Here is a 72,089-nt window from a genome sequence, read left to right on the forward strand (position 1 = left end):
TACATGGGTACCTAACACAGCCTAGTAGTTGGGACCCATATTGCATCTTGCATTTAGCTTTGTGAGCTTAAGTACATTCCCCTAAGTAGCACTTAGGGAGGGTGCTAGTGTAAATAATTAACTATTATTACACTTTACTTAAGTTTAGTTAGGATAATGCATTTTTATATTAGTTGTCATGTAGACATGTAGGAATATGCATAGACATATGAGTTGTCTTTTTGACAACATAGGAATTATCAACTTATTTGAGAACATGGTGTCTACAACATCTCCTTATGAGATACACCTATTTGAACTTATCCTCTCATCATTGCACAAACTCATATGCTCAATGGAGGATAATCCACCTTTGGTGGACATGTGTTGAGTTGTAATCTTTACCTCTTTGCTGACTCCTAGTCATATTAATTGCCTTTATATACAAGGCACTTCTATGTTGTATTCATCCAATTATCTAGTTAATCCAATCATCAGATATCCATTATCATTTGATCATCATTAGTCTCTCTTGTGCTATCTATTGAGTTTCTTGATCTTGGTCTTGAATTCTTGCCTTAGGAAAATTCTTATAGTGTATCAAAGCTATACCAAATTCTTACACATATCATGAAAATGTGATAATTCTGGACTCTAAGGATGAAGTGTACAATACCAAGGAGGATTTTTCTCCAAGAAAACTAAAAGTTAAAAATTATGGCAAAGGAACATTAATGACAAATCAAGTGGGAAGGGTGGACAAAGGAAAAGGCCCAACAATAGATTAAAATGGGGTTAGGTTCTTTTTCAAAAAAATTGTGATGGATACGGGTAGGCTATGTTTTATCAAATTTTGATAATGGGATAGTATTTCATTTGAGAAATACATAGGGATAATACTCTCAAAGCCAAGATATGTATTTGGCTCTTTTTTTAGATTTAGAATCAGTCAAAGACTTTGTAGCTATAGGATATAAGTGTCTTTGTTTAATAGCTTTAGTAATGTGGTAATGCTTCTTCTTAGTATGAACATGTACTCCTTCCATGGTTGAATTGAGACTAATGATTCATTTGTTATTATCATTTTACACTCTTATATCAATTGTGATTAGCCTTCAATTGTTATTCAGTTAGTGTTATAGGGTTCATTTGTAGTTTACTTTTTTCCTTTAGCTAAATTATCTACTTTATGTCCTTTTAAGAGCTCTATATATAATTTGATATATTTTTTATTATCTTTTCATTATGATGACTAGTGATCTTTATTTTTTAAAGCATAGCTAGAAGGAAAGGATGTATAGCTTGCCTCACCTATCCTTAACCCAAGTTGGCATGATCAATATGTTGACATTGCATGACTTATTCTTTCCTATAAAACCCTAGAGTAGCACATAGGTCTTAACTAAGGTTTTTTTCCTAGAGATCAATACCCAACCCCATGGGCTTTCCCCTTCCTCAACATACTAGGGATATCAAGAACCTTAAGAAAGAGGTATTGTCTATTAGAATATGAAGTGTCAGACATGGCCTTAAAAAGCATATTTTTGGTAGAATGTTAGGTAGACTTATAATATGGATACTTGTTGTCACAAAAAGTTTGTACCCTTGACTAAAGTTTGACCTAAAGGCAACCTTGTGAAACATGGAGACAATCTCCAAGTTGTGGGACATGAACAATTAGATTGAGTCTCTAGAGAAGGTCAGCTTCCTCACTATCAAGATGCACCTAACTCTTTCTTTGAAGGAAAAGGGAGAAAGAAAGGCATGAAATCAAACTACCTAGTCTAGTCTAGAGGGGTGAAATACCAAATAGTATGTTCAATCTTATCTCCACCTAGAACTACACAGTTCATCAATATAATTCCAAAGTACATAGATTCAATCTTTTCTTTAATTCAATAACCACATGTAGATCAAAAACCAATAGAATGTTATAACAAAGTAGCTACACTCTATATCATTCAAAGGAAAAATAGATACAACATACAAGTTGAAGAATGGGAGCAACACTTTAACAAAAGGCAAGAATATATTACACAATATATGAATGGAAGAAAGAGGCACAATAGAAAAGTATATTTACTCAGAGGAAATAGAAACTGTAGTAGCAAAGCATGCAATATAGCTAATATAGAATTAGAGAAGAGAATTACTCTTTGAAAGAGTTACAAAATTTTCCTTTATAGCTTTAGAACAATTGAGAACACTTCAATTAAAACCCTAAAACTCAAATTTTGTCTTCAAGTTGTAGAAAATAATAACTATTGATCTGAAGAAGATTTTATTAGATGCACGTCCCTATGCATAAAACTTGATTTTTACATACAAACTCAAGCCCTGAAGAGACAAAAATGACAACCATAATTTCTCTGACTAGTAAATAGATAACCATAGTGGTGGTAGAATGAAATTTTCATTTATCAAGCATCAAGAACACCAAAAAGGTGGTTGTCGACAATCAAAGGATTTTTTCACCATCAATGATCCTCTTTTGATAGTGTTTATGATAGCATCAGGTCCACTGTGTCATTGAGTCAATTGAATTCAATAGTCAACCTCACCACATGGCCTCATTTCATGCATTTGAAACTTTTAGAAAAAGATTCCTTCAATTCATTGAGATCTCCCAGGATGTTTACACCTAGCCAGTGTTGGAACGTTTCAACATCTTATTGACTCTTGATGCTTCCTTTGTGTCTCCCTATGAAGCCCACACATCATTGGATCGAGAGAGATCCAACTCTAAAGATCCAATTTTGGGGCCCTTTTGTAATTTTTTCTTTTAATTCTTCATAAACTCCCATAATTCCAACACATGTCCACCACTATGTCACCACCACCAGGTCCAACTAAAAATGGACTTAGGGAAAACATGTGACACATGCATGATTTAATTTAAAAATAAAGGGGCATGGAGAAGCACTTAAAGTGAATAAACCTAGTAAGGGGAAACCCAACTTAAGTTGTGCATGGGTAACTCAAGCCTCCAAAAAAGTAACACACATAACATGAAGGGGAGAATTAGGGTTCTACTAGGTTTTGGCCATTTGAGTGCACTGTGCAAACCCTAGAGCCATAAACATGTATCTCTAATTAGATTTAGTGATGGTGACATGGGAACAAAAGGGGGAGGGGCTAAAATGACTAAAATTTTTGGCAACTCAAAGTGGGTTCTTTTCTACTAAGAATGAACTAGTGTCTTAGTAATCCAATGGACACAAATTCATAATAAATGAGCCCTATTTTGCAAAAAAAATTGTAACCTCTACAACTGCAAAAACCTCAAAACCTTGCAATTTTATTGAGAAATAGCCTATGCTCATACACTAATTGAAAATTGAGAAAATACTCTACTATGTAGAATTATTTACAATGCAAAATGATCAAACAACATCATTGACTAGCTTGCTTAAGTAGTTGCCCTTCCTCACAAGATGATTTCTTCTCCCATGCACATGGGCAACAAAAAATGGTAGCAAGCATAAAAAAAATGTTGCTACATGAAAAACCTTCCCAGTGCTGAAAAAGAAGAAGCTACTCTCCAGTACTAGGATGCCTTGATCCTGAGAAAAACATGCTTGCTCTTCCTTGTGGTTTTCTCCCTCATTCTCTACAATGAGCATGACTGGGGCCAACATGCATTATTATAGTGCTAGATTCCTTATGGGTCATCGTCTTGATGGTGTTGGGTCTAGGAAATCAACCTTGACCATGTCCAGAAGGTCATCCTCATCATTGATCTCCTCCATCATAGCTGCAATAATATGCATAGGCTTATGGGAAATCTCATGCATATGAGCATGTTCCTCCTCAAGGATAGAGCTATCCTTGGGATCCTCTTTTGCATCCTCCATAACATGAAGAATAATCTACTATAAAAAATTTCTTCATATGGAAAAGATGACTTCTTGGATAGACACAAGGCCTTAAATTTAGAAATCAATCTCCCCCATCCATTGTGATGTCCCCATGTCACAATAATCCCTACGATGGCTTGAAGAAGAAAGAGAATCTTCTTCCTAGATCTTCCTTTCTATTGTGACATTGCATATGGGATAAGGAGAAACTTCATGCATGTTTATGTGTTCCTCCTTGAGGACAAGGATTTCATTCTAATGTTATTTTTCCTCAACCTCTTGCTATAACACGTGTTCTTTAATTGGTGGCTTCTCATTTGTTGTCTCTAATGTGGGAAAATATATCCACTTCTTCACGAACAATAGATAAGGGACAATAGTCATCTTGGGGCTCACCATCATTGACATATGGAGGTGTTTGAAGAGTAGCAACTTGGAATAGAAATCTGAGGAGGGTTTCCTTGTCTAAAGTTAGCAAACTTCCTCCTTGGTGGCTTTTGCACTCCAGCTCTCTACAATTGGGCAACTTGAGTCTTTCCTTCTCATATTTATTTTATTTTAGTTCCTCCTCCTATTGCAAATCGAGGAGAGCCTCTTGAGCCTCTTTGAAAGAACTTCTATATCAAATACCACTAGACACACATAAGGATTAGATATCCACATCTCCATGTCACTATGCATCACATCAATCCAAGAACTCATGAGGAACATTATGAAAGAAAAGTTCTCATTGTTTGAAAAATCATAAGGATTATGAATTTCTTCAAAAGTCCTTCCCAAGTTAGAAAATACAAGGCGCAAACCATCTATATGATCGCATAGCTTTTCTTGCTTGGTCTTGGGATCGTTATAAGGTTATGTGGGAAGCTAAGTAGGATGATCATTTGATATTGTAGGCAAGATCCAACCTAAGGAGGAAGCAACATATGGGCTTGAGTTTTCATTCCTCTCTTGTTGTTCTTGGAACTCTTGGACTAAAATATACTTGGAGGGTAAGATCTCAACACATTCATGGCCAAAAATAATATGAAGATTTTGGGTAAAAATGTCCTCTTCATCATATGGGAGAAAATGGGAGGAATCTCTATGAAGTGGGTCCATGATAAGGAATTTAAGAAAACCACTTCATAGAAATTCTGAGGAAACATGAAAATTGAAAATCATACTAGCACTTGGTCTATTGAAACTGGTAGATGCATAGAGTCACCATGGTATTGAATGAGTGCCTCCAAAGGTTGATGGCACTAAGAAAACCACCCAACTTCTTAGTGAATGGATCTTCAAATTGGATAACTAGTAGACTTATGAATATCAATATGTTAGTCCCACCAAGCATGCCAAAGAATGTTGTCACAAAAGTTTGCACCCTTGCCTAAAGTTTGACCTAAAGGAAACCTTGTGAAACATGGAAATAATCTCCAAGTTTTGGGACTTGAATAATGAGATTGAGTCCCCAAAGAAGTTTGAATTCATCACTATCAGGATGTACCTAACTACTTCTATCAAGGAAAAGGGAGAAGGAAATGCATGAAATCAAACTACCTAGTCTAATCTAGAGGAGTGATACACCAAATTGTACATTCAATCTTATCTCTTCCTAGAACTACACAGTTCATCAATATAATTCCAAAGTACATAGATTCAATCTTGTTTTACCTCAACAATCACATGTAAATCAGAAACCAATATAATTTTATAAGGAAGGAGCTTCACTCTATATCATTCAAAGGCAAAATAGATACAACATACAAGTTGAAGAATGTAAGAAACACATTAACAGAAGACAAGAAGACATTGTACAATATATCAATCGAAGAAAGAGGTATAGTAGAGAAGTATATTCACTCAGAGAGAAAGCAAATTATAGTAGTAGAGTATGCAATATAGCTGATACAAAATCAAAGAAGAGACTGGCCCTTTAAAAGAGATACAAAGGTTTCCTTTATAGCTTAGGCATAACTAAGAAGAATTCAAACTAAACCCTAAAAATCAACCACTATCTTCAAGTTGTAGAGAACAATAACTACTAATCTGAGGAAGATTTGAATGAAAGTACATCCCTATGTAGAAAACTTGAATTTTATGTGCAAACTTGGGCCCTAAAGAGACCAAAATGGTTGACATAATTGCTCTTACTAGTAGATGGATAACCATAGTGGTGGTAGAGTGAAATTTTCATTTATCAAGCATTGAGAACACCAAAAATGTAGTTGCTGGAAATTAAAGGATCTGTTCACCATCAATGATCCTCTTTTGATAGCATTTATGATAGCACTAGGTCGGCTATGTCATTGAGTCAATTGAATTCAATAGTCAACCTTGCCACATGGCCTCATTTTGGGAATTTGAAATTTTTGGGGAAAGATTCCTTCGATCCATTAAGATCTCTCAGGATGTTAACACCTAGCAGGCACTGCAACATGTCAACATCCTATTGACTCATGATGTTTCCTTTGTGTCTCCTCGTAAAGCACAAGCATCTTCGGATCAAGAGAGGTCTAATGGTGAAGATCCAATTTCAGGGCCCTTTTGTAGTTTTTTCTTTCTATGCTCTGTAAACTCCCACAATGTTGACACCTATCCAACACTACGTCACCACCATAGGTCCCACTGAAAATGGACTTAGGGAAAACATGAAACAAATGCATGATTTAATTTTAAAAGAAAGGGGTGTGGGGAAACACTTAAAGTGAATAAACCTAGTAAGGGAGACCCATCATAAGCTATGCATGGGTAACTTGACCCTCCAAAAAGGCAACACACAATTATAACATGAAGGGGAGAATTAGGGTTCTACTAGGTTTTGGCCATTTTAGTGCACAATGTAAACCTTGGCACCATGAACACATATCTTTGATTGGATTTAGTGATGGCGAAATGAGAACAAAAATAGGGGGGCACTAAAACAACTAAAAATACCATCATCAAACTTAGATGGCTCCCACATCAAATTTCCTTTGATGTACCAATTACAAGTAACCATCTCAAAGAAGTCCTCCTTAACACACATTTTCTAGCTATAAGGGTTGTGTTCAAAATGTTGGGCAAATAATTCATTATGATTTCTAATTGGTATGATGTTCTAAGTGATATCCTAGCTATGTTCAACCATGGCTAGCCTGGTGGATTTGGACAAGAGGACCGTGAACACTTTAATGAGGCATCTCTTCAAGCCTCAATACTTGGGTAATCTAGAAAAAGTGATAGCTAAATTGAGAGAAGATCTTTTGATGTGTTGACCATGCCATAATGATATATCCTTACATGGAAGATACTTGGTCTTGCTCTTCTCCATTATTACTTCTTGCAATCCTGCAAGGCTAATTGAGTAGTTTCCCATTTTGCAGAGGAATGTATGTTTTCTTCTCTATTTTCTATATATTAAGAGAACTAGAGTTAAAAATTGGCTAGAACAATATGTTGTTGAAGATCTAATTGGAGCTTGGGAGAATGATAATGAAATCATTATGGAATTCTTAACAATCTTGCTACCTAATGAAGATTTTTTTTCTAAAACTGAGAATCCCCCCTCTTCTCCTCACCTCTGGAAAAATAATTATCTAGGTTCCTCTCCTATCCTCTCTATTTCATATTCCTATGGAGTATTCCATGGTCTTATTTTAAAATGTCAAATTTTAGTCACAACTAATATTGAATGACATCTTGGGATGTGTGTATGGAACTCTTCGGTAAATAATTCAAAATAAATAATGGCTTCCTCTACAAGAGGTTTAGTTTTGTCTCAATTTTTTACTTTAAGGGTTGTTTATCATTTTATAGTTTGATGAGGATATTTTGATAAGTAACATCTATTAGATTTAATTAATGAACAATGGTGATCTATTATTCATGTTTCTAACCACTAACAAACATTTGAGATGGCTTGTCTATAGTTTTCTCAATGTTTTTCCAATATTAAAAATCTCTTATGTGGTTAGCATGGCAAATTAATATTAAGAATTGTTTACAAAAGGCTAATACTAGAGTACTATCACCCAACTTCATCCTTTCAACACATCTAGAGTTGGGTTGTATATATTTTTTGGATCTATATATATAGCCTTGACCTCTTTCTTATCAAAAAAAAAAAGTTTATGGCTGATTCATTCTTGTTAGTAAATTTATTATAACCTAGATTAAGCCATATTATTCTATATAATTATCCTAAGTACCTTGCTAAGGTAACATACACAAATATGTTAACCATAACTTTCTTTGGGAATGAATTCATATTTTAGTAACATGCAAATCTCCTCTTGATAAAATCGTTCATTCATTGGATGCAAATTAATTGACTATTATTTCCTCTATAGATAATATTAAAGCATGATTTCTATTTCTCTTCATAAAGTTTGAATATTTTTCACTAAAATCAACCATTCAAACCCTAAAATGCTATGTTATTTAATAATTATATACACATTGATCCAGTTCATTTCACATTATTTAAAAATTTCACTCCATCCAAGCTTTCAAACCTTAGAAAATGTCTTACCCAAAAAGTAAAAAGCATTAGAATGGTTTGTACCTTTATCTCTTTAAAAATAGTTGTTATTCCACTAGATGACACTTTCACAAGTTAATCATGTATTTGGTAGATTTCATCATCTCATGGCTCAATGAATACATAGTTTATCTCATTTTGACATTTTCCTCAGCTCTTAAGCAACACCCCATTTAAAAAAATGTATAATTATACATAAGAGACTTCATGCAAATTAATTCTTCACAAGGTCATGCGGTCAGAATTTATTTAGAACTGATAGAGAAGATGGGATGAGAGATGGTGATCGAATTGCAAGTCTATGTTAGGGCCTGCGTGCCCTAGCCAACCTATGTCTAGTTACTACACATTTGAGGGAGAGTCATGCTGCTCTGGGGATTGGGAATCTATAGCCGAGGGTGGATGCTGGTGTAGGACTAGCCTGGCCAACATTGAGCCCATGGGGGGTCATTTCTTTAAGTCTACAATGCCAAGGCTATGTTTTTGGAGATTTGCGACACTCGATGAGTGTGGGGTTTTTTCCTTGTCTTCCTTCCCATATTACTACATCTCAATTCTTTGGTGAATGGGGGACTGAGGGATGGTCTCTTCATAGATTCCTATTGGAGATATGGAGATGGGTGAGCCATCTTCTTTGCTCAATGTCAATAATAAGACTCTAAATAGTAAACCCCAAGTGAGGGAAGGTGATCCCTCTCTAAAAGGGATGTTACAAATTAAGAAAGTTAACAGATGCTTGCAGAGATTTAAGGACCAGCTTAGTTTGGTTATTCAACCAAAACAAGTCTTAGAGGATTTAAAATACGGTAGTAATCATGCCCTTATTTGTAAATTTTTAGGCCTTCGCCTTTCTTTTCCTGTGCTAGAATCATGGGCTCATTGGGTGTGGAACTCGAAAGGAGATATGGAGATTTTGCTAGTAGCCAATAACTATTTTATGGTTATCTTTTCAAGCATGATGGATTGGAATAAGACTTTTGAAGGAGGGCCCTATTTCTTTAACCAGGTGGGGCTCTTCATCAAACCTTGGCACATTAGATTCAACTTTGCTGAGGATATCCCCTCATGAGTTCTAGTGTGGGTCCACTTGCCAAGGCTTCCTTTGGAATTCTGGAGGGAAGACATTCTTCTCTCGATCTCTTTGCTACTTGGAAACCCTGTGGGTTTGGTTACTTAGATGCAAGATCATAAGGTAATTTCTTTTTCCTACATTTGTGTTGAAGTTCATTTAAATAATCCATTGCCAGATTCTATGGAGATTTACATGGGGTCATCTTCCTAGATCCAATAGCTGGACTACAAGACTCTTCCATTTAGATGCAAAATTTGCCATGAATATGGTCATTTACATCACAAATGTCTTAGGAATAAGTCCCCCTCCTTTGCTACCCCTGGTCCCCCTAAGGAGGATGTGGGGAAGGCCCCTTCATCTACTAGACCTGTTGATAGTGAGGAATTTATGCAGGTCAAGTCTCATAACAAACACAAGGGAAAGAAGAGAACATGGATGGACACATAGACTGATGACACCTTTAACAAATTTGATGCCCTTGGGGATATGGTCTAGGAGGAAGGAAATCTAGTTGAGCTCTCTACTAGGGTTATAGGTTAACATGAAATTCCAATTGAAGATATGTAGAAAGAGGACACAATTCTATCTATAGGGGACCAATAGGCTGGATAGTTGGATATTGATTTTTTGCCTCTTATTTAGGACATTAGAAACCTCAGAGGGTGACAGGTTTTGATGGGCTCAATCTTGGTGACTCCTAATCCCATTGCACCTAAGGGGACCATAGATTCTACAAAGTGCAATAAGGCTCCTCCTATCTTATGCATACAATATAAATTCTTCAAAAAGGGGCCTTTAGAAAAACCATCGAAACATGGTAGAAAGACTGATCAAGAGAAGGTGAAGATAATGGGTGAAAATTTGGTTGAGTTTGGGTCTGTAAAACCCATTGATTCTCATTTCTCCCAACCCCATAAAGGATTTTTTTGTCATGGAATGTAAGGGGCTTGAACAACATCCCCAAACAAAAGGTTGTTCACAATTTAATTGAGTCTCGGTCTTTGGACATGGTCTTTATTCAGGAAACAAAGCTTACAATGGATGGTTTGGCTATTTGTGCCCTTTGGATCAGGCCCTAGGGCTTTTGCTAGGGGGTGGGTTCTTTGAATAGTTCAGGGGGTGACTTGCTTTTGGAACTCGAGGAAAGTTTCCCCCTTATGGTGGATTTCTAGTCGGCCCTCCATTTCTTTGGTTGCCTCTAGTTTTGAGACTGGAGAAAGGTTTCTTTTATCCAATATTTATGCTCCTACTAACTTCTTAGGTAAGTCCCATTTATGGGCTCATATCAGATTCATCTAGTCCCTGGACCTGTTTCTTCCATGGATTGTGGCTAGAGATTTTAATGTTGTTATTAGTCTAGATGAAAAATGAGGTTGATTAGCTAGGTTGGATATGTCTTCAAATTTTCTCAAGGATATGATTGGTTTCTTGAATCTCATTAATGTGAAGCCAACTAATGGTGTCTTTACATGGAATAATAGGAGATGCAGTGATGAGGCTATCTTAGAAAGGCTTCACAGATTTTTAGTTTCCTATTATTGGATGAACAATAGGTGGGCCACTGGTTCTAAAATTCTTCACTAGAGGGGCTCTAACCACTGGCCTATTAAACTCTCTATCACCTCTTATAGTGCCACAAAAAATCTATCTTTCAAATTTTAGTTGATGTGGTTAAGAGACTTGTCCCTTCCAGACATGTTTCATTGGTGGTATGATGGGAAGCCTTCCCATGGGATGACTATGTTTTCTTTTAGTAAGAGGCTCCAACATGTGAAGTTTAGGCTTAAGAGATGGAATAAACAACATTTTGGGAATTTACATGCTCAGAAGCTTGTTGCTCAGACCAAGCTGAATAATATTACCCATCAAATTCATGACCAAGGGTAGACATCTGAGCTAAGTAAAGCTAAGTCCTCAGCCCTTATGGGATTGGAAGAATGGGAGCTTTGGGAGGAGATTTTATGGAAGCAAAAATCTCATATTGACTAGCTTCAGGAGGGGGATAGGAACACTGCTTTCTTCCATAACTTAGTCAGGACCCAAAGGTAGGGGAACCCTTTCTCCTCTCTTGTCACATCTAATGGAACTTAGATCTTTTCTTGTGAATAAATTTCAAGGAAAGTTGTCAATTACTTTTCTAATATGTTCACTAGTGAGGACCTTTTTGCTAGGGCTGAAGAGTGGGCCATCCTAGATTATATTCCCCACCTTGTCTTTGCTAAGATGAATGAGGCCTTCTTAAGACCTATCTTGCTACTTGAATTGGAGAAAGTTGTGTTTAATATGAAGAAAGGTAAGGCCCCTAGCCCAGATGGATTTTTTATTGAGATTTTTCAAGAATTTTTTGAGATAGTGAAGTATGATCTCCTAGATGTGGTCCAAGAATCACATAGGAACAAACAGATGCTAAAGTCTTTGAATTCTACCTTCTTGGCTCTCATACCCAAGAAAGAAGGGGCTAATTGGTTGGACCAATTTAGGCCTATAGCAATATGCAATGTTGTCTACAAGATCATCACCAAATTCATTGCTAAAAGATTCAAGCCATTAGTTAGTTCATTAATATCTACTGAACAGGGTGGCTTTGTTGAAGATAGACAAATTTTGGATGGGTTTGTGATAGCAGTGGAGGTGGTCCACTCTATGGCTACTTCTAAAGAGAAAGCTATGTTTATTAAACTGGACATGTCTGAAGCTTACAATCAGGTGAGGTGGGAGTTCTTACAAAAAATTCTTTTGGCTTTTAGGTTTGATGAGGAGTGGGTGGATTGACTTCTTAGTTGTGTGACTTCGTCCTCCTTCTTTGTTCTTATTAATGGGGAATCTTCAGATATGTTTGGTGCTTATCGAGATCTTCAACAAGGGGATCCTCTATCCCCCTACTTATTCATCATCATGGCAGAGGGTCTTGGAAAATTTCTAAGATCTCAAGTGCAGCAGGGTCTTATCCAAGGTTGGAGCTAGAATAATGATAGTCCTTCCTACTCTCATCTTCAGTTTGTGGATGACACCGGGTTGATGGGCATGGCTAGAATCAGTGAGGCAGTGAATATTAGAAACACTTTGGATATCTATTTGAAAGCCTTGGGTTAGAGTATTAATGATGATAAATCTTCTATTTATTTCTTTAATACCCCACAACTTATACAGAGCAAGATTGCTAGAATTCCTAGATTCCAAATTGGATCCCTCCCTTTGATGTACCTTGGGGTCCCTTTTTCCTTGGCTAATTAGCGAAGGGCTACTAGAAGGGGATTTTGGATAAATTTTAGAGCAAGGTTACCCATTGGACTTACATGTGGTTATCTTCTACTGGGAGAGTGGTTACGTTAAAGACTATGGTGCAGTCTCTCTCCATTTACAAGGGTTGTGTTCAAGCTCCCACCTCTAACTTTGCGAGGGACTTCGATGCTTTATCTAAGAAATTCCTTTGGTCTAGTCACCTTCTATCCTCAAAGTGGTCTCTGGTCAAGTGGAAGACTATATGTAGGCCAAAGCATGCGAGTGGCCTTGGTCTTAGACCGATGGCTCTTGTTGTCCCAGCTTTGGCTGCCAAGCTATACTAGAGATGGTGCAACAATCAGGATCAAGACTAGTCCAAGATTCTTACCCATAAGTACTTCCTTGGAGCTGATTTCTTTGATGTTCCATGGCTTCATTTCGTGGGTAAAGGCTCTTGTATTTGGGACACTCTTAAAAAGGGAGCCCAACTGATTAAGGCAGGTCTTTTTTTGATTTGTAACAAAGGCTTGGAGACTCTATTTTGGCAAGACTCTTGGGACAACCATCCTCCCATTCTCTCTAGCTATCCCCAAATTCAGCCTCTTTGTCATACTTTTACTAATGTTGGATGGTTTAAGGTGGAACATTTTAAGACTGTCAAGCAATTGGGTCAGGTGGAGGTGGCTTGCTAGAACGATCCTCGCGAGTGGCCTGGTGGTGGCTCTAATGAGGATTAGACCCTCCTTTCTAAAGCTTTGGAGAATAGGTTTTGTAGCTCTCTCAATGAGAGAGACATTCTGGCTTGGAGTCCTAACCTAAAAGGTAAATTTACTATGGGTCAAGGATATGCTACACTTGAAAGGAACGTTCAAGGTCTAGATGAAGTGCAATGGTGGAAGAAGGTTTGGAGCAACTTTTCTTTGCCCAAATGTAATTTTTTCTTATGGTTTTTGGATCAAAAGAAATACCTCATGTGGGAGAACCTTCGCAAATAAGGTTTTCAGGGTCCCTCTATTTTCTTTCTTTATTTACACAATGAGGAATGTGCCTCACACTTATTTTTTCTCTACTCCTTTTTGAGGGAGATATGGCATAGATGGTGGAAACCTTGGTGTTAGGGTTGTATTCATTGTACTTCTCTAATTAATTTTTGGGATAGTTTGGGTAGACCTCCAGTGAAGACTCCTTTCTTGCAAGTTGCCTAGATGGTTGGGCCAATTTGCATTCTATAGAACCTTTGGTCAGAACAGAAATGCAAATTTTTTTGTGATTCCAAATTAGGAAGCTTTCAACTATGGAAGGTGATTGTTAATAGGCTTTAGGAGACTATTTATGCAAAGTTTGATATGTTTGTAACCATAGATCCTGGTGATCAAGTTGTTGTGAGAAATCTAAATTTGGGGGATAATAGTCGAGGATGCAATCTTGGAAAAAGATCTCGCCTTATTAAGCAATGGGTTTGTTGGGTTGGGAGATGGACACCCCCTCTAGCTGGGATCTTGAATATTAATACAGATGGCTCTTCTTGGGGGAACCCCAGTCATGTTGGTATTGGGGCTATAGGTAGAGGTTATGATGGTGATGTTGTTTTTCTCTTTTCTATTTACAAGGGTCAACATTATAATAATCTGATGGAGGCCCTTGATATTAAGATGGTTGTTCAGCGTAGATGCTCTTTAGAGTGGAAGAAGGTCATCTATGAGTCTAACTCCCAGATTGTTGTGGATATGTTGAATAACTAGAGCTTGGAGGATGTTAGTTGGCAACTTGCCTCTTTGGCCGGATAAATTCTTAATCTTTGCAGCTCCTTGGACTTTGTCTCCTTCCATCACATCCCTTGCGAATGGAACAAAGTGGCAAATTGTTTGGCAAAGTGGGCTTCAAAGAAAGTGGGTAGATGAGATATTAGAGGTAGGGATGAGTTACCTTCTGAGTATTTTGAGATCTTTGAGCAATTGTTAGTGGAAGACAGGAGCATGTATTATTGTCTAGGGCCTTGGGCTTATGCTTTATAGCTTGATTTTGATTGAATAAATTTTTACCCCTCTTTTTTTTTTTTTTTAAGAATTTATTTAGAGATACTTCCCCTCAAATGGAATGCCACATATATAGGAGCATGATAAATGTTGAGACAGAACAAAATCACTTGGATTGCTTAACAAATCCACCATGTGCCTTGGTGATAACATATTTCAAAATTTCTTTTAAAAATAAATAAAGGTTACCTATATTTTCTCTATTATTTTGATGGAAAAAAGGACTATGTGTTAGTAGCCAGTAATAAAAGAGATTCTTTAAATTTTGATGTCAATTCAAATTTTAAGATTTTTATAAACCAATGGCCAAGTTTTTGCAAGATGCATAATTTTCAATGAGTAAACTAATGTTGAAAATGTGATAAAAAATATTAGTCTCATGCTTTAACAACATAGATTAAAAATCAAATTAAATTGAAGTTGACTTATTATTCAAGAATTTTTAAAATTTTTTAATAACTATTTTAAATTTAGTTATTAAAAGCCTAGATTAATTAATATTTGTTGATTTCTTTTATGATTATACATTAAGCTCAAGTAGACTCAAACCCAAGACCTCTCACATAAGAGGCTCTCATATAGGTTATTTTACTTTTATTTATTTTAATAATTATTAAACATCAAGATAAAATTACTAGTTTTAATTCATCTATGTACATTACTTGTAGTAAATTTTTAATTTTAACTTATTAATTATTCATTAGTAATTTTTTCCTTTTTTATTCTTATTGTACCTAATTACATTTCATAGTATTATTTAATTAAATTTATTCTCTTATTATTATTATATTTTACCTTTTATTTTTTATTTTTAAGTTATTGTTTTTAAATTTTAAATTTTTATCAAAAATATTCCTACTACTCTTAATAATATTTAATATTATAATTCTATTAAATTTGTTGTCTTATAATTATTAAATTGGTAATCTTAATTATAATTAACTACAAATACTCACTATATATTAGTTGATTTCTTAGCCACTACCCATACCCTAGGGCAATTGGGATGCGGCTATCCTATCTATAAAATGTACAGTTGACCAAATTTTAAAAAACTGAAAACATAGTGATCTTTCCAAATTTTAAAAAAGTGAAAATATAGTGATTTAAAAATTTAAAAAAATCAGCATTTTATCTTCATGATCTACATATTTTGTAATAAAAAACAATAAATTTTTATTTATTTTTAAATGTTCAACTTTTTTTTTGTCTTTAGTGCATTTTATCTAGAGATTAACAATTGTGAGTAAATGGAAAGCACAAGTTTCTCTATAATAGTAGAACTCTTCTTAAAAATGGTACTATTTGTGATAGAAACCCTTCACAAACTTTGACTATTTAACACTTTTAGTATAGGAATCAAATCTTAGTGTGGGGTGTTTGATATTTAAGTCATCCTTGTATGCCTAACCTCATTGTTTTTCTTAAAAGGAAAACTAGATCTCTAATTTTTTATTGGCAGTTGGTAGCATTTACAACCATTTTTCTTGACTTCAAACTTTAGACTGGTATGCATGCATTATAGATGTCTAATCAATTCATGCATGTCAGCAGTCTATAAGTTGCTCTATATCTAATCAATTCATTGTCAAATCTTATTACATGGATTGATTGACACAAAATTGACCTAAATTCATTGTACATAAAATTTTTTACATGAAAATTATAGGTGACCTCAATGACGTTGAATATTGTTTCCTTTTGGGTCTATTTTGTATTTTCTTTCAAGATGTATTCCCACTTCTAATTAGTTATCATTCTGGCTAGTATAAGTGGAATGAACATGCATTTGATGAAGAATGGGCTCTTCATTTTAGAACTACTTTCAAGTCTTTTATGTACAGCTGCACCATTTTTGTTAAGCAAAGGAAAATCTAATGAGGAGGTTGCTAAAGAGGTTGTGTGTAGGGAGTTTATTAGAAGCCTATTATTGTATTTTTTATGTTGTCATTGAGTGTGAATATGTGTTGAGATTCAATGTAGCACCACATGCTATGAATTTGATTAGAATCTTCTGATAACTTGTTTATGTTGTGAGTCTCTTGAATCTACTCCAAGAACTTTTATGATGCCAAAAGAGTGGAAACTATTTTATATCATTAGATGTTTCGATGAAATAGATATCATAATAATCACATTAAAATAAAAATATTATCATTGTCATTATTATTATTATAAATTATCAATTCTTCTTAAACATCATACATTAAAGAAAATGTGAAGTTTAGAAAAAGTAAGTTAGTTTGCATATTTAATACTTTTGGTCTAAGAATCAAGCCTCAAAGTGTGGTGTTTAAAGCATAAGTATATTCCCATATTATGATTGAATTTAAGTTTTCTCACTAATTGTCTAATTATTCAATTTATTAATAAATGATAATAGAGGAGGTACCATTTTTGTTGGAAGTATAACAAATCTCAAAACAAGAAGATAGATAAATACTTTCTAAACACATAAAATAACATTATTAAATTAAAAAAATTATAATCATAGAATTTTGGTCGTTCTTTGACATTTTACATAATAATTATATGATCGACTACTTGGTGCTCATTGTGATTATTTCTAAAGTGTATATTGCAACTGCTTTCAAATAAATACTATTGTCATTTTGATTTACATAAAACTAGGTCATTACTTAATGACTTCTTATAAACCATAAGTAATCCCAATGATTAATTGAAGAAGTAATCATGATTTCTCCATCCCTTACTAATTTAGCTAAAATTGAACAAAAGATGGTCATGAGAATTTGGTCAACACTCATTAGAGAATTAATCCTAAGATTCCATCTTTCATAAGTCTCCAGATTTATAGCATTTCTAAGGTGCTTAGGTGAAGTCCCACTATTCAAATAGTCAATGCTATTCTTTAAAATTAAACTCACTTGGCCACTATTGTCTTCTTTCTATCATTATTGAAACTAAACGCTATGGTATCATTTGTTAAATGCATTAGATAACGCAATGTTAGCATGAATGTTGATGGTATTCCTATGGGGTAGTATCCTTTAAGTGTTCAAAATATGTTTCAGTGGTTGTGTGGTGCATTCATGACAAAGTTTGTCATTGATGTCAACATGTTGGTTATTCTTTGAAGATTGGTTCAGCATTAGATAGAGTTTAGATTCACATGGTTCAAGAATTCAAGATCAGCTTATGTGCACATTGGATTATGTTCTAGATTATGCCTAGATGCTACAGTTAAGAGCGCATACAAAAATACAAAGACATGACACAATTATGAAGAATTTGATGAAAGTAGCTTTTAGACAACATTTTGAAAAAGCGGCTACTGATGTTAGGATTTTATCTCCTAACAAAAATGGAATCTGGTTGAGAAAACTTAGAAAAAGGTTGAAGACATGTTGAAGATGCTTTTTTTAATCAAATACATTCATATTATTAGCTTGTGGGAAGTTATGAAGACTGCCAACCAAAAAAATTCTTGTAATTGTGAAAATATATAATATTATAATGTAATGTGTATTTTAATATCTTAAGTTGGTCCAGTATTACTATTGCAAATTGGGAAAGGCTCAAAGCCAACTCGGTAATTTACTTTAGGACTTGACATAAGAGAAAAATGTTTTCCTTGGATGTAATTTGTAATATGTGGTCACATCTATTTGATGCATTGTGTGAACTTACATACAACTATATTTTGGTTAGAGAAAATATTGGTGCAGTTGAGGTATGGTGAGCTTCAAAGAAGTATATTTGGTAAGAGAAGTTTTTGTTGGATAGTTATTGATGTACACTTGTATTATTGAGTGAGGATAGTACTGAAGCCATTTGGAGAGTGGGTCAATCTATCTTCCTCTCAACTCCAAAGAGGTTTGGCACAACTCCTAACAAGGTTGGAATCTCCTAACAAGGATTCAATGCTGCCTAACAAGGTCCATGCTTTCATAAGGAATTTATATTAGTACATCATCTTGTAGGTACCATCCCCACTAGGGTTTTCCCTCCTATCAAGGGTTCCCCTAGTTAAGATATCTCATCTTATCATGTACGATCATCTTTCTATGGTTGTTCCATCTACTATTTATATATTTCAAAATTAAAGAATATATTGAGAGATGTTTTAATTGCATAACTGATTTACCACCACCCCCTTCTTAGTTATCTTGGTTTTATAACAATTTCTATGCGAGCATTAGGTCCTCGAAGGTAAAACTTAACAACTTAAGGAGATACATGGCACACTTCAAGAAAGAAAGTCCAAAGTTTTATTTAGTTAACTATAATAGTTGGAAAGAATAGATGAAGACACATCTTCTCTACATAGTTCTAGGTTATTGGTTGATTATTGCAAGTAAAAAGGATGCAATTGAAGAAGACAAGTTGTGGGTTTTGATGAAACTCTAAAAGATGCATTCATGTACAACATGCTTGAGAGAGAAGATCTATTATTAGCTCCTCCTAAAACTGAATTTGGTCAGGGAAAATCTTAAAGACTTTCTCATAAAGTTTGGAAATATTTGCAAAGTACATTTGAAGGTGATAAATATGCTCAGAAGGATAGATTACATAATTAGGTATGTTTATTTCAAGATGCTAACATGATGGAAGATGAATCTATAAGAAGTTACTTTGGTAGAATAGAAGAGATTTTTATAGGAATTAAGAATTGTGGTTGGGAGAAATTAGAAGATGGATTTGTATGGAAAATATCAAAAACTTTGACACTTACATATAGACAGACAAAAAAAATGATCAAACAATTTATTCTCTATGCATTGACTTTACAAGAGAGACTCTTCTTGGAAAATTATAGTCAGGTGAGATGTGGATGAGACAAAGTGGAGAATTTCATAGAGTTGAAACTACTTTCAACACACTAAGTGTCAAACCTATGTTGACAAGGAGTGCAAGTACAAGAGGAGATTGTGCCAGTAAATAGTTGAACAAAAGTGGATGAAGACAAGAATATTGAGGAAGGGTATTCCCTTCTTATGAAGAGAGAAGTTAAATGTACAAAGATCTTTATGTTTTGCAATTATAATGAATATGGTCATTATTCATATAAATGTCTTAAGAGAGTAAGGAAGTTTAGAAATCCCTATAATTTAAAAATGGCTAAGGATTTCCTTTTTGCTGATGAGAAAGAAGTTAATGCTAAACCAGAAGAAATCTTGAGAAAAAGTGATGATGAAATAGGATTTTATCTATTAAGGAGGAAAGTCCTAAAAATAAGAAGTTACAGAAGAAAAATATTTAGTAACACAAGTTGAAAAGAAGAAATTTGATTAGATCATATATAGTGGTTTTTCCCATCACATGACTCGAGACAAGAATAAGTTTTTTGAATTAAATAGCAATGATAGAGGAGTAGTTAGAGATGGAAATAATGCAGTCTTACATATAAAAGGAAAAGGGTCTATTACAATTGATAGAAAGACTAACACAAATGATGTTTATTTTGTGGATTGCTTGTAACATAATATTTTGAGTGTTGGATAGCTAGTAGACAAGGGATATCATTTGCATTTTACAGAAAAGACCTACATTGTCAAAGGAAAAAGGCACATTGATTGGTATTGGTACAAGTACAAGAGGTAATGTACTTTAGTTGAATCCTACAGAGACGACATATTTAATTGGTAAGGTGGATGAAGGTTGGCTATGGCTTAAGAGATTTTTTATATCAACTTTGATAACATTGTGAAGGCTAGTACTACATTTATAGTTAAAATTTTTCCTAAGATTGTGAAACTTACTAACATGGTGTGTAAGAAATGTGTAATGGAAAAATAGAAGAAAAGTTTCTTTCTAAGTAAGAAATCAACCACTTCAAAAAAGTTGAAGATTGTGAACAAAGATTTGAGGTGTCCTACAAAGACAATAGTATTCTATGGTGAAAGGTATTTTATGATTCTTGTTGATGATTTCACTAAAATGATGTGTTTATCATTTTTTAGAGAAAATCTGAAGCTTTTGAGAAATTTGATATTTTCAAGAGTAGAGTAAAGAATGAATCTGGTTTCAAGATTAGATGTTTGAGGTTAGATAAAGTAGGAGAATTTACTTCAAATGAGTTTAATATTTTTTGTGAAGATAATGGTATAAGGAGACAACTTTTAGCCCCTAAGGCAGTTGAGAAGAATGAGATAGCAGAAAGGATAAACAAAATAGTAAGAGGCAAAAAGAGCAATTATGCTAGAAATTAATATATCAAAAATCTTTTGGAGAGAAGTAGTAAATAATAAAATATACACTATGAATAGAATAAAAATTAGAAAAGGTACGAGTAAGCTATCTTATGAAGTTTTATTTGGACATACACCTTTTGTGAAGTATTTTAGAATCTTTGGAAGTAAATGTTAAATTAAAAGAGATGATGATGTTGGAAATCTATATTCCAGAAGTGATGAAGGTTTGGTCCTTCGATATTCATTGAAAAGAAAGGAGTATAGATATTTTAATCGAAGTACTAAGACTATCATCTAGAGCACTAACATGAGAGTTGATGAAAATTTTTGAGTTTAGGAAAGGATACTCTATTATAATTCTAATAAAGGTACTAATCCAAGGCCTAACATAGAGAATATTAAGCACAAATTATTTATGAGCTTGACAATGACTTGTAGACTAAAATTCAAAAAGAAGTACAAATAGAAGAACCTAGATCTAAACCTAAAACATAAATCAAAGTTCAGGCAGTGGCACCAAAAAGAAATTTGATAAAGAACCACATTGCTAAATAGATCATTGGAAGAAAAGATATAGGAGTAATGACAAGAAATAAGGGACAAGAAGAACTATGTTTAATTTCTCAAGTTGAACCTACTTATGTTGTTGAAGCTTGTAAAGATGATTATTGGATTAAGGGTAAAAGAGAAAACCTATGTCACGCTTTTATAATGGAAAAGGCTAACAAAAGTATAAATATTCAACTTCAATGACATAAACTAGTATTATTATTTAGAATTTGAAAATAAAATAAACTAATGAAATGTGTAGAAATGGATGAAGGTTAGGATTATTATTTTTAATTAATATTTGGAATAATAAGTGATATATTTTCCTAATTTTTAAGGATGATATTTTAGTTGCTAAAAAATGTTAAAAGTGAGTGGTCTAGTTCCCACCACAAAACTATATGCAAATAAACATTTTTCCTATTGATCTCAAATTTTGTTATAGATGACATACATAGATAGATTAGTCAAAAATAAATATTAGATTTTGACCTATAATTTCTCTTTTATAACAATTCAAATTCCAACTCACGTGAAATTGATAGTTTTCATCTCCCACCACATTTTTCAAAACAAATTTATCCTAACCAAAAGAAAAATTATACCTTTTGCAAGAAGACTCTCTCCTCTAGAGCATCATATCCTTTTTTAATTTTATTTGATAAGATTTACTATTTTTTTCTTTCTCAAAAGCAATGTCTTCTAGACTATTAAAATGCATACTTTTAGTATTTTTTAATTACAATATACTATATCTAAGTAAAACACTATAAACTCTATATGAGAGTATTCTTAACTTTGAACTCTAAAAAATGGTATTTGTATGTTATTAAAAATATATCATTAAAAAGAGTAAGAGTTATTTAAATGTCAATTTTGTGAAAGAATTTTATTTCTTTAGTAATTGGCCAAAAACTAGTATAAAACATGCATTTAATGGGCATTTCCAATTAGAAAAGTGTGAGAACATATATAACTTAACTAGGATAAATTTATATAGATCATATGTTTGAACAAAATTAATTTCTAGATAGAAATACTCAAATTCTATCATTCTGACAAGTCATCCTAAAAGGTGACACAACTTTGTACTTTTACCCTTAAAGCTATGAAAGAAGAACTAAAGCAGATTAAGAAGAAAAAAACATAAGAATTGGTTCCTAGACTAAAGGATAAAAATATTATTGGAACTAAATGGGTGTTCAGGATTAAGATGAATGAACAAGGTGATTTTTTAAGAAACAAGACAAGATTGGTATTTAAAGGTTTTTCATAGCAAGAAGGAATAAACTTTGAAGTAATTTTTGCACTTGTTGCTATATTAGAAGCAATCATAATGTTCTTGGTATATGGAGCTAAAAATAACTTTAAAGTTTATCAAATGGATGCCAAATCAGGTTTTCTAAATCAAGAACTTGAAGAAAATGTATAGATGGAGAAACTTGATGGTTTTCCTTTCACATATAAAGATGATGTGGTTTGTAGATTGAAGAAGGCATTGTATGGACTAAAACAAGAACCTAGAGACTAGTATGCAAGATTGGACAAATAATTGATAAATTTGGGATTTTTGAAAGGTGATTGATAGTAACATATACTAGGAAAAGATGATAAATGATTATTGATTGTTGTAGCATTTGTGGATGACATTATTTTTGGAGGTTAGAATGGAGCAAGTAAAGTATTTTCAAAAGAAATGAAGAAAAAATTTGAATTGAGTGTGATTGGTGAAATTAGTACTTTTGGGAAATCTACATATAGTACAGAAAAGATCATATTTTTATATCAAATGATAAGTATCTTAAAGAGTTATTGAAGATATTTGGATTGGAAATTTGTAAACTTGTTGGAGCACCTATGATAACTAGATATAAATTGTCTAGCAAACATTAATCCCCTACTTTTCAACAGAAAAAGTATAGATCTATGATTGTTGGATTACAATATCTGACACACACTAGACTTGGTATAGATAATGCAGTTGTGGTTGTGGCAAGATTCAAGGTATATCCTAAAGAGAAACATTATGCAACAGTTAAAACATTTTTTTAGATATTTGAAGGGTACATGTAATTACCAATTATGGTATGATAGATCAAATGAGTTTACTCTATGTGCACACACTGATGAAAATTGGGAAGGAAGTATAGATGAGTGAAAAAGAACCAATGATGGAGAGTTTTACTTGCAAGGAAGGTTGGTTTCATGGCTAAGAAAGAAACATGACTATATTTCACAAATAATGATAGAAGAAGAGTATGTAGCAATAGCAAATAGTTGTAATCAGATTATTTGGATGAAGAAAATGTTGAAAGACATTAGGATTGATTTTAAGAATCATGTTATCATACATTGTGATAGCAAAGGTATAGTAAGTGTATCAAAGTATCCAATATTTCATTCAAGGACAAAGCATATATCTATTGAGTATCACTTTTTTAGAGAGAAAGTTGTAGAGAAAGAGATCAGATTGGAGTATGTTAGCACAAAGGATAATATGAAAGACATATTTACAAAACCTTTGGCAAAGGGCACATGTGAGTATTTGAGAGGTATTCTTCGGTTTATGCTCCAAACAACTTTTGAGTAGTAGAAGTAGAGATTGCATCAGTCTAGTGGTTGAAGATTGCTATCTCTTTTATCAGAATTGGATTCTTTATGCTTCCTCTATGGGGGAATATCTATGTTTGAGCTAAGTTATGAAGGAATATTGGTAGTTGGTATATTATATTGTCATTAAACACTTGAGCTTATTGTAAATCATACTTAGAGAATCAACATAATGATACATTTTTCATTGATGGTAATGGGGGAGACCTAGTAAATGAAAAACATTCTATGAAAGTTTATCCTTTGAGGAAGAGATGAGTATAGTGCAACTGATAGATCCTATGAGAATTATTTGAGAGATATGCTTAAGGGAGATTTTCATGTTCATTAATGAAGAGGGTTTGAAAAGATGTTAATGTATGGAGGAGATTAATACCTTCCTTATGCATGATGGTTATAGTACGGAGGACATTCATCGACAACATGAATGACGGAGCAGATGTGATAAAGACACATTTGGCATTCATGGAACTTAGATTTTTTTCATCTATGTCACCATCAATAAAAATAAGGGATATTTTTACCATGAAGCTAATGGTATTCTTATGGGAGACTATCCTATAAGTTTTGATGACATGTTTTAGTGGTTGTGTGTTGCATTCATGATAGAGTTTTTCATTGATATCAATATATTGATTATTCATTGAAGGCTAGTAGAGAAACAAATAGAGTTCTCATGGCTTGATTGTAAAAGATCACCTTATGTGCACATGGGATTATGCTTTTAGAGTATGTCTACATGCTATAGTTAAGAGTGTGTATAGAAATCTAAAGACTAGATATAGTTATGAAGGATTTGGTGAAGGAAGGTATTGGACAACATTTTTGAAAAGTAGGTACTTATGTTTGGATCTTATCTCCTAACAAAAATGGTATCTAGTTGAGCGAGATTTGACTAAGGTTGATGACATGCTAATGATTCTTTGGTTAATCTAACACATTCATATGATAATTTTGTGGGAAGTTATGAAGACTGTGAGCCAATAGATTACATATAGTTGCAAAAATATATAATACTGTATATAATGTGTATTCTCATATATTAAGTTGGTGCTATATTATAATTGTAAATTATGAAAGCCTTAAGGACAACTCAATAAGTTATTATATAACTTGGTATAAATGAAAAATATTTTCCTTGGATGTAATGTTTGGTATGCAGTCACATCTATTTGATTATTGTGTGAGCTTACAAAGAACTTTATTTGGAAATAAAAAATGCTATTGGATAGTTTTTGATGTACACTTTTATTATTTAGTGAAGATAGTATTGAAGTTGTTGGGACAGTAGGTCCATTTGTCTTCCTTTGAACTTCTAACAGGTTTGGAATCTCATAATAGGTATTCAAAGTTTCCTAACAAGGACTCATATGTATTGAATGTATTTCATTAACTCCTAACAAGGTCCATCCTTGACAAGGAACATTTATATTAGTACATTATTTTGTGGCTACTTTTTTCCACCATAGTTTTCTCTCTGATCAAGGGTTTCCCTAGTTAAAATATCTAGTGTTATTGTGTAGGGTTGTCTTTCTATGGTTTTTGCACCTACTATTAATATATTTTAAAATTAAAGAATATATTGAGAGTTTTTTTAATTGCATAACTGATTCAACACAACACAACACCCCCATAGTTATATTGGTGGGCATTACTTTCTAACACATAGATGTAGTGAGGTATGAATCAATTATGAAAAAAATTATAAATATTCTTGTCTATAAAATACAAAAAACCTTATATTAATCCTTAAGCCAAAGAAAAAAACATGAAAAAGGATATCAAAAAAAGTAACCACCATACACAATGAAACACCACATTTCTATGGAGAGTATTGTTAAGGGCTCAAAAATATAAAGAAGATTAATTTTGTTTAGTAATTAACATATATTAGGATGACATTGATTGAGGTGATTTTTACAAAAAAAAAAAAAAAGAAATCATTACAAAGGGATCACTAATAAAGGGATCACCACCTAGAACAAAGGCTCATTCATAGAGGGCTCACTAGCTATATCAAGAAGAATTAAAGCAAAAATATCCACCATAAATTCACCTCTAAAACTTTACTAAAATATCTATAGATACCATATTCTCACTACTAGTAGCTAGTATACTAATACATTTGAGTTCAATTTTTTACCTTGAATTTTCACCAAGGCCTTTTTTGGCTTGCTAGATTCTTTTTTTTGTTTATGAGTTTGATTTGGTCAAAAGTTTGTCCAAATTTGGATTTTGATATTTATGAGACTGATTTGGTCAAAATTTTGACCTATGCAGGCTCATAAACAAAAGAAGAAAAAAAAAAAAAAAAAAGTTTCAAGATCATTGTTCAATATTTGGGTATTGTGGATGCGTAGGAGGTTTGGAGGTCTATGCATGTAGGAGCATTTTGAGGTGAGTTTTTATTTATCTTTTTTTTATTATCACATAACATTAGATCTGTGGGTAGAAGTTGCATGCTTACAATCATATTAACCCGTTCCTGATGATGGACCTCCTGCTCCAACAATCTAAGTGGAAACATAAACTCTTTTCTTGTAAATGAAATCTGATTAATGATTTTTGAAAAGAAAACTATATGGTCTCAAGCTATCTATAGACACAACTAGGAACAAGCGATATATTGCATTGGTGGGTCTTGAGAAAATATGTCATCATATTTTGGAGGTGTTCTCATTAACAATGAAAATGCTTGGGGCCATCTTCAGTATCATATTCATGGATGCACTTCTAAATTACTTTGTCAACAAAGACAACCCTAAGGTTACTTTTTCAATAGAAACAACCCTAACATTCCTTCCTATTGAGGACTTTCTCTAGCTATAGTTATGTGATGCGAACAAAATTTTCTACTCATTCAATGGATACCATCTACTTCAATTACTTCTAACCAAAAAATTGAAAATGGAAAACAGTTTATAAAATGAATCTACTCCTAAGATGCAAGAGATAATGAACATCTGTGTGACTCTATCACACTTAGTTTAGCCATTGACCTCAACCAAGCTGAGTACAACTCCTAAGGTAAATGTAAGATGTTCAAGATACTACCATTACATTAACATCATCAAATGTTGCATATCAATGTGCAAGCAATAATTGAAGTAGAGCTCATTAAACTTCTAGTTGACCATGCAAAGAAAAATTACAATTGATGCATCCAAAATATCTTACATTCAACTAATCACTATTTCTAATCAACATGCAATAAAATCCTAATCTAAAAGTGGGAAAATGTAGAAACCAAACAATGGTTTAAAATGATATAAATAATCTTCCAAGAAGACTAATAATGAATTATGAAAAATTATAGCATTATTATCAAAACAGCTTCTCCAAGTCTCCCTCTTTACAAATGACTTCAAATAGCCTTTTATAGATAGTCCAAGTACAATGAATGGAAATAATAAATTCAAGATCATGGGCTAGGATTATTCCAATAAAGACCTAATCCAACCAAAAACTACAAGCATTAAATGTTGACCAACTACATAAAGGCATCAACTCATGGGCCAATAAGAAAATTGCAATGATTTTATCAAACAACTATAAAATTGATTACCAATCAATGGGTCATTAGTAAAATGTCATGTGGGCTTACAAAAAATTTTCCTTTAGAATATAATTTCTTTTGACTTTTCACTTTTGGAAAATTCAACAAATCTAGACATAATATTGTTGAGCTCTTCTATAGGGATATGATCTGACTAGTTGGGGATGAATGGGCACCACCTCAACATACTGAGCTCATAAAATTTATTAACTCCTAGCCTTCCTAGGTGATGAGAAAATATTTTTTTCTAAATATTATCAAGCCTTCAATTTCGATGGCTTATATTTACAAATTGCTTTATCTTGTAAAAAATTGTGTCCTTTGAAATTCTTCACCTTGAGACCTTTTCATTATCATGACTTTGAACTCATACCTATACGTAAAATCTTGATGTTGCAATTTTGATTTGACACTTGTAGTGTAAGTGTGGTGTATAGGTGGATCTTCCAATTAAACTTGGATTTATAAAGGAAATTCAAGTCTCTAATGTCTTCTTATATGTTTTACTTGTAGAACCCATCATGATTTTGTACTTTGAACATGATCTTGGATTTGTAGGCATCTTGCTTGCACCATTCCACTCAACTTGATCTTCAACTCAAGCCTTGCCTTTCTCCTCATAGATCCTTTTATCTTACAAAACAAGATTATATTCTAAAATCAAGAATGAGGATATCAAATTTAGAGAATTGAAGCATAATCTCAACATTCATTCAATCTCATGTTTAAAAATCCATACAAATCCCTTCACCACTTTGGATTTATCATGAGAAAACCAATTCACCCTGATGTCAATAATAAAATCTTCAGTCTAAAACTCAGATCTGCAAGTAATTCAAATGTTAGTGGGTTTGATTTTCTTTGTTAGATCAAATCTTTATACCTTCAACTTGTCTAGATTACGAATTATTTTGAACTAGCTTACAAATATCATTATTTTTACCTCAAGGTTTAAATAACAAATCAACTTATTTTTTGTTGCTCTATGTTCAAGCTACCTACAGAGAAATTTGATTTTCTCTTGATATTGCTTTGAATAGGGTACTAAATTTGATTCAAAACTTTATTAATATATACCACTATGTCCAATGGCCATGTCTCTTACTTAAGGCTGATCTAGTTTCTTAGCAACAAAATTTAATAAAAACATATATTTTCAGTCCATAAGTAGGCTGACCTAATGTTCTTCATTTAAAACATGAATTTTTAATTAAATGGAAATTAATAAAATTAATCACCATTGAATTCTTTCTATTAATTAATATTTACACGTCAATATTTAATGACTTCAACTCCTCTAAGACTAGCCTCTTGGGCCATTCTGATTGAATTTTGAAATTAAATTAAGCAAATTTAGAACTTAAAGGGTGATTGGGAAAATTATGATTAGGTTTGGGCAAACATTGTTAAATTTGGATTTCAAGGCTAGATTGGGCAAGGTCATTATGCAACTATGAAATATGAGGCAAGTTAGGTCAAATGTATAAATTTTCATAAATTCATTAAGCATTGGGCAATAATGAAGTTACTAATGCAAGTGTAGATTCAAATGGAGGTACAAGAATCTGGTACGTAGATCCATGAATTTTTGTGGGCTCTTGGATTTATTTGTGTGTTTATAGATATATATACACACTAGAAAAATTAAATAAATATATAGAATTAAATCATTTGATAGTATTATACTTCATCATTGATCAAGATAAATGTTAAAGGCCAATTAATAGTTCACAAATATTCAAATAAGCAATATCATGTCTTTCTCTATGATTCCAATGAAAATATAAAAATCATTACAATTAGAAAATCAAATGTAGTTCCTGATTCAATGTTCATAACCACAAAAAGTGCCATAGTACACCTCATCATATGTTTCAAAACATGGTTCAGAAGAAAACAACCATTTATATACCATTTAACCTAAGTTCCATCACATTTGGTTCCATAAATTTTCACGTGATTGTATTTTGTGTCTGTGTGCACGCATGTGTGTGTGTGTGTGTGTGTGAGTGTGTGTGTGTGTGTGTGTGTGTGTGTGTGTGTGTGTGTGTGTGTGTGTGTGTGTGTGTGTGTGTGTGTGTGTGTGTGTGTGTGTGTGTGTGTGTGTGTGTGTGTGTGTGTGTGTGTGTGTGTCTATGTGTTCTTCTTACATGATCTTTTGACACTTGTGAAATGTGATCAACATGGTGAGGGTTACATGATCTTTTGACACTAGTGAAATGTGGTCAACATGGTGAGGGTTGTAATGCACAACCTTCATGTAAATAATCTTTAAACCTTTAACCATTCATTTAACATTTGCATGCATTATGGTTCTAGCCCCATCATACTTTCAACAAAATCACTAACCAATATAGCTTCATGGGTTTGGCATCCTAGTCAGAAAGGGCAAACATTTCAACCAATGTTCGTCAAAATCTTGACAAAACCATTAGCCAATGGTAAAGGCCACTTTCAATCAAGACTTGCATAGAAATTGTGATCTCAGCAAGGACTTTTTGAATTTTCAACGGGAAAAATATCGACAAGACCATTTGTGGATCATTCGACCAATTTTTGTCAAGAAAAGAGGTCAATTATCTTATTTCCATGCATATGGAGAGGTATATTATTTTTTATGCATCTTCAAAGAGATCAAAATGTTTTTACCATCACTATACTTGCAAAATCTCACAAGGCAGGATAAACATCTCAAGCAAGAACATTATTCAATTTAGGTTGGCACTTAAACATACTTGTGGAAAAATGGAATGAAAATTGAACCATGTTACATCATCATTAGCACAAAAATATACAACATACACATTATTCCTCAGTTTACATTCACTTCAAAACATACTTAGGGCCCATTAAAACATAAAAAAGTAGTTTAGTTGGAATAGTTATAACATATTAAGTTGCCTTGACAACTTATTTTTGTTAGGATTTAAAAAGTGGTTGGCACTTAGTTATACATTTGTGTGTTGTATTGATGATAGGTTTGTCATTGATATTTGTGGGATTTAGCAAGTTAAGTTGTGTAATCTTAGAATCATTTTTATGAATGTGTAGATACTACATCTATGGTTGTGCATATTTATATGAATAATTGGATAAGTTAAAGACCAGTCTAAGAAGATTAGTACGAGGCTTCTGTGTAGTAATATAGGTTGTGGATTATTGGAATATCTACTAAGAAATATGAAATTAAGGTAAGAGAGTTTGGATCATGGTTGAAGGCATGTTGGTCAATCTATGTTCATGTTATCACATCTTGTAGAACATTTTGGAAAGGTCACTAAAGTGTAATGTCTAATATGCTCACTATCAAGCTAACTTTTTATTGGGAATTATTTTTGAAGTTGTAAATTATAATGTAACTAGTGGAACATTAATGCAAAATATTAATGAGGTCCTAAGTAATAATTTTAAATTGGGAAAGCCTTAAAAGATCATCTAATTTAGTTTTTAGGACTAGGTATAAAGGAAAGTTGTTTTCATAGTTTGTAAGTTTTCAGGAGTGATATTATGCAATCATACAGTCCTAGGATGTGTATTTGATTAGAGTAGAGTAGAAGGTTGTGTTGAAATTGGTTTGGGAACTTCAAAGGACCTATTGGAAATTGAGTTATAGATTTGAATAGTTTTCACTATGTGGATTTTTTATCCTGGAGATCTGTTTATATAAATAGTCACTGAAGCAATTTGAACATTGGGTCAAGTTGTCTTCCCTCATACTCCTTACATAGCTAGAACCTTATGACAAAGGCTCAAAGTATCCTAATAGGGACTAATGTATCTATTATATTATAATTGGCTCCTAAAAGGTTCACATCCTTTCACAGTGAATATTTATATTAGTACATCATCTTATGGATGATATCCCCACTATGGATTTCCCTAGTTTACAAGTCATTGTGCATGGTTTATGTCTTGGAATTACTCATTATTTTTGTATTATTTATAGGATTTGATAAGTTGATGGATAATATTTTTTAGCATATTCTCATGTTTGGATTTTGATTTGTGCTCTAATTATATAGTACACCTCTTCACATAAATATCTGGACAAGCATATTTAATGTTCACTTAAGAATATCAAAAATATATTTGATTGAACATACGAGTATGAATAGAATATTTAATTAATATCATATATTTAAAAAAATATCAAGGATTAAAATACAAGTGAACTCATTTTTAAATGTTTACAACAACATTGGATTCAAATACTAAAAATGGATGAATACATTTTCTTTCAAATGGGGTCCTACAACATAACAATGAATGTTGAAATGTTAGTGAAGGCATAATTTTATAACTCAAGCTCAATTGGTATAATACAAAAATTCATATTTTTATTCTTTGAAATATGTTTAATGTACTCACCATGTGTAATTGTACAAGATGTTGATGTCATCAATGTGTTAGAAAAAAATTACCAAAATTTTATAACACTTGTGTATATAATAGTAATAGAGTGACATTATGTATATATGTGTATTTTATAACACTTATGTATATAAGGTATGTACTTGAATTAAATTTATGGAGTACATAAACAAATGATATAATTTGAAGGACATCCATAAAAAATTGAAATAAATTACGTACCAATTTTTATGAGTTCTAAAACATGATTATATTCCTTTGATGTAAATGTAAGATTTGGGTCTTCATTTTTTATATCTTCTTAAATGAGTGTGTTAGTAGGTTCTAATGATTTCTATTTCCATTTTTCAACCCATTCTATATTCTTGCATTATTCCAATTCACCTATAGCACAAAATTGACAAAAACATGCAATCTATCTAGTCTATATAGTCCAAGCATTACAATTAGAAATCCTAAATGAATTTCATTTAACTAGCCTACTAATTTTATTAAAATCATATCTTAAAATGTTATTCTTCTCTTCAACTAGCTAGAAGAAATATTTGATAGTCGAGTTTTGGCTTGATGCTATGTATAAAGTGTTGGAAGTCTTATTGGGAAGTAAGATACTAAGAGGTGGGATGGGGAGGGACATGAATCAAGATATACAAAACTTTTAACTCCTCGAAACAAATAACAGATCAATTACATCTACCACTAGTCTATCTCGTATCTAATCATATACCATATAACCACAAATTGTAAAACTGAAATTTAGATCTAAGTATTCATCACATCCATCAACATGAAAAATGTAAACACATAACACAGAAGATTTTGGTTACCCAAAAACCCTACAAGGTGAAGGTAAAACTGGGGGGGCTGTGGTGGTGTCACACACAAATCTTCACTACTATAGCAATAAAGTGTGCATGTTAAGGCTACAATGTTTGATCACTTCTGATGATCTATCATATGAGAGGTCTTCCCTATTAGAAGCTTACAAAACTTATTCATTCTACCTTGATTAAAGGATTTAAACTTAGAACTAAGAAAATATTGTGTTAAGAGATTTAAATAGATCTATTAGAACCACTCTATTCCATAATACACTTCTTAGAATGACTCAATACATGATCCTTTGGTTAGCACTCTATTGCTAGATAACAAAATCCTCTCTTTCCTTGATTTATTTTATCTCCTAATCTAATATAATGTGTCCTACTCATCACTGCTAGGTTGCTCTATTTGATCTTTTTTTTTTATCATCAAAATTAGCCTTGCTTGTTCTTTCCTTGACCTTCTCATGCATACACAATCATCTTTGATGATTAATGGCTTGAACCATTCTTTGAAAGAAAACTGTAGAAGGTTCTAGATCATGATCAATGATCCAAAATTCTCACTTTTACCCCTTAGTCCTTCTAATTTTCTAATTGGCTTATTTTCCTTCCTAGGGATTGACATCCTTTGATAAAATATGCAATTATCTGCTTAGTTGTAACCACAATCAAAAAATCTTGCATAAAAGTCGACCAAAATGATTTAAATAAGTGCTTGTGCCATCACAAACACATATGTCAAAACAAGTTTACTCAACACTTGAGTATTCTAACACTTGATCACAACTAATAGTGATGTTGTCCCTCATCTTCTATATGCTCGGTGGTAAATGACTCCCTCAGCATATATTATCTCTACTTTGCTCAGCTTCACTATCCTTTACTTGGCATATTCTTTGATTAGATCTATATTGAGATGCTCAACAACCTTAGACTTTCTTGACTTGTACTAAAATATAATGAAGTCCATGAATACTCAACCTTCATTGGGTGGCTCAATCGCAATGATGACTGACCAACTCTACCTAGAAAATGACTAAGTGTTAAACACTAATAGGAAACATGGCATAGATATCAACAATATCAAACTAGAAAATGACTAAGTGTTAAACACTAATAGGAAACATGGCATAGATATCAACAATCTCCCCATTTGATATTAGTGGCAAAAACACTTTGTCATGACTTAGTATTCCATTCAAAATACAAAATAGTATGCCCCCTTGGATTGTGATTTGGTCTCCAAAAAAATTCAATATATATATTTTTATTTATTTATTTATTTATATATATACATATATATATATATATATGTATATATATATATGTGTGTGTATATATATGTATATATGTGTATATATATGTATATATGTGTATATGTATATATATATATATGTATATATATGTATGTATATGTATATATGTATATATGTATATATATATATATATATGTGTGTGTGTGTGTACATATATATATATATATATAGATATGTACATATATATATATATATATGTACACACACAGATATATATATATGTACACATATATATATATATGTACATATATATATATATATATATATATATATATATATATATATATATATGTACATATATGTACATATATATATCTATATGTATGTGTGTGTGTAGATATATATATGTATGTATGTATATATATGTATACATATAGATATGCATATATATATACATACATACATATATATATATATACATACACACACACACACACATATATATATATGTACATATATATATATATATATATAAAAATATATATACACCTATATATACATATATATACATATATGTACATGTCTCACCAAAAATGAATATTCATATCTATGATATCTAATATTCCTTTGCATATCTCATATTCCCCCTTGCAGTATGTGTCATGATTACTATTTTCCCCCTTTTTTTGACACTTACGACATGGGTTTTGTAGGGGTCAAATTGTACTTTTCCAAAAATGATTTTTGGTTCTATAGAATCAACTATGAGCCATGATTTCAACTGTCGACAATAGATTGATTCAGATCTCTCTTCACTAAGTCCTTTGCAGCTGAAAATTCTTTCTTCATGACCTTCAAATGAGGTAGCAACATGGTTTAATAGAAATCAATGTTTTTCTAATGTTACCATCTTTAGCCATAAACTTGGCTAATCTTCCTTGATAAAAAGTCAATTTATTGAATTGATGAGACCTTGAACTTGCATCCTTGCTCAAACAATGTGAACATGCCTTTACACCTACTAACAATTTATCAATTTTCTATTGATTTTCTGTGGTGAAGAACTCAACATCACAAAGATTTATATACAGTGAATGAATGTTTTGCAAAATACTTTCTAATATATTTACAAGGTTTGAAATATCAATCTATTTTATGGAAATTTCTATTGATACTTTCTCTAAAACTTTGTGCTCAAACTTTTTCTCAGACTATTTCATCAATTTCTCATTGGTCTCTATATCCTCATTATTAACCTTATCAACAATATGAACTAATTTTTCAAAATAGGTGCCTTCTCATTTACATTTTGAATCTCAAATGCATCTACAAAAATGTCCTTAATATCATGCAATGCCTATTTTTTCTTGAATTCTTTTCTTAGTTTCTCATGCTTTGTCATCTAACTTAGAAATACTTATGAAACTTGCATTTATTCAAGTGTCATAGTGTTGGGGTCATATTTTTGAAGTATAATGACCTTGTCTAAAGTCATCAGAGTCTCACGTGACTCAATCTTCTTTTCTATTAACAGTGACTGAGTGTTTTTTGTCTTATAGAAGTACTCTCCTTCTGAGTAGGTGTAACTTTTTCTATAGATGTAACAATTGGTGCTTCATTAGATATAGGAAACACACTCAAAAATTATATGAGGGCTTGGATAGCCTCTTGTTCCTTTGGCTTCTCGGTCTATAGGATTTGATTATTCATCCTCCTTTGTTCCCTCAATATGACATCTTGAAGTAATGGTTGCAAATTGGTCTACTTAACCTTGTTTATCTCCTTCATCATTGTAAATAATAAGAGTATCCACAAGTGGGGGATATTTAATCAATAATAAAGCTTTTCTCTGCTCCTTGGCACTAACATCTTCCTGACTCTTATTATCAATTAGGGTATTCATGGTGCATTATCAATCCATGGGTAATCCTAGAAATGTATTAATACTAGATTGGTGTATGGAAGAAGAGTGTCAAAGGTTTGAAGTGCTACGCTTTTTATTTCCTCCTTAGTCAAATTTTTTTGATTATGTTGTTTCTCTTAAGGGATATCCTCTATAGTGAAAATATCTTGTTGTTCTCACCTCTTCTTTTCTACTTATCTATTCTTCTAGTCTCTTTGGCTCATCATAGTCTTCTTGATTATCTAGTTCTTTTGCATCTTTTGCTTCTTCTCATTTCTCCTCTATTGCTAATGGAAGTAATAGTCCAAATGCTTTCTTCCATATTAAAACACTTTCATGTACAACATCATCTTCTTTATTCCTCAAAATTTTGTAAGCCCTTGTCTTTGGTACAAATTTCTTCGCAAAATCTCTTGGGGTAATAGACATATGGGTCTTCCCTAATTCAAACATTTTTTAAGCTAATGGAGTATCTCTTATTTACCTCTTTATGGATGATGCCCACTTCCACTTTCCATCCATTTTATTGTATAAATTTTCTAGGATGTCTTTTCCTTACTCTATAGGCATATACTTAAATTTTGTCATCATATATATCATAGCCTTTTTCAATTTCTCTTGATTTTCTTTTTCTAAAGAATCATAATGAATAGGTTTGAAGCATGTTAGTTTTTCTAAATTTCAAGAATATTCTCACATAGCTAATCAATGTTCATGGGTGGTCATCTGAGAATAATCTAAAGTTTACTAAAATCATCAAATTTAGTTTTCTCACTTTCATCTTCCTCATCATCAAGCATGATGACTGACTTCTTTCTAGGCTTCTTCTTTGGACTCCATTCAGTCTCTTTTGCAACTTGCTTCCTCTTTGGTGTTTCATTTACCTTTCTTAGCTTGGATGTCTTTGTTGTGATTTTATTTTCTTTAGCAGTTTTAGGTAGTGTTGCTTTGCATCCTTGTCTTATTATTTTCCTTCTTTAAGGTTCAAGGACAAGATGGGTAACAACTTTCTTCACATTCTTCTTCAATTCCCTCATCACCTTGGAATCCAACATCACAATTTTAATTTTAATTTTAATTTGGCCTTAGACTTGGAATCCACTAGTTCTTTTCCTTTGGATCTTTCCTATTCTTTTGATTCCTCATCTTCTCCCTTTCCTTATGTTATTTGTAGAAGTCCTTCATCAAGTTTTCCTCAAGATCAAAAATCATCCTTTTCCTCTTTCTATCCATTTTGGGCACTTTAGTCTACATTATCAATTTGATCTTGGATGACTCATAATTTCCAAAAGGCTTAACATTCCTGTCAATTTATTTAGATAACAAGGTACTAACAACTACAATTATTTTATCTACATTTACTTCATATTGCATCGGCCTTAGCCATGCAACCCTTGGTAGTGCAACTTGTGCATATGTATAAATAATGTCAACCATGAAACAAATATCTTCATAGTAATAGTCAATAACTAATTTTGGACTCCTCAATATTTTTTTCATGTTCCCTTTAAATTCCTCAAAGTAACCATTTGGTTTCAAAAATTTCACCCAATTGTTCAATAAAAACATTTATTTTCTCAATTGTAGGTCTAGTCCTATCCCATACTATAGTTCCAATAGTTGGAAACAAATTTTGTATATAGAAAAATATATAAATCAATAGTGACATAAACTTACATGATGTGTTATTGGCCTTCCTTATTTCTCCAAGATTCACTACCAAGTGTGTCAATTGTAGCTTGGCAAGGTCATAAATATGGTCTTTCTTTACAATCTTATAACCTAGGTCCACTCTTATACATGGAAAATTGTTCAGTTAGGTCGGCTAATAGATCACATGTATACAAAGTTCAATAATAAGATACTTAATTCTATCTAGTGGCATTCCTTGGCTATGTTTCTTGGCCTTCATCTAATCATCAATAATATTTTTTGCTGTACACCTCATTGCCTTCACTTGCTCTAGGGTTGGATATCATGTCACTTGGTGGATTATTTCCTTATTGATCTTTATTTGTCAACCTTCTAGCCAAGATTTCATGTCATGTACTCTACTTAAGAAAATGTTGATCCATTCCACTTTGAAAACCTTTGGAGAGGCTAGGGCACGAGTAAGCCCTTTCTTAGAAATAACCTTATTTTTGTCTTTCAAAAATCTATTTTCAACTAATTTATCATAGGAATTTCTCAATTCATAATCTACAATCTCTCCAACATTTCATATGTAACATGAATGGACTTCATGTACCATAATCATTCTAGGTGGAAGCAATGATAAAGCACCTAATGCATCTCCAACCATCATGATGTTAGGGTATGCTTTAAAGTTTGGTAGAGGACACTGATCATTCCTCACAATTTTTTTCTTTTCTTTCCTTCAACATTTACTTGCTAGATGTAGATGTAGAAGATTCCATACTTGAAATAAGATTTCAAAACAACTTCAACAACCTATCAAAACAACTAAACTTGTTTCTTAAGTCTTACTTACTTATATATGTAATTTGTCGATGACATGTTGTAGATTCACACAAAATTTTGCTAAAATTTCTCTTAGGTTTCCTTGAAATTGCGTTGAAGGTTTGAAATTGCCTAGTAAATAAAAAAATCATTAAAAATTAAATATAAACCTTTAATCTATCAAACTAGGTCTATAATAAATGATTTCTATTGTGTTGGGTACATTACAGATGTCTCGACCTTGACATAAAATTTATTCACAAATCTTTCTTACCATCATGTGGTCTTTATTACCATTGCATGCTTAGCTTGGTCAGCATATCAACTTAGTGTGATGTGAATATCAGGATTTAACTGTGTGATTTTTGAGTCAAACTCGATGACCCATGTTTCATGAGTAGTGATTCAACATGAATCCATCTCTCATGAGAATAAATGGAACGCTTAGCACTCATTGGATCTAGGTGATGCTCACAGGGGTGAAGCACCGGGACTTCCCGGGAGTTCACCCATCCTAGTACTACTCCAGCATGAGCGCGCTTAACTACGGAGTTTCCTCCATAGTTAAACCCAAAGCTTGAAACCCCATTTAAATTTGCAAGCTTTGGGTTTAACTGTGGAGGAAACTCCGTAGTTAAGCGCGCTCAGGCTGGAGTAGTACTGGGATGGGTGACCTCCCGGGAAGTCTCGGTGCTTCACCCCTGTGAGCATCGCCTAGATCCAATGAGTGCTAAGTGTTCCATTTATTCTCATGAGAGATGGATTCATGTTGAATCACTACTCATGAAACATGGGTGATCGAGTTTGACTCAAAAATCACATAGTTAAATCCTGATATTCACATCACAATTTGACTAGCTGTGGAAATCATCTCCTACTTATCAATATCAACTTAGCTTTGTGTGAGAGATTGACTCATATAGCAATACTCAGCAGCTATAAACCATAATATTGATACTCGATATGTATTATGCATATGATTTCCTTTGCTCAATTCTTTCATTAGATCTATCCAAATGCATCTTAATTCATGCATATATGGACTCTTAAAATATCTTCTATTAGGAACTAGTATATAATTTAGCATTCAAGTGTACAGTTCTTGACATACCTTCTTTGCTTAGTTACCAAATCCATTAGATTGGGTGACCTAGGCTTTAGTTGATCCACTACTTCCATCTTCTACCTTCTTTCAAATCCAAATTTGATTCAACACATTCCTTGTTTTTTTGCATCAACTTTGTCTTTTCCCTTGATGTGTTCATTACTTGGTGTTGGTGCTCAAGCCCTGCAATTCTTTCTGACATGTCCAACCTTGTGACAACTAAACAAAATTAGGTTTACATTTAACCGTTTCTTATAATTTCATTTGAAATGTCTCCTAATGCAATTTTTTGGGATGTGACCATATTGTCCACAATAATGGCAACTATACTATGTTTTATAATCCCAGTTGTGAGAGTTACCTTTCTTAGGTGCATGCTCTTGCTTCTTAGATGTCCAGTTAGATTTTACCTTAGATCTACATTATTGAGCCTTGTGTCCATACTTCTAACAATTTTTTAGTCCTTCAAATCTAGATTTACTATGTGTATTTCTTCCCTTTGACCTATGTCCATGTTCTTGGTGTCCTTATTTTTTGCAACTAAAGCATTGTCTGTTGAATTTAGGTTTAGAATTTTTCTTACCAATCTTGCTTCTATAAATGTTTGTTGTGTGTCCCAATTTTTCACAATGATAGTATGTAGGATTTCCTTTTGATTTTGTATTTCTTTTCTCTACACTCTTGGATAATTTTCATTCTTTAGTGGATGAAGAATTCTTGGTATATCCTAGTCCACAGGTGTCACCTAGTGTTCTTGGTGATTTCATCAGTTCTTCAAAATATATTATAGCTTCATTAAGTTTATTTATCCTCTCCATTAGTTCCTTTTAGATCTTAACTCATTTCTCAGTTGATCAATTTGTGATGTCAGATTTATAATCACTATATCCTTTCTATTTAGTTCTTGATTTGCAAGTAACAGTTGATTCATCATGTACAGCTGGTTATTTGTGAGCTTTTGCACATTAGATGTCCTTTCATCAAGTCTACTAGTCATTTATTTCTTGTCTTCTTCTTCCATGACTTTGTCTTCTTTAGCTTTCTTTTTCAATTTAATCACTTCACATAGCCTCACTGATTGAATTTCATGTTTTCTCTTCTATCCTCTGATTTCTTCATTCAAAAAGTTCTTCTCCAATAGGTCTACTATTAATGCATCACTTTCACTAGAGCTACCATCTTCATGTTACAAGCTAGAATTGTCATTACACCAAAAGATTGACCTTTTAATGCCTAATACAATCACTAGAATTATAGAACACAAGAGACAATTAAGCCATGTCACAAATCTCAAAGGGGAACATTGGTGGTTAGTCCAAAAATCCCTCCTTTAGCACTACCCAAGGAGATTCAAACCTATAACCAAGCTCTATTACCACTTGTTACAAGCTAGAGTTGTTGTTGCACCAAAAGATTGACCTCTTAATGCCCGATGCAACCACTAGCCTTATAGAACATAGGAGTTAGTTAAGCCATGTCAAGAATCTTGAAGGGGAACGTTGGCAGTTAGTCCAACACTTCAAACATTCCTTTGGTGTCCACTTCTTGATATAGTGTATCATTTTTTTGAATGGCCATATCTTTTCTTTTCTTTAAAGATTTCCTTAATTCCTCTCTTGCTTCTTCAAGTTGTAGTATAATCTAGATTTCAAGCATCCAATTTTCAATGATTTTCCCAATTTGTAAGCCTCTAACTCCATGATCTTAACTCTTAAGCTATTTGATTTCTTCTAAGAGAACAAAGCTCTAATACCAATTGTTGAAATTCTTATTGGGAAGTAACATATTGATAAGGGGCACTATATTAGGACCTGCAAAACTTTTAGCTCCTTGAAACAAATTATACATTAACTATATTCACTAGTAGTCCATCACATATCTAAATCATATACCATATAACCATAAACTATAAAATTGAAATAGATCTAAGTATTCATCACATAAACCAACATAAAAATTTAAACACGTTACACAAAAGATTTTGGTTACCCAAAAACCCTTGAAGGTGAAGGTAAAGCATGGGTGGGAATGACACCCACAAATCTTCCCTACTGCAGTAATAAAGTGTGCCTGTTAAGGCTACAATGTTTGATCACTTCTGATGATCTACCTTGTAAGAGGTCTACCCTATTATGAGCTGAAAAGACTTATTCAGTATACCTTGATTAAAGGATTTAAACTATTAGAATATTCAAATAGATCTGTTAAAACCACTTTGTTAAGAGATTTACCCTAATCCACTTGTTAGAATGACTCAATACCTAATCCTTTGGTTAGCACTCTAGTGCTAGATTATAGATCCCCTCTTTCCTTGATTTATTTGATCTCTTAATCTGATATAATATATTCTACCCTTCACTACTAGGTTGCTTTGTTTGATCTGTAATGCCCTACTAGGTGACCCAAAAGAAATTAACCTAAAGTTTCACTAAGTTTTTCAAACATTTTTTTTTAAAGATAATAAAGAACAATAGTTATAAAATAGTGGAAGCAATAACAAAAAGAGATAAAATCATAGCAGAAGCATTAACTCATATACATAAAAACCATCATAAATAGATTACAATTCTTAAGGGTCCCATGACATTGAATTACATTTAAGTTTAATTAATACTAAAACCAATACATAACACAACCACATTAAAGAATAACTACAACTAAAAATTATATTTAAACAATATACTATCCCAAATGCCACTTGGCAATATATAGAATGCACAATAATCCACTCAGGTTATAGGGTATGATAGGCTCAAATAATATACATCATAAAATAGATTACATCATCTCATAGGATCTATGAAATCAAATGAAATACACTTAGATCATAACCATCCATCATAGCAATGGCCTACTCCCACCATGTTGTGGAGATAAACTCAAGTCCCAAATAGGATAACAAACTCAAAAGTCGAAACTGACATCTAGGTTCAAGGAATAACATGAAAGCAAACTATCTCAAAGGGTACCAAGACACGAGTATCAACTAATCCTAGAGGCAACATAGACATGTAGGAAATCTACTATGCAAGTGGGAAAGTGTCATCGCATGAGCCAACTCTAAGGTTACCCTAGTAGCCACTATGGACTCTAGATTACCCTAGTGTCTTTATGCAGCATCAGTATCCTTTTGTATAGATAAGACATACTAACAAGTTAGCTCTAAGGTTGCCCTGGTAGTCTTTTAATACTCCTGATGCCATAATGACTTTTTGTGGTACCAATATCTTATTAATTCATTTTAAACCCATTTAATTAAATGTTATCACTTATTAAAATAACCTCAGTTCTACACAAGAATTGTACAAGACACACATGACACATTACCATGGTCGGGTATAAAATATCATAATGAAATGTCCCTTTTCTTATTTTTCATGATATTTACAACCTCTAATCAGATCTTTAAAATCAAACAGCTAATATCCCAAAGATCCACCAAATTTCTCAAGAAACCCCAAATCAGGTATGTTGAAAATAGTGCTAAAAGCTTCACAACTTCACAAATTATTAATGAATCTGAAAATAGAAATTTTTACAGAACTTTCAGCAGCATAACAGCCTACAAATTGACATTTCCAGATCCGTATAGCCTTTACACAACAGCTCGAAAATGTAGGACCAAAACTATGCTCATCGGGCTCCCGAAATAGCACAAAATATGCTCGAAAACACCACAAGAACACTAATAATCTATCTCAGAAGTTTAATCACATCCCAATATATATATTTAGATCTATTTTAACAGCTTAAAGTATAAAATACAGCAGCAACCAAAACTGATATGAAATACTCAACCGGAAACACCAAACTCTTACAAAAATACACCCGGAAACTCACAAATCTGCACTGTTCAGCACAAAGGCAAACTCTGTATGAGCATGCACATGGAATGGCTTCAAACTCCCATCCTTAGCCTTCCTGGAAACCTGCAAACTCCCGTTCTTGGGTCTCCCTGGAAACCTGCAAACTCCCGTTCTTGGGTCTCCTTCTCCACAGGTTTGGCAGCCTCTGAAGAATAACAAAGAATGAGCCAAAAATCAAGTTCTGGAATGAGCCCAAAATGCCTCCAAAACCCCTTAAAATAGGGCATAACTGTAACTCACATCCAAGAGAGGTTAACGAAACATATTTTAATAATAATTTTCATTTATTAGTCCAACGGTTTCCAAAGATTAACCCCCTTTCTCCGAAACTTCACTTTCTTGGGCCTGCCTGCCTTAGCAAAGATTATTATTTTTTAATTATTTGAAAAGGGGACATGACAAGTCCTCCCCTCCCAAAAATTTCTTGTCCTCAAGCAATGGATAAACAATAAACCAATCAATCCACCTGGATCCCAAATGTAGTCATGAACTATATTACTACCAATTAACATAGGCTCCTGCAATATCCTCTGCAATATGAGCAAGATGAATCCATAATCAAACTGACAATTATAGCTCAACCAAAATCCAAAATCACCACTACCACAGTCAAAAACCCATGAGGCACAAACTCTTAGAACATCAGAACCCAAGAAAAGTGGACAAATCAAACTACCAACACAGTAAATACCATCAACGCATCCCACTGGCCTATACAGAATGCACAATCCAACTCTGCAACAATGGTGAATGCTCTCGAATGAAACTGTACCAAGTATGGAGAATCCACACACTGTACAACTCCTGTAGTCAACACAACTTTGCAAATCACTGGCCACTATCTCATAACCATAACTACCATGCACCCCTGATGGTGAAAAGCCATCACAAGATAAATAGCAAGAATTGGAACCCAAACCAAATCTTCCTGCCATCAACTCCTCAACACAAGGATCAAATGCTAACTGATGTACATACCTTGCAATATAATGTTGATAAAAAAAACCAACCTTAGTCAACAACTCACCATGAACAAGTGATACAACCCACTGTGACTGATCACCGGCTAAGTCAGGAGATGTCATAGCCAAAGGAGTAGAATCAATAACAACACCTACTGAAGCATCACTCTGAAACTCCTTCTCTAAGTCATGTATTATCAAGCTTTCAACTATAGAACCTATTGCCATGTCATGCCCATCACAACTCTCATCTTGAGGCATCAAATTATCCCATAACTGATGATAAGTACTAGGAACCAAAGTACATCTCTGTATCATTATCTCATCAACATGGTCATCAAAGGTAAATTGATGAGCATACCTCATAGTGTAATGCCGATAGAATGCGCCAATCTCAGTCACTGGCTTAGACTGTAATCCAGATGGAGCTAACTGCAATTGATCATTAACCATGTTGGAACTAACTACTACCTCCAAAGATATCACCAAGGGAGTAGTATTACTAGCAGGAACCATGCCAACTGCTGACTCACCAACATCACACATGATCTTTGATAAATCTCTAGTCTCTGTGCCTTCAGTACTAGATGCCACCACCATGTCAGGCATACAACAATCTACTACAATACCCAACTCAACTAAACCTAACTCTAGTGGGAATGAACTTGATATTCCAATGTTAGTATCAAGAATGGATGCATCCCCATCTCCACTGTCTTTGACAATCTTGGCCATGGACATCCTCGGATCACCAAACACCACTGCTTGTGACTGTATAGAATCAGGTGAAGACTGTAGTCGCTCTAACTCCATGGTCACCTTAGCCAAATGAAATTGTGACTCCTTGAAAGCCAACTGAGTACTCTCAAGAATCTCAGAAGTCACCACAAGCTGCTCAGTAAGCTCACTCACCTCATCTTCCTTGGCCAAAAATGCATCATATGCTGTACTGCCCCACTTCATAAGATAATCTCTGTCAGCTACCAACTGCAGATAATCCTATCTCAGAATCTGGATAGCCTCCCATAAAGAGTGGATCTCTATCAAGGAAAGATAACTACCTTCCTGCTCATCACTAGTAGGAGAACCCCATCCATAAACTGCTAACAACTGACGAGAAGCATCAAAATGCTGGCAAGCGATAACAATGTCTCGATCACTAACTCTTAACTGATTAGGCACATGATGGCACTGGCTTGACTGTCTCCTACAATCCTCCTCTGATGCACTGTCTAAAGGAGTATCCTCAAAGTCACTAGTCTCTAGAGTATTACAATCCATACCCTGTGAATTAAATCTAAAGCTCATATCAACATACGAAGTATCAAAAACATTAGCACTATTGTCCAACTCCTCTGTACCCAAGGAAACTAAGTCTTCAAAACTGCCCACTAAATCCTCCTGGATGTCATCAATGCCAATATGATCCTAGGACTCATCTGTACACACTGCCAAATATGAAATATCATCAACACATTCCAGCAAGTATGGTCGACTAGATATATGAACAAAGCCCAACACCGGTGTATAAAAACTAATACAAACATCGGATAAGCTCCTGGCACAAGAAAAGACAACACCGTGCAATCTGCTAATCAAATCCATGGTAGCACCCAAACAATCACTGCTACCAAAAAGTGTTAATGATTTATAGTCAACTGAACCCCAAATGCCAATATAAGAATCTCGAGTCCATATCTGTAAACTAGAATTAGCTGGTAACTCAAGCAAAATCCTGACTTGAGTAATATGACCAATGCCAACTAACTCCACATACCTGTCATGATGAGATAATGTAGTGACAATACTGTCTTCACACACCTTCAGCTGGCGGGATAAATCATGTGAAGTACTACTAGCCTCAACCTCATGTGACGAAGCATCTAACTGTGCCTGGTACTCTCTCTCAGAAAAGTCATGAATGCTCAATGTCTGCTCATCTACACCAGGTATCTCACCATCATGCACAACAACACCCTCATAATCATCATCCTTGAGGTCAAATCTATCTATCACTCTTTGACTAAAATCATCAAATGTAGTTACCTGATCATGACCTTGAGTAGTCATTCCATGATACCACCAATCATAGGCTGCATCTTCCAAGTGTAGACTTGAAATTTGAACAAAATCACTCTCCTTCATGGGGTTAAGTGTGAAGAAGGTCTGTAATTTTTGTAGCCATGCTCTAGCTGAAATTTTATTTGTTCCATCAAAAGTAGGTGCTATAAACTTGCTTATTTTATTTTTGAGCTCTCTTCCACTTATGTCATGCTCCCTTCTATATTCTTTCTTGGGAATCAAAGTGTTCATCCTATCCACATATTCTCTAAAAGGAACTAAACTACGAAAGTCATCATCTAAGCCATTATAAGTAGCTCTTAATGTAATCAAGTTACCTGTAACCTCTTCCATAGGATTAATGGCTGGATTTGGTACTGGTTGCTCATCTGCAGGCAAGAAAATAGTTTTGGTTGATTTAGATGGTGTGGATTTCAGATTTCTTGGCTCCTCTAAAGTGCTCCCTTTCTCATTAATAGATGCAACTCCTTGTAGTTTTTCTGTCAATATTCGCAAAGCCTCTCTAGTTTCTGCCAAACTATCCACTGTTTGCTTCTGAGTGTTTTGGATGTCTTGGAAGAATTTCTTTGCCATCTCATCTGGATCAGCCATACTTTTCCCTTCCTTGGATTTTGTACTTTTACTTTCAACTGGAGGTTTGATCAAAATTTCTTTATTCTTTTCTCGCTGCAAATATCTTTTTTCTCTTTCACTTAGTTGCATGCAACCATAAATTTTGACATGCAGCTGATTAGAAGCAACATGCAACCACCAAATTCACCAAGAACTAACATGAAAATGATTAGAAGTAGAATGTAACCATAAATTTTAACATGCATCTGATTAGAAGAAACATGCAACCATAAATTATGACATGCAAAATCTGGGTAGTTGTCAAAATTGACATGCAAGATCTGGGTAGTTGTCAAAACTGACCTGCAACTTCTACAAACCCTCAGGCTGGCAAGATCATGGCTCTGATACCACTGAAATGTCCCTTTACTGATTTTTTTTATGATATTTCCAACCTCTAATCAGATCTTTAAAATCAAACAGCTAATATCCCAAAGATCCACCAAATTCCTCAAGAAACCCCAAATCGGGTATGTTGAAAATAGTGCTAAAAGCTTCACAACTTCACAAATTATTAATGAATCTGAAAATGGAAATTTTTACAGAACTTTCAGTAGCATAACATACTACAAATTGACATTTCTAGATCCGTATAGCCTTTACACAATAGCTCAAAAATGTAGGACCAAAACTATGCTCATCGGGCTCCCGAAATAGCACAAAATATGCCCGGAAACACCACAAGAACACTAATAATCTATCTTAGAAGTTTAATCATGTCCCAATATATATATTCAGATCTATTTTAACAGCTTAAAGTATAAAATACAGCAGCAACCAAAACTGATATGAAATACTCAACCGGAAACACCAAACTCTTACAAAAATACACCCGGAAACTCACAAATCTGCACTGTTCAGCACAAAGGCAAACTCTGTATGAGCATGCACATGGAATGGCTTCAAACTCCCATCCTTAGCCTTCCTGGAAACCTGCAAACTCCTATTCTTGGGTCTCCCTGGAAACCTGCAAACTCCCGTTCTTGGGTCTCCTTCTCCACAGGTTTGGCAGCCTCTGAAGAATAACAAAGAATGAGCCAAAAATCAAGTTCTGGAATGAGCCCAAAATGCCTCCAAAACCCCTTAAAACAGGGCATAACTGTAACTCACGTCCAAGAGAGGTTAATGAAACATATTTTAATAATAATTTTCATTTATTAGTCCAACGGTTTCCAAAGATTAACCCCCTTTTTCCGAAACTTCACTTTCTTGGGCCTGCCTGCCTTAGCAAAGATTATTATTTTTTAATTATTTGAAAAGGGGACATGACACATAATCAAAACATCATCATGACATCATAGAACAAAACTCCCAAGCCTCTAGTAAACATCCTAACTGGTTAAAGCTAAGTCAACCCAAAACCCAACATTAATAAATCACACATCACATGCAGTACATACAATGCAACTTTCTCAATACATTACATTTTGGAAACATAAAGGATTAATTTTTATTATGGTTTTAAGCTTTCATTTTCATTTTCAAATATTACAGTCCATAATGTTTTTGATCTCAAATAGGATTTCAGTTTCCATTTTCCAAGTATTACTATTTCTAGAGTTTTCAATCTCATACCAGGTTCATGTTTTCATTTTCTCAAAGTATTATAATTACTAAGATTTTCAAATTAAAAAAATTCCCTAGTACTACAAATCATTTTCATATATATGAACCATATAAACACATCCAAGTTTATAAAAGAAAACATTAATTCTCCCAATTAATTTCTTTGATTTTTAATTTACTTTAGAATTATATTTAAATAATAAAGTAATAAATAAAATTTTCAAATAATTAAATTTAAAATTATAACAATACTTCTTAAAATTATTAATAATTATTATTATCAATTATTCCAATAAAAATTTCAAATTTATTAAAATTTGGAAAAACTTTCCTAAAAATGAAACCTACTAAAAATGGAAAGTTTCCCAAAATGGAAACTTTCCCATAATGGAAACTTGATAAAAATGGAAACTTTTCCAAAATGGAAACCTGCTAAGAATTGAAACTTTCCCAAACCCTATATTGAAAACATAGATTTCTTATTAGATTCAAACTATGAATTATCCAATTAATCAAACGAGGGTTTCAGATATAAAATTCGTTCATAGATGCTTTTCAAAATGAAGAACAATCAAATTCATACACAAGGGTTTCAACCCAAATATAATCTGAAATAAATTTGATCAGACATGGAAATGAAAGATATATTTAAGAATGAATCTATTGCACAAATCCCATAAGATCCTATCTAGATCTAATGCTAAAACAATGAGTGCATAGAACCCACAAATAATTCTTCTTTTCCTTCAAAATCCTCTTCTTGAAAATCAACTCCTCCAAACCTGTGTTATTGCACAATGAGCTCTAGATCTCTAATAAAGAATTCTCCCTTAAATTTAGCACTTTGATTGTACAATCACGTGAGAAGACTTGTGGATCTTTATCTTTTATTATTTTATTATATTTTAAATATTCATGCACACTTTTTGGCAATTAAAATTATCTTTATTAAATTAATTTCTTTCTCTCTTAAAATTAATTTATTATATTTTAATTTCATGCATAAGCTTTATGCAATTTAATTAAAAAAAACTTTATTAAAGTTATATTTTCTCTCTCTAGTTAATTACAAGATGTTTCAATAATATATTTATTAATTCTCCTAATACTATTATTTAGAATTTATTATTAAAAATAAAAATCATAAATAATAATTATTAAATTAAATAAATATAAATATGTCTAAATTAGAACTTTAATAAAATATTTGAAATTTAATTCTTTCATTTAATTAATTTCTCAATTAATTAAATATAATTAAATATTGTAGTGCCTCGCCAATGGACCCAAAAGAAATGACCTAAAGTTTTACTAAGTTTGCCAACATTTTTTTTTTGAAACAAGAAAGAGAAACCTTACACATCAAACACATAGTAGTGGAAGCAATAACATACAATCAACTAAAAGCATACATAGCAAGTTACATTTCTTAAGGATCCCATGACGTTGAATTACATAATTTAAATTTAATCTAATACTAAGGCTAACAACTACCACATCCACATGAAAGAATAATCAAAAAGTCCAATGTCCATAATATACATTTGTTTCGAATGCCACTTGGAAAATTAATTTGGAATGCTCAATCATCTACTATACAAGTCATAGGGTATGAAAGGCTTGAAAGAATATACATTTGTAGAAATAAAGATACAACATCCTCTATGAATCCATGATACAAAGTACATTAAAATAAATGAAACCATCCACCATACATGATACATCCATCCATCATAAAACACAACTAATTAAGTGTGTGGTTCCTCCCAACCGTCAATAGCATCATTAGACCATCGTGGGCCCTAGCCATCCCCCACACGTAACATCCCAAGCCATCGATAAGATTTTTGGTACTATAGTAATAGGGAAATCACTCTTAAAACATGCTACAACATATGCATAAAGAAATCTAACATGCTAGAATAAAACATAAGATGATCCTACAAAGTAGATAGCATCACCTATCACATGTTAATCATCAATATAAGGAAATGCATCAGTAAATAACATCAACTAAACATGATAAACAAGCATCCCAAGAAGCTCCAACCATGGTGACTATGGACAGATCCAAATGGTAAGAGTGAAAAAGCACTACCACCCAACTGAGTGGAATCTAAGTGGCCCACTCCCACCATGTTGAGGAGATAGTCTCAGGTCCCAAAAAAGATAACAAATCACATATCACAACTAATCTCTAAGTCCAGGAAGTCCTTAAAGTATTCTAACTCTAAGGTTCCAAGATAGGTCGATGTCTAATTCCCAGAGGCACACAAGACATGTAGGAAACCTAATATGTAAGCAACAAAGTGTCATCACTCGAATCACGCTAGAGTTACCCTAGCAGTCTCCTAGGACCCTGGTCCCCTAGTGATCCCTATGCGGCCACTAGTATCCTCTCATACTGACAAGGAATACTACAAAATGTAAGGTCGCAACCAAGCATTCTCTCTACTCCCATCCTAGTTTGTACTAGCACTCGAGGCATGGGTGAGAACATACAAGACTCTTATTAGGTTCATTTTACTCTTATTTAGTGTAATGTTTTCACTTATTAAAACAACTAAAAATGAATTACACTAGCAGCCACTTAGGGCCTCAGCCCCCATTGCAAGCCACTTCCCGACACTACAAGTAGATAACCTACCCTAGGCTCATAAGATCACAAATCAATAATCATATAAAAATCACCTCAATCCTATACAAGTGACTAAAAAGTATCAAAAAATAATCCACAATATTCACATCAGTTCTCCACAAGCAACTGAAAAGCATCAAAAGATAATCCACAATATCCATCGGTTCTCAAAGAGCAATCAGAAAGTATCCCAATAATAATATTGATCGAAGAGTCCAAAATGGTCAAGTCAAACATGTCACAACATGATATTATCAAAAATAAATCATTCAAAACACCTCAATCCTATCAAAGTGACTAGAAAGCAAATCAAATATAACTAATTGATGACTCAAAAATGTTTAAGTTAGGTATCTCATATACATACACCTCAGCTTCACACAAGAAGACTAGAAAGTAGTAACAATTAATAATCCACACACATCATAGAGCATGCCATTGCATTACCATGGTTGGGTTTAAAAAGATTTAGATCAAACATCATAACATCACAATCACATAACCCCCGAGCCTCTGGTAACAACCTAAATTGGTCAATGTCTAATCAACCCCAAAACCCCAAATATAGACATCATATAGAACAAAATACAAGTACATGTTTTGGTTTGTTTTCAAAATCACAAGGTTAATTTTTATATGAGGTTTTAGTTTTCGTTCAAAGTATATTTCAAGTGTATAAGATCCTTCGTTTAATCTACAAGTCAACCCATTTATTTATTTGAACCAAAAATAGAATTACCCCCATTATACATTAGATCAATTTTCCCAAAATATTCCAAAGGTAAATTTTATATATATATATATATATATATATATATATATATATAATGCTTGTTAACTTTTTGAAGAAATTAATCTATGAATTTATCAAATCAATAGTACAATAATTAAGTTAAACTTATAACTTAAACAACTTTCATTATTAACTAATTCTAATTAAATAATATTAAATTAAATTAATTAATATATAAAATATTCTGATCAATTCCAAATTTATGATTATAAATTACTTTAATAATAATTTAATTAAGATTTAAATTAAATATTATCATAATTTAAATTAAATTAATAATATTAATTTGTTTAAACATAATTTAAATTGTTATTATTAATAACTCATTAACAATTTTTAAACTAAAACTGATTAATACATATTAAATAACATTTAATATTTATTAAATAGCATTTGATATTTATTAAATAGCATTTGATATTTATTAAATAGCATTTGATATTTATTAAATAACATACATTATTGTTAATTAATAAATATATATTATTAAAAAAAACCTATAATTAAAACTTTATATTATTAAAAATTTACTATATATAAAAAAAAAATTAAAGTTTAGAGCAATTTTAAATCATGGCAGGGCTTTTTAAAGCCGCTGGCCAAGAGCCATGCGGCCACTTGCAAGTCCACTGCAAACACACAAGAACATGTCCAGACCGCCGGCAAGGTAAGTGTATGGAGGGGTGGGTAATACCCCTCCCACACGTATTTATTGTATTTTTATTATTAATTTTTTTAAAATAATTTTTTTAATTATTGTTATGCTCTGTTAAAAAATTTTAAATAAATTTATTTATTTTATAAAATTTATAAATATATTAAATTTAATAAACAATTATATATATATATATATATATATATATATATATATATATATATATATATATATATATATATATATATATATATATATATATATATATATATATATATATATATATATAAAGATAGTTTTCAACATTACTCTGATAGAGGAAATATTATTGACCATCCGAATTTTCAATCAATAACTTTCATTTCTAAATTCAAACCCTTCCCAAGTTAAATCTTAATTTCTTTAATCTAGAAAATGAGGGTTTTCTGATTACTTTTCAAATCATCACGTGTGTAGAAGATAATGTCATGCATTCAGTAATTCACAACATTGAAATATTCACAGTCCATCACAAAGAAATTTGGATTCACAATCTACAGGCACGAAGAGATAGGAAAGAAAAATTGTGTAATTAATCAATTATCAAAACACAAGACCCTACCTAAACTTGATGCTAATATGTGCAACCACCCAAAAATTGTGAGAGAATTTGCTTCCATCAAAAAACTTCTCTCTGAAAACTTACCCCAAAAATTTTCTTCCAAATTCATTCTCTTAAAAATGAACCCCTTCCATTGTGATAAAGAGTTCTCTCCTTGAATCAAGGCCCTAATTGTGCATTCACCTGGGAGAACTCCTTGCTCACAACCCTTAACTCAATATTAACTTTTATTTGTCTTTCGTTATCTTTGCTCATGCACGTTAAATTGAATTATTAAATTACTTTATTTAATTTTTACTTGACTTCTCTTTTAATTTATTTATTGAATTTAATCTCATGCGCACTTTATGCAATTAAAATATCTTTATTAAATATACTTGTTTTATCTTTTTGATTAATTTCTTATATTTTAATTTCATGCACGCATCACGTGAATTTAAAATTTTCATTAAATTAATATCTTTTCACTTCTTAATTTATTTTCAAAACTTAATTGATAAAATATTTGTTAACTTGGATAATAATAATATTTAGCATTTATTTAAAAATAAACTCTACATATATTATTATTAAATTAAATTAAATATTATCACATTCTAAAATTATTCCTATAACTTTTATCTTCAAATATAATTAAATATTAAAATATCATAATAATTTTTTATTAAATTAAATTACTAATTTAATCTTTTAATTAGACTTAATTAATAGAAAATACACCAAAGACTCATAAAGTAAAATATGAAAACCCATCATAGAAAAACACATACAAAATCAAACAAAAGGGTTATAATCATGAATTAACATCATCCAACGCATTTGGAGGATACTCGACTCAAATACTTGTCCTAATTATCAATTAGGACAAATGGCTTAAAGGTTTAGGATTTGGACTTGAGAATTTATCTCCCCTCTCTTACCATTGAGATGATGCGATAGGGTACACTCATCCTGGCAATTTAGGGAAAGTTCATACCCAATACCTGCAACCTGCATAAAATCCATGCATGTGCAAACACAATATATACTAAGCTAAATAGATAATGGTAGGAAGTGGTGCATCGTATAGATCTTGACTAGTAGGTGACTATGACTCCCTTCCTTAACTACATTAGAAATGCCATACATAAAGAAAACAAACACACACACCATACAAATGCAATATGGGGTAAGTATCCATAAGAAAACACATAGAATAAATAAACCATCTAACTAATCATCATCAATAACTGCAAACACTATGATAATCATCATGCATACATGAAGTATAGATTACTAAGTAATCTCATCATAAAATCAACTGAATTTGAAACAATATCTAATAATTTCAAAACAATACTACTAGAAATCAAGCATAAAATGGCCTAAAAGAGTTTGGCATTGATAACAGAAATTCGAGCTAGGGGTAGGCACTACAAATATTGAACTTTATTTATAATTTTTTTGTTAAATTAAATGATTAAATTGTCTATTAATATGATTTAATTACAACTAAAAATCACAACAAACCCATAAAACCAAATACGACAACTCAATTGAAGACAAAGAACATAATCAAATTCTAGGGTCAAAATCATGAATTCACATCACTTGACAAATTCAAAAAGGTGAAACTAACTTAGATATTTGTCCTATTTTCTAAGACAATTAGCCTAGGTTAGGATTTGGACTCAAGAGTTATCTCCCCACTTATACCATTGAAATATTGTGATAAGGTAAGCTCATCCTAGCAATTTAGGGAAGTCGATACCCGATACCTACAATCTACATAAAATCTATGCATGTAAAAATACATATATTCTAAACTAAATAGACAATGGTGGGGAGTGGTACATCATGTAGATCCCAACTAGTGGGTGACTATGACTCCCTCCCTCAACCACATCAAGAACATCAATCATAAAGCAAAACATACACGTACACCATACATATGCATGTATGGGGTAAGTATCCATAAAAGTACATATAAATCATTCATCTAATTAACATCATGAAATAATTTCAAAATCACTATATTAGCATACATATAACATAATTGGATTAATCCTAAACATATGAAATATCTAAGTAACTCATCACATAAATCAACTGAGTATTAAAAAATATTTAATCAAATTTGGTAACGAAGTACTGATAATCATAATCATAAACATAAAATAGGCCTAAAAGAATCTAACAAACAACAAGAAATGTCAACTAGAGGTAGGCATTACATCCACTTCCCCTAGACTTAGGCATACTCCTAGAAGCCTACAAGAAAGATAAAATTAAACTAGGGGTAGGAATTACATTATCTTTTATTTTGATCATCAAACTTACCCTTCCTCACTTTGTCCTTGAACTTCTCATGCATACACAATCATCCTTAATGATTTAGGGTTTGAACCCTTCTTGAATAGATAATTATAGAAGGTTCTAGATCATGATCAATGATCTAGAGTTCTTCCTTTTTCTACTTATTCCTTCTAATATTATGATTGGTTTCTTTTCCTTCTCAGGGATTGTTGTCCTTTGACAAAATGTGTAATTACCTCCTTAGTTGTCTCCACAATCTCAAAATTTTGAGAAGTTGGCCAAAATGATTTACATAATTATTTGCGTCACCACAAATGTGTGTCAAAATTATTTTACTTGGAACTTGAATATCATGATGCTTAGTCACAACTAATATTCATGTTGTCCCTTGGCTTTTGTATGCTTAGCAATAACTAACTCTCTCGACATATACTATCTTAACTTTTCTTGGCTTCACTATTTTTTACTCACCATATACTATGACTTAGTCTATATAGGTTTTCTCAAAAACCTTAAACTTTCTCAACTTGTACTAAAATATAAACAAGTCCATGAATAGTCAACCTTCATTGGGTGGCTTGGTCGCAGAAATGATCGACCAACTCTACCTAGAAAATGACTCAGTTTTGGACATTAATATAAAACATGGTGTAGAGATCAACATAAAGATCTATTACACCCTTCTACAATATCACAATGCACTTTTTAATTTGGCTTTTTCCTCAAATTTTAGTTTCTCTCTACAAAGGGATCTCCTTTTGCATGCACCAACACTATCATGTTCTAGTTTACTACAGTCCATCTTGAAGAAAATCTACATATGTTGGATATTAGTTTGCCTATGTGTCGTAGTCAACCAATAGAACATTCTAGAATTCTTTAATTGTCATGTATAGTTATCTAACCATATTAGATGTTATGTCATTTGAATTTATCTCTCCCTTAAATTATCATAAAATACCTTGAAGTAATACTAGATGAACTCATATGGGTGTAGTTTATTATCACTCATAGCAATGCTACTCTCTAAAAAAAATGATCCTCTTTTCTACTATCAAGTGCATGCCTATAAATAATATGAAAAAATAATTGTGACTTGCATTGAATTGTAATATTGTGATTGTACCTCATCTCAGGATTCGAGTGTTTAGTTCTATACAAAGTCAATGACTAAAAGTATATTACCAATTGGAAACTTATTCTTGCATATGTGGAATTGTCCATCATGCCATATAGCATATTGAGAGTGTTTAACATACTTTGGTATGATATTAATCTTAAAATCATTCATGAATGCATGAAAACTGAATTTCTTTTTAATTAGATCACACCTTCTTCCAACCTTGTCATTCTTCAATGGATATTCAATAGCCTTGAATCTTTTTGCATCAACTATTTGTTGTCCAAGATCAATCAAAGGATTCTCATGCAAATATTCATCTAACAAAGAAATATTGCCATACACATCATATTTACCAAAATGTCATGTATTGAAAATAAAATATCACTCATTAGGTTGGTTAAAAAAAACTTTATATGAAATCCTTTATAGATTGAGGTGATATTTTTATACCACATTCATTTAAAATTTCATTGGTATGCATAGTACTATGTATAGATCACAATACATAATAATGGTAATAAAAATGAACATTTTATGAAAAAATGTGTCTCTTTCCTTGTGAATCCTTACATGTCATTTTTTCCACTTTTCAAAAGATCTTTGACTAATGCTAATAGTTAATACCTTTTCATTTTATTTTATTTTCAACAATTTAGTTTGAGTCATGTCCAAAAGGTGTTTAGAATGTGGATCGTGATTTTTTGAGCTAACTTTCAATTCAAGAACATATCTTGAATTAGGTTATACTTTGGCATTATCATGCCAAAAGAAATTAAACAAAGTTGTGCCAAAAAAATCATCAAATTAATGACTTCCCTAGTAAGTTTCATGTAAGATCTCAGGGGTCTATAACTAGAAGTCAATAAAATGTTTGTTAGATCATTTTTAAAGTTAACCCTACTCTTTAAAACTCTTTCTAAAGTCCTATGACTCATAATAAGATATCTACTTATGTTACCGATAATTCTTTTATTAGAAGTCAATTTGTTCACTAAAGTTGGTGTTATTGCTCATCATGCTACATTCTTATCTTTAGAGCTACTTTTCTTTCTAATGAAATCAATGGTGCTAGCAATAGTGGATATAAATTGTTTTAAATACATGTCTTTAGTACTTGGTTTCACAAAAACTCCTAACATTTTCATCACTTTTTGCATTTTAGATATTTTAATTAGTTGCAATATTAATTGACATTGAAAACCATATTTCTTATTATAAAAAATTGTCTAAATAATTTACTACCATGTGTCCTAATCTATCTCCATGAACCAATCCATGAAGATTATCTAGCACATCATTAGAAATTTGAAAATGTTCATGTACTTCACTATCATTCAAACATGTTTCTTCATTAGTTGTTTTCTCTATGTCTACAATAATATTGTTGTTTTCATTGGAGTTTAATTTCTAATATTAATTGGAATTTGAATGCCATTTTCATTTTTGATCTGCATTTAATTTGTGGTTTGAATTTTGACTAGAGCTAGTTGTGCATTATCATTTGTCACTTTATTATCATGAATAAAATCTAAGTCATTTAAATTGTAGCCAACTTGCCCAAGAATCACTAGGATTTTATTATGAGAATAAACTCGAAGTTGTGGTGACACACCTGTATTGAATACTTGATTAAAATATAGTTCTCTTCATCAACCTCTACATCCATTATGGTACCTTCAATGTTCTTCTCTTGTGAAATGATTATTGAACTTGATGCCTTGACATTGTTTAACTATGTAAATGTGTGTCTTCTCTCTCATTGGAGTTGTGCTTCAGCCTCTTATTTTGCTGCAATCACCTCATCTATTTTGAATTTTATTTTCTTCTTTCTTCATTGGTTTGATCCTATATTTTCACAATATTTGAATTCAAATGAAAAAGAAGATATGAAAATATAATAAAATGACAAACTCTCGAACAATCATTACAAATATTATTTTTTATCCATGTAAGTTAGTTTTTATGGCCAAATGACCATCATAGAATCAAGCACAGATTTATAAATTAGTGCTTATTATTTAGATAAGCACAGACCCAATTCATGCTCAACAAGAAAACACAAATTAGGGACCCATGTTTTGAATTCAAAAAATGGGCACCCATTCTGAATACATGGGTTGGAACCACCACTAAGCCTTATGTTTTGGCTTGGAGAATAGCATGGTATAGGCTTGATGGGACAAAGCCTAGGCCTTGATCTCTCAAAATTTTCCTAAGTCAATTAGTTTACAAATCCAAGTCTTGCCATAATTTTTAAAGGGTCTTCCCAATCTAATTTTTCAACAAAATGAAAATCCATTAGAGCTCTCACTATCTTGATTTCATATATATAAATTTTATAGTGTTATGATTTTATTTACTATTTAACATTATTTATTAATAAAAAAAATCATCTAAATGTAAAGTAATGAGGTTTACTAAAACTTAATAAGCTCTTTTTTTTATTTTAGGATTTTCTTAAATCAATTTAAATTTCAACAATCTAAATACAATTCTTTTGAAGTTAAAAATAGATAATTTTTGAAAAAAATGTAATTGTGGTGTCTGTACATGAGAGGTTTTAGAAATTATCTTAATTACCAATTAAATATTAATAGAAAATAATTATTCAATTAAAATTAAGGGAAAACATTCTCATAAATCAAAAGTGTGTCATGTAACTTCATTTAAAAGGATTCTCAAAAAATCATTTATTTGTGTTAAATTTTATGTATGCACACAAGCATTGTGTGATCCTCAAACAATCATTTTGAGAAAGTGGTTCTTAAAGATCCATACCAAAAAAAAAAAATTTCATATGGGTATTCAAACAAATTAGATATTCAAAAAGTAGAAGCCAAGCACTACAATTTATATTAATTATGTTTTCTAATATCCAAACTCTAAGTGTCTCAAACTTTAACATCATTTTTTACAAGAATTTCCAAAAATAAGAAAAGCACTTGCAATTCTTTCCCAAAAGTAAGACCGAAATTTTTGCACTACCCCTGATAATAATTTTTATATTAGAAATATATTTTCTTTTCATTTAGTTGAATAAAAAAAATTGTTAGGAATATATTTTTCATAATATAGAGCACATAAAACTTGAAAAAAGTGTTGAAATCTTAAACCTTAAACATTAGGTTAAAAAAATAAAAACAAAAAATATATCAACTCTAGGGAAAAAATAAAAAATTGTAAAATGTGAGAAAAAAAAGTGTAGATTATCCTACACCTGTAGAAAAAAAAAAGAGAAAAAAAAAGAGAGAAAAGTTATCTTTAGACCTAGAAACTAAAAACTTTGAAATCTCTCTCCTCACTCACTCTCTTCCTATTTCTCTATCCCTCCTCTCTCTCTCTCTCTACACTTTTTTTTTCTCTTACTTGCATGTGACTTATTCTTATTCTTGTTTTTTCCCCACTTTTACCTGTATGTGTAGTGCCTACCCTCATTCTGGACATTGTTGTTGTTATTATCAGACTACGATAGACTAGTTTTATGTTGATGGATTAGTGGTATTGTTTTGAGACTATCAAACATTATGTTATGGATTCAGTGGTTACATGATGAGATCATTTAGACTTTACATTTCATGTATCCATGATGATCATTATATTGCTTTCAGTTATTGTTGATGATTAGTTAGATGGTTTATTATCTCATGTGTTTTGTTAAGGATACTTACCCCATACATGCATGTGTATGGTGTACATGTTTTCATATTGTATGGTGTTTCTAATATGGTTAAAGAAGGGAGTCGTAGTCACCTGCTTAGTCGGGATCTATACGATGCACCACTTCCTACCATTGCCTGTTTAGCTTAGCAATATATATATTGTATGTACATGCATGGTTTTTCTGCAGGTTGCAGGTACCGGGTATCGACTTCACTGAATTGCCAGGATGAGCATGCCCTATTATACTATCTCAATGATAAGAGAAGGGAGATAAATTCTCAAGTCCAAATCCCAAACCCTTAAACCAATTGTCCTAGTGAGGTAGGAAAAGTATCTGGATATTTTACCCACCAAATGTGTCAGATGACATATTTCGTGATTTTTAACCCTTTAGACTAATTTTGTGTGAATTGCTCTATGATGGGTTTTTATATTTTATCTTGGAGGTCTATGGTGAATTTTCTATTAATTAAGTCTTAATAAATAGATTTAATTAATAAATTAATTATTTGAGAAGATTAATATAAAATATCATGGTCTTTGATATTTTGATTATAAATAATTAAATGTGAATTAATTGAGGAAAATGGATTAACTAAAAAAAAAATTAGAAATTAAAATTCATAATAATTATAAATAATAATAAAAGTAATAAATAAATAATAATAATAAAAGTTATAAAAATTAAAATGAAAGTTATAAAAATTTAAATAGAAATTATATAAAAAGTAAATTGGAGTTATAAGCTTGCCTAGGAGTTAACACACCTTTCTATTTCTCTTATGTCAACAACACGGAGGTTAGTGCATTAATTAAGCACATGGTGTCTACAACCTTATGATTCATCTAGAAGGTTGGAAAAGACACATGCTTAGTTGGTGACACCTTCTAGCTATTTCTAGAGGCATTCTAGATGTTTCCTGAGAACTCTTTATATTCAGGCATTCCTAGAAGCTTAGACATACCGTTTGGAGAGCATTTGGAGCATTAGAGGACTCGAGAATTTTGAAGAAGGGAGGAGCTTGCTCTGTGGGTTTTTTGAGGAAGAGCGAATTAGCATCAAAATTCAGGTAGAATCTTGTGATTTTACTTATGCTATTTCTGCATCTTGCATTCCTTGTTTTCATCGTGTCTTCCATATGTCTTCTGAGGATTTTCCTATTTTAATTGTATGCATTCTCAATATGGGTAGTTAAAATTTATCTGAGAATCTTTTATGCATAAATCAGAAAAGAACACGGGGCTAGGGTTTAAATTCATAGCCAAATCCATTAGATCAATATTTGGATAAATTTGAGATTTAAGTTTATAGGAAAATTTTGAAAATTATGATTTTTAAATAAACTATTTATATTTTCGAATTTGCATACACATATACATATATATACAATTTTATATATATATATATATATATATATATATATATATATATATATATATATATATATATATATATATATATATATATATATATATATATATGTTTATGTGCTGTGATATTGATTATCTCTGCATGTACACACACACACACACATATATGCATATATATACCTTTATATACATATATATATATATATATACATTCATATGTATATATACATATATATATATTTATTCATTTAAAAATCAAATATCATACCATTGATTGATTATGTTTCAAAAAATGTTAAACTTTTTTAAAATCGAAATCGCATATAATAACCGGCGAGTTGAAATCATTTATGCGATTTAAAAAAGTAATATGCATAAAATTGCGGGGGACGAGACCCGCGCCCCCATGACCACTACGGTCATAGTGCACCGGATGTCGCAGGTACTACGATGGCAGGGGTACACAGTACCCGCTAACATCACAGGCCCTGCGACCGCAGGGTCCTGCGTACCGTCAGCGGCATATAATTATATATATGTGTTATAACAGTCATTTCATATGAAATTGATTTTCATTGTTATTAAATTTTCATATGTTATATTGTATCAATCGAAATTATTAATTCAATTTTATAAAATGTAATAATAATTGTTATTTATATATTTATATATGTATGTATATATATATATATATATATTTAAATATAAATATGTATATATGTAATATGTAAATATGCAATTAATAAATTTGAATTATTAATTGATAAATGATTTATATCAAAGGTTCATTTTTATGGTGAACTCTTGTATAATTTTCAACTATTAAGATTTAATTTAATTGTTTTAAATTATTAAATAAAGTATATGAAATTTAATTGATAGTTTGGTGGGGGATGTTTTCAAAAAAATCTTATAATTTGAAACTGGATTTTAGACCTATTATGGAAAACTTTTATTCATCCAAAATAGTACATGGAAAAACGTACAAAATGTTCCTCCATTCATTCTCCAAACTTGGAAACATAAACTGAGACCTCTACATTTAAATTCAAGTATGTAAATGTAGCAAAACCAAAACATGTGTTTGCTTTGTGTATTCTTTATGCTATTGTTTTGGGTTTTGGGTTGACTAGTGTTGACCAGTTATAGGACGTCTACAGAGGCTTGGGGGATTATGTGATTATGATGTCATGATGATGTTTTAATATCGATCTTTATAAACCTAACCATGGTTATGTGAAGGAATGGTCTATGTAATGTTTGTAATTGCTGATCGTTATAGTTGAGATTCTTATGTATATGAGACACTTGACTTAACCATATTTTTGTTTCATCGATCAATTATCCTTGGTTATTTTTCTAGTTGCCATGATGGGACTGAAATGTGGATTTATTCTTGATGATGTCATGTTGTGACATGTTTTGACTCAACCATTTTGGAGTCTTCGATCAGTATGATTGAGATATATTTTGGTTATTGAGAACCAATGGATACTTTTGATTATTAGTGATACTTCAGTTGCCAATAGAGAGCTATTGTGATCATGATTTTCTATGGATGCTTGCTCATGGAGATTTGATGCTTTTATGCATATTTGATGATTTTATTATGGATTATCTTTTGTGATTTTGAGATTTATGATTCCATGAGCTTAGGGTAGGATATCTGCATGCAGTGTCGGGAAGTGGCTTGCAATGGGGGTCGGGGACCTAAGAGGCTACCAGGGTAACTCATTGTAAGTTGGATTAATAAGTGAAAACATTCACACCTAATACTAACTGAATGAACCTAAAAAGATAAGTGTTTTGGTTCTCGCCCATGCCTTGACTTCTTGTATAGACTAGGATAGGAGTAGAGAGAATGCATGGTTGTGACCTTGCATTCCATAGTATGCCTCATCAGTATGAGAGGATACTAGTGGCCACATGAGATCAGTGTGGACTCGTGGAGTTTAGCTAACTGCCAGGGTAACTTGTACCTGATAAATGCAATGACACTTTCTCGCTTGCATAGTAGGTTCCTACATGTCTTTGTGTGCCTTTGGGATTAGATGTCAATTTTGTGTTTGGAACCTTTGAGTTAGTGTACTTTTAGGATTCCTAGACTTATAGAGATTTATGCTATGTGTTATTGGATAACTTGTTTGGGACTTGAGATTATCTCCTTAGCACAGTGGGAGTGGACCACTTAGGTACCACGCGGTCGGGTGGTAGTGTTTTTCCACTCTTATCATTTGAGATTCATTGAGACATCATGGCTGATGCGTCCTTCATGATGGTGGATATGTATCCTTTCATTGATGATTAGCATATGTTAGATGATGTTATCTTATGATTTTATTTGCATGTTAGATTACTTTCTGCATATGATATAGTATATGTTAGGAGTGACATTCCTACTATGTTAATACCGATGATCTCTTCGATGATTTTGGAATGTTACGCACGGAGGGATGGCTAGGATCCATGATGGTCTAATGATGCTATTAACGGTTGGGAGGAACCGTGCACATAGTTTATTATGTTTGATCTTTATGATGGATGTATATGTCTTCTATGATGATGTATCATGTGTATCATGTGATTATATTTACTTTGATGTATCATGGATTAGAATAGGATGATGTACTTTATTTTACATATGTATATTCTTTTCAGCTTTTCATACCCTGTGACACGTACAGTGGATGATTGAGCTTTTGGAAATGTAATGTATGAACATTGGACTTATCAATATTATTTCATGTGGTTGTTATATTAGATGGATTCAATAATGTTAGTTGCTTAGATGTAATTAAACATTAAGGGATCTTTAAGAATGTAACCAGTTATGTATGTTATGATTACTTTTAGATGGACATTGCTATTGCTTCCGTTATGGTGCATAAGTTATATGTGGTATTTATTTTCATGTTTTAAAAAAAAAATGCTACCAAACTTAGTGAAATTCTAGGTTAATTCTTTGGATCCCTTGGCGGGGCATTACATTTGGTATCAGAGCCCAAGTTTCTACATTGGGAGCTCTGGGTATTTTGGAACAACTAGAAACTTTGAACTATTAAGTGTATCTTTTCAAACTTGAAACTAGGTGAATCGAAATAGAACTTGAACTATTACTTCTATATTTTTCATACTTCAACACTTAGTTTCAAAACTGGAAAATCTTACTTAAACCTAAACATAGAATTGAACTTAGTCTATTGCAAACATGTGCCTTTGATTGTAATAATACTTTGTACTACTATAGGATGGTATCTGGGACTAGGTCTTCTGTTAGAGGCCATGGTAGAGTCTGTGGCAGAGGCTGTGGTCATGGTAGAGCTATCAGAGTCCATGAGTCTACCCATGAGGTATCGGCTCAAGTAGAGAGCAGAGGAGAGCACACTGGTAGGCAGTAGGAAGAGAGCCATAGAGAGGACCAAGCTGAGTCTAAAGAGGTTGGTTTGAGATAGATGATGCAGACTATTCTTGAACATCTACCCCCTATTCAAGAACAACCCAAAGCACACCAGACAGAACAAGAGCATAGACCCAGATCTAGGAGTCCTCGAAAGGATCATCAGAGATCCATTGTGTCCACTCAAATGAAGGATTTTTCAAGATCCAAGGTAGAGCCTTTCAATGGGCAAGGCTCTAGTTATGTGGCCGAGCAGTGGCTTATTTCCATCAACAGGATTTTTTCCATGCAATATTTTGACAGCAATGTTAAGGCAAGATTTGTGATCACTAATTTGGAGAATTTTGGGGCCACTTGGTTGACAATTAAGGAGAAGAAGCTGGGAATCGATATGAGCAGTGTCACATGGGAACTATTCTTGGAAAGTTTTCACGAACAATTCCTACAAGAGGAATGGAAACAACAAAGGGAAAATGAATTTCATAATCTCAGACAGCACACTATGTCAGTGATCGAGTATGAGCGTAAGTTTTATGAGCTCATGTCTTTTTCAGGATTCAGTGGAAATTCAGCTCAGTTGACACAACACTTTATTAGGGGTTTGAACAATCATATAATTGGGGGTGTCAAGGTATTTGAGCCAAAAACCCTCAAGGATGTGGTATGTCGAGCTATCTTTGTTGAGAAAAGTGTCAACCTTGGTCAAGGAGGTTTTTTAGGAGTGCCAATAACATTAGGATCTAAAGGCAACTATAATTCAGGTAGTAACAAGAAGTCTTCTTTCTCTAAGGGGAAACAGTATCAGCAACAGTCTTAGTAGACATAGCAACAGAAGGGATTGAATTCTTAGGCTCAAGGAGGTGGCAAAGGTTCTAATTCCAAGAACAACTACAATGCTCAATGCAATAAACAAAATCAGCCCAATCAGCCAGCTCAGAGTAGCTAGTCTTTTGTTAGCAGGAACAATCATCAGCAATCAAATGTACCACCTATGGGTAGAGGATTTGGCAAAAATATAGAATGTTTTTCATGTGGTCAAATTGGACATTATGTAGTTTAGTGTCCACAACGAGCACCTCAATTTTCAGGACCTAGGCCTACAGTTTCAGAGCCTACAATGGGTGATGCAGGTAGAGCCCATAGAGTATTTGTAGTAGTAGATCATTGTTAGGCAGATCATCAGGGAACAGTGGTTAAGACCACGGGTGCTATTCGAGGTATATCTCTTTCTGTATTGTTTGATTTAGGAGCTGCAAATTCATTTATTTCACCATCTATAGTTTCTAAGTGTAAGCTAGATGTGGTGAATCAAGATCATGGTTGGCAAGTGGAACTAGCCTCAGGCATTAAGGTCTCCACAGATTCTATAGTTCATAAGTGTGGGCTTAGCTTAGCAAGCTTTGATACTGTAGTGGATCTTCGAGTCATATCCCTTGGTTCCTATGATGTGGTTTTAGGCATGGACTAGCTTGGATCTCATAGAGCCAATATATATTGCAAGAAGAAGATTATTATGTGCCAAGATGACCAAGGGAATGAAGTGAAGATAGTTGGGATACCAAGGCCTATATCTCTGTTGATGATTTCTGCTATGCAATTGAAGCGAAGTTTCCATAAGGGATGTCAGATATTTGCTGTTATGGTAAATGATCTTGATGAGGAAGATCCTATGAGAAAGACTTTAGATCACTCGATTTTATAGGAGTACGCAGATGTCTTTCCAAGTGAGGTTCCAGGCATGCCTCCAAAGAGGGACATTGATTTTAGTATTGATTTGATTCCTGGAACGGAGCCTATCTCTAAGGCTCCTTATCCCATGACTACACAAGAATTGGGTGAGCTACATTTTCAGCTTGAGGAACTTCTGGCCAAAGGGAGCATTCGACCTAGTGTATCACCATGGGGAGCTCCAGTGCTCTTTGTGAAGAAGAAAGATGGATCTTTGCACCTTTGTATTGATTATAGACAGTTGAATAAGGTGACTATTAAGAACAGGTATCCTTTGCCCAGGATTGATGACTTATTTGATCAGATCAAGGGAGCTACAATATTCTCCAAGATTGACCTTAAGTCAGGATACCACCAGCTTCGCATTAAGGAAGCCGATATTCATAGGACCACTTTTCAAATGCGCTATGGGCATTATGAGTTCACAGTGGTACCTTTTGGCTTGACTAATGCTCCATCGATTTTCATGAGTTTGATGAATGGTGTGTTACGATCTTATCTAGATAGGTTTTTACTTTTGTTTCTTGATGACATATTGATATATTCTAAGACTTAGAAGGAGCATGAGGAACACCTATGGTTGGTATTGCAATGTTTGAGAGACAATCAGCTTTATGCCAATGCAGCTAAGTGTGAATTCTTCAAATCAGAGATTTAGTATTTAGGGCATGTCATTTTAGGTGATGGTATTTCAGTGGATCTTGCAAAGATTCAGGCGATAATAGATTGGCCTACACCCACTAATGTGTTAGATATTCGTAGTTTCATGGGTTTAGCTAGTTATTATCACAGATTTATCCAGAACTTCTCTAGGATAGCACATCCTATCACTTCTCTTCAGAGGAAAGGAAAGAAGTTCATATGGATAGAGAAATGTGAGGAAGCCTTCCAGAAGCTCAAGGGGCTTTTGACCAGTGCACTCATTTTAGCCATACCTGATCCAGAGGGTGATTTCATGTTGTGTACAGATGCTTCTTTTGAAGGGATTGGGGTAGTGTTGATGCAGAATGGATGAGTGATTGCGTATACATCACGCAAGCTCAAGGATCATGAGTTAAACTATCCTACGCATGATCTTGAGTTAGCAATAGTAGTTCATGCTTTGACAAGGTGGAGACATTTCTTGTTGGGGCACAGATTTGAGCTACATAGCGATCATCGTAGTCTTCAGTACATTTTCACCCAGCCTAATTTGAATGCTCGCCAGAGGCGATGGATGGAATTTCTTTGCAAGTATGATTTTGAGGTTAAGTATATTAAGGGTAAGAAGAATGTGATGGCGGATGCTTTGAGTCACAGGAGACATGTGGTATCATCTATGACTCTTAGTGTGGATTTGAGGAGTTAGATTCTTTAGGCACTTCCTATAGATTCTTGGTATCAAGAGGTGTGCAGAGAGATGGATTCAGGAAGACCTTTGGAAGGTAAGTTTGTAGGTTATGTTTGAGAATCAGATGGTCTTTTTAGACATTTGGGAAGGATTTATGTGCCATTATTGGATGAGCTTTGCACCTTGATTCTAGCAGAAGCCCATTGTATACCTTACTCAGCACATCCAGGTGTCAAGAAGATGCATGCTGATTTGAGACGTTTGTTCTTTTGGTCTGGGATGAAGCAAGATATTGCTGATTTTGTGGCTAGGTGCCTTGAGTGTTAGAGAGTTAAGGCAGAACACCAGCACCCAGCTAGACTTTTGTAGCCAAATCTCATTCCTTCTTGGAAGTGGGATATCATCTCCATGGACTTCATTGTAGGATTACCTATGACTATTCGACATCATGATGCTATCATTGTCACCGTAGATAGATTGACTAAGGTGGCACATTTCTCACCAATCAGGTCTTCCTACACAGTAGCTTCTATAGCTAATGTCTTCATGCGTGACATTGTGAGATTACATGGTATACCCTAAAAGATCATTTCTGACAAGGATCTTGTATTCACATCCACATTTTGGACATTGTTGTAGCATGAGCTTGGAGCACTATTTAAACTTTAGTTTAGCATATCATCCAGAGACTAATGGTCAAACAAAGAGGGTGAATCAGGTTTTGGAGGATATGCTACGGATGTATGTGATGGATAGGCAGATGCATTGGGAGGATTATCTCTACCTAGTGGAGTTTGCTTACAACAACGGGTATCATAGTTCTATTGGCATGGCACCATTTCAGGCATTATATGGACATCCTTGTCGTACACCCTTGAGTTGGGATAGTCTTGAGGATCACATCCTGTTGGGTCCTGAGATGCTTCGTGATATGGAGCAATAGGTAGTGTGTATCCATGAGCACTTGACTACGGAAGAGGATAGGTAGAAGAAGTATGTTGATGCTCATAGGATTGATAAGTAGTTTGTTGTGGGTGATAAGTTTTTCTTGAGAGTGCGTCTGCGCAAGAGTCTGATCTGATATGGAAAGGGTTCTAAGCTAGCACCTCACTTTGTGGGACCATTCGACATTCTAGAGAGGATTGGCTAGATTGCTTACTGCCTTGCTCTACTGCCCAGCCTAGCTCACATTCATGATGCTTTCCATGTTTCAATGCTTTGGTAGTATATTCTTGATATTGTACATGTTCTTGATTGGAATGCATTGCAGGTAGATGATGGGCAGCTAGCTTTGGAGCCGGTTCATATTCTGGAGTAGTGGGAGTTGACCCTTAGGGGTCGAACGATCGAGCAGGTAAGGGTCCAATGGGACCCTACTGATGATTCTTCAGCTACTTGGGAGGATGCAGCTAGATTACGAGAGTTATATCCCTACCTGTTTTTAGGCTTCCAGGAGTAAGCCTAATCCAAGGGGGGGTGGATGAAGTGCCTACCCTCATTCACATCTTTTCTGGACATTGTTGTTGTTATTATCAGACTATGATAGACTAGTTTTATGTTGATGGATTAGTGGTATTGTTTTGAGACTATCAGACATTATGTTGTGGATTTAGTGGTTACATGATGAGATCATTTAGACTTTACATTTCATGTATGCATGATGATCATTATATTGCTTTCAGTTATTGTTGATGATTAGTTAGATGGTTTATTATCTTATGTGTTTTATTATGGATACTTACCCCATCCTTGCATGTGTATGGTGTGCGCATTTTCATATTGTATGGCATTTTTGATATGGTTAAGGAAGGGAGTCATAGTCACCTACTTAGTTGGGATCTACACGATGCACCACTTCCTGCCATTGCCTGTTTAGCTTAGCATTATATATATTGTATGTACATGCATGATTTTTCTATAGGTTGCAAGTACTAGGTATCGACTTCCCTGAATTGCCAAGATGAGCATACCCTATTATACTATCTCAATGATAAGAGAAGGGAGATAAATTCTCAAGTCCAAATCCCAAACCCTTAAACCAATTGTCCTAGTGAGGTAGGACAAGTATCTAGATATTTTACCCACCGAATGTGTCGGATGACATATTTCATGATTTTTAACCCTTTAGACTAAGTTCGTGTGAATTGCTCTATGATGGGTTTTAATATTTTATCTTGGAGGTCTATGGTGAATTTTCTATTAATTAAGTCTTAATAAATGGATTTAATTAATAAATTAATTATTTGAGAAGATTAATATAAAATATCATAGTCTTTGATATTTTGATTATAAATAATTAAATGTGAATTAATTGAGGAAAAATGATTAAATAAAAAAATTAGAAATTAAAATTAATAGTAATTATAAATAATAATAAAAGTAATAAATTAATAATAATAATAATAAAAGTAATAAATAAATAATAAAAATAATAAATAATAAATAAATAATAAAAATAATAAATAATAAATAAATAATAATAATAAAGGTTATAAAAATTAAAATGAAAGTTATAAAAATTTTAATAGAAATTACATAAAAAGTAAATTGGAGTTATAAGTTTGCCTAGGAGTTAACCCACCTTTCTATTTCTCTTATGTCAACAACACGGAGGTTAGTGCATCAATTAAGCACATGGTGTCTACAACCTTATGATTTATCTAGAAGGTTGGAAAAGACACATGCTTAGTTGGTGACACCTTCTAGCTATTTCTAGAGGCATTCTAGATGTTTCCTAAGAACTCTTTATATTCAAGCATTCCTAGAAGCTTAGACATAGCATTTGGAGAGCATTTGGAGCATTGGAGGACTTGAGAATTCTAAAGAAGGGAGGAGCTTGCTCTACGGATTTTCTGAGGAAGAGAAAATTAGCATCAGAATCCAGGTAGATTCTTGTGATTTTACTTATGCTATTTCTGCATCTTGCATTCCCTATCTCCATTGTGTCTTCCATATGTCTTCTAAGGATTTTCCTATTTTAATTGTATGCATTCTCAATATGGGTAGTTAAAATTTATTTGAGAATCTTTTATGCATAAATCAGCAAAGAACATGGGGCTAGGGTTTAAATTCATAGCCAAATCTATTAGATTAATATTCGGATAAATTTGAGATTTAAGTTTATTGGAAAATTTTGAGAATTAGAATTTTTAAATAAACTGTTTATATTTTCAAATTTGCATACACACACACACACACACACACACACACACACACACACACACACACACACACACACACACACACACACACACACACACACACACACACACACACACACACACACACACACACACACACACACACACACACACACACACACACATATATATATATATATATATGTTTATGTGTTATGATATTGATTATCTCTGTGTGTATATATATATATATACACACAAATATATATATACATATATATACCTTTATATATATATGTATATATACATATATATATATATACATATATACATATATATACATACATATGTATATATACATACATATATATATATATATATATTTATTCATTTAAAAATCAAATATCATACCATTGATCGATTACGTTTTAAAAACGTTAAACTTTGTTTTTGGTAAGATAAACAGGTTTTAAGCGATCCTAAAATCCATAAGTTTTACAAAAAATAAGGCTGATAATAAGCGCCCAGCCAAAATAGAGGTCCAACAGCTGAAAAAAGCCCGAAGGCCCTGCCCAAAACAAAGGCCCATAGAAAGGCTAGAAAAAAAACAAACTAAAATAGACTACAGAAAGCTTGTCCAAAAGCCAAAAGCCAAAAAGACAAAAATACAAAAGACAAGAAAACTAGTCTTTAGTAATCTTCTCCATTTCCTGCATAGTCTAAGCTGCCTCGACTATCTTTTGTCACTCCTTTGTCATTTGATCCTGGACCTTCTCCATGCCCTGATCCATACTGGAGAACGTACTAATTT

The sequence above is a fragment of the Cupressus sempervirens genome, chromosome 8 (assembly GCF_028749045.1).
Source record: "Cupressus sempervirens isolate cs-2001-9-10 chromosome 8, ASM2874904v1, whole genome shotgun sequence".
Lineage (NCBI taxonomy): Eukaryota > Viridiplantae > Streptophyta > Pinopsida > Cupressales > Cupressaceae > Cupressus > Cupressus sempervirens.